The following is a 72,089-nucleotide window of genomic DNA, read 5'->3' on the forward strand; positions in this document are numbered from 1 at the left end:
AGAGCAGGTGCTCAAGAAACTAGACTATTATTTATATTAATGACTGATACTCCCTAACTCTGTAAACATCGAAATATATTAGAACCACAATTCGTTCAGGATCTTGTGCAGTTTATGCCCATCAGGCTGTATTTCCGATTTTAAGTAAGAAGTATAGTGTAGTAATTAAGAGCACAGATTCTGGACCCAGCTTGTCAAGTTCAAATCTAGCTTTGCCATTCACTACCAGTGTATCTGAGGACAAGATTTACTAGACAATTTACTTAGCCTTTCTCTACCTTGCTCTCCTTTTTTTTTGGTGAGGAAGATTGGCCCTGAGCTAACATTTGCTACCAATCTTCCTCTTTTTGCTTGAGGAAGATTGTTGCTGAGCTAACATCTATGCCAATTTTCCTCTGTTTTGTATGTGGGATGCTGCTACAGCATGACTTGATGCGTGGTATGTTGGTCCACACCCGGGATCCGAATCTGTGAACCCCTGAGGCAGCATGCGGACTTAACCACTATGCCCCTGGGCCAGCCCCAGCTCTCCTCATCTTTAAAATGGGGATAATAGTGATGCACCAACATCACTAAAGGACTAAATTAGTATTAGTAAAGCACTTACAAGAAAAAGCATCATACGTGTTAGGTATCGTTAATCATAATTTCTTTTTTAAAAAGTCCATCCTTTACCTATGCTTTTTACCATATCTACCAATTACTGATGTTGTTTATCAAAGAAAATAATGAGTTGAATTGTCTCTTTGCGCAGGTTTCTGCGTTTTGCTGGAGTGATGGTGCCATACTTCTCTGGATCGTTTGCAGACCTCACCCTGACTATAGGCTCCAGCTCTTCCGAGCACGTGAGCTGCTCCCTGGGTGCCAGTTACTTTTGGGGCCTGTGGTTAATTTCCCAGTCCATGGTGCTCAGATCCCAGAACAATTTTCTCTCAGTACACTGCTAGCACCGTGTGATCTGGACACGAGAAGGCGCCGTCCAGACTTGCCTGGCTGGCTCTCAAGGAGCGCCTGTCCTCTTGAGAACTCCGCTCAGAAGCGAAATAATGGGAGAAAGTGATCCAATTTCTTCTCTCTGACGGCACGCAGCAGTACAGTCTCCTGAGCGGTGGTCGGCCAACAGGTGAACAACAGTGAGAGTAAAAACAGGCCAACCTTTTCCTCTACACGTGAGAGGATATCATATTAACTTGCTTTTTTTCATGTTGTTTAATGAAGGTATTTCTTTCAAAGATTGCCTTCTTCTTAAAACAGAAATAGTTCTACCAGTATTGACGGAGGGAGAAGTTTCAGAGATCACGAAATTTGTTCCTGTGGTCATTAGGGGGAAAAAGGCTTCTCAGGTGGTCTCAGGAGCGTGCCTTTTCCTGAGTCCGCTATTGCTGACGGCAATTCACTCTCTGGGCTGGGTGGACGGTAAATCGATGCCACCTTGAGAGAATGCCCCGTAAAGCATTTCTACCCCTCTGTGTGTTTTTGAACGTTCACTTCTTAAAACTGGAAACTGCGTGTGGAACACATCAAGTCGATGTTAAATATCGAAGTTTTTCTGATGTCTGCCCCAGCCCCGGGGACAGAGACCCGCTTTGATCTCCTCTCGCAGCTGTGACGCGAGCACTTCAAACGGAGGGAGAAGGAAGTATCGTGTGGAGAGCCGTCCGGATTCCCAGGGCCAAGGCGGCTGTCTTCCCGGGGCTCTCACTAAGAATTCAGAGGCTTCTTCCCGTGAACACGAGCCCCCGAGGTGCAGAAGCCCCGCGACGCAAGGCCTGGAAGAGGTCTGAGCCCGAAGCGGGAGAGCTGTGAGGGCAGATCGGCCACCGAGAGGGACAACACGTGTGACTCGCCCCCTGGGGGCACCTGGCCACAGGACGGGAGGCACGAGTGCAGGGCGGGCCCCAGCGGGGCAACGGAAGCAAGGGCAGCAGGACAGAGACCACGTGTGTGGAAAGACGCTCAAGAGAGAGAAGCAGCCTCAGCGGACCGCGTCGCAGCGTCCAGAACGTGCAGCAGTCTCAGCAGAGGGAGAGGAGAGGACCAAAGTCCAGAGAAGGAGGCACGGCTTCTCTGGACTCGCCTCGCAAACTACAGGGCCCTGGGGACACGTCACTGGCTAGTGAGTGAGTGCGGAGGACTCCCAGCTCTCTGGGGACACACACACAGATTCAGCAGAAAAGGACAGCGGACAGTTGTCAAAGAGCAGAGCGACATGTTGACATACTTATCTACGGCTTGACAGTATTTACAAATCCTCCTTGTGAAGTAGGCTTAGGATTCAAATTAAACCTCTACTTGTCTGATATGCTTAATAATTATGTGTCAGCTTTGTTTTAACTGTTCAGTAATGTCAGCAAATGGTTTATCTTTAATATATAATTGTCACTTTTCAGCAAATCCCATTTGTTTTACAAGTTCAAATAAAGTATGACACAAAAAAAGGATGGCTAATAAGGCATGTTTCTTCCTTAGCATCCTTGACATTAACAAGCAGTTGTCAAGGGCTGATGCCAGGGGACTAGTGGTTAACTTCCCTGAGCTCTACTTTGGCAGCCTGGGTTCCGTTCCCAGGCGCGGACCCACACCACTCGTCAGCCAACGTGCTGTGGCAGCCCACATACCAAATAGAGGAAGATTGGCACAGGTGTTAGCTCAGGGTGAATCTTCCTCAGCAAAAAAAAAAAAAAAAAAAGTTGTCAAATTTGCCCACAGTGTGACTGAATGTTAAAGTGTAAAGGTGTGCACATATCCAGCAGTATGGAATACCTGCATTTCTGAAACTTCTCCAGGGATGCACTGTGAGGTACAGGCTCCTTAATATTACCAAAGTCTCTGCAGAAAATAATATACCATCTAATACATTCAACTCACAGTGTTAAATTGTCCAGGGAAGACCCTTATTTGGATTACTTGCAGGTTTCCTTTTAATGGGTCAGCATATCTTTAGCATATTATAAAAAATGTCTCTCTCTGTAAACTGTCTTATGTTTACTATAAAATCTGTTTTTGAGAGAACATTATTTGTAACATTACACAAGTTCCATTTATGGGAAATATTTTTCTGAGTACCTGGAAAAGTACTGAGCAACCAGTTCAATTTTATCTGGCAGACAATTAAATCACATAATTTATTATGTTTCCCACTTTGCTTGGCTTCTAGAGAGCTTTTAGAGGCGAAATCGTGGTCCATCCAGGTTAAATTCACCAGACCTTATTGCACGAATTTCATGTACGAACCTCACGTCTGGCTTCATTTTTTCTGCCCTCCTTTTTTCTCTCTTCTAGTTTCCTCTAAAACAGAGAAAGCGTTGGGTATTCTGATTCTTCTGTGGAAGCAGTTAGGCAATAGGCGGAATTGATAGATGTCTGGATCTATTTATTGAAGTCGAGTGGCTGCCTCCCACCTGCAGGCTCCCTGGCGTAGAGGAAGGTCAGGGCCAGAGCTCAAAAAGGGTCAGTTTCATGTGTGTTCTAGCTGTTTTCACTGATAACGATTTCTTTCTGTTGCTGCTGTTCCCCGCTCCCAATCTTATTGCTGTGGCTTTTGTTAACTTACTATCTCATTTGCATTTTTGGAGCACGTTTGTTGCTTTCTGGTTACTTGGAGGTGATTGTGCTTCTCTCTGAAGTGAAATATTTGTGTCTTTTGATTAGATGCCTCCTTGATTTCATAAGCATTTACTTTTTTTTCTGGTGAGGAAGATTGGCCCTGAGATAACATCTATGCCAATCTTCCTCTATTTTGTATGTGGGTTGCCGCCACAGTATGGATTGATGAGCAGCGCGTAGGTCTGCACCCAGGATCTGAACCTGAAAACCTGGGCCACCAAAGCAGTGTGTGAACTTAACCACTACACCACCAGGCCAGTCCCAAGTGTTTACTATTTTTTTTTGAGGAAGATTAGCCCTGAGCTAAAATCTGCAGCCAATCCTCCTCTTTTTTGCTGAGGAAGACTGGCCCTGAGCTAACATCCATGCCCATCTTCCTCTGCTTTACATGTGGGATGCCTGTCACAGCATGGCTTGACAAGTGAGTCTTTTGTTGTCTATATGGAGGACAGACAAGGTTGAATCGCACACATAACCACGTTTGGGATGATATTCCCCGTGGCTTCGTCCACAGCCTTCCTTGCGTCCATCTCAGCCAAGTGTCTCCCAGGTTTCTACTGTCATCTGGGTCAGAGGCGCTTTTCTGATCTGGCCTTGGAAAAGCAGGTGGTCAGGAGCTAGATGGGTGAGTTCTGGGAGGTCTAAGGAAGCGGCTGGACACTGGCCCTCTGATCAGTGCTGTCAGTTCCATTTTCAACCTAGAGTCATCATCACTGACAACCAGCAGTGGATACACAGCAGCCGCATTGAGCCTGCCTTGAGCGTATCTTCCCCTATAAAGACAGAGAGAGAGACTAGAGGGAGAATCTAAAACGAGGATAGATATTGGAACCCTCCCTGGTTTGACTGAAAATAGAGTAAGAAAAAATAAGAACAGAGAAATCACAAAGGGAGGATTATAAAGGAGGACGTTTGGTAGGGGGCCAGATTTATTTATTTGTTTTCCCTGAGGCCAATTCATCTTCACCAATTCAACAAACGTTTATTTCAAGAAGACTATATGTCGGGCATAATTGTAAGTACTGTCCTACAGCAGAGAAAAACAGACGAAGTGCCCCCTCTGATGCAGCTTGGATTCCAGTAGTGGAGGCAGACAATATACAAATAAAGGAATCAATAGTGACGTTGTGAAGAGAAATAAAACAGAGGGGGACAGAAAGTGAGGCAGTGGAAGCCGGTGTGGCAAGGAAGTCTCGGTAAAGTAACTTTTGAGCAGAACCTTGAATCAAAAGAGGGACCAACCTTGGGGACGTGTGGGGAGGGACGCCCAGGCAGAGAGTGCCCGTGGCTGCAGGCTCTCCCAGGCCTTTGGCAAAAGCTGAGCACAGAGCTGGTTTTCTGTTGTGAGATCCTGGATGGCCGTATAGGTGGTGACAAGAGATAAAACGGGGAGAAACTTTGCACTCACACAATTTGCATAGATTGCCAGTCTAAAAACTACAGCCAAATTTGTTTTAAAAATGAACTTTCTTGAAAGATAATTCATTACCCAAGATGCCATTATATCTCTCTAATTAGCCTTTTTAGGTCTTGCAGTTTTAAAAATGTAAAGGGATAACACAATTTACAAGGAAATGGAGCAACAGGGAAGAAGAAAAACTATAGCATTTTGTGATACTCGTGATTGAACGTTCTCAGTTTTAAATTTTGAATAAAATTCAAATTCTGAATAAAAACTGCACATATCTCAAAAGTAACTGTCAACTAACATTGTCATGAACATCAGCTCTTTCAGCTGATGCTGGAGAACAGAACCAGGGCCCTGTTATGTCTCAGTGACAGTGACCCTCAGAGCTAAGTCACAATGTATATGTTACATAGAATGATTTAAAAGGCAATTAAGTAAATCCAGAATTTATTACTACAACTCACTCATCTGGTTCTTCCATCCTTAGTCAAGCTTAACCAGTGTAAAGGGATTAGCTGCAGGGGGCAATGCATATCTTATGGTTTGTCCAGTGCAGGCCTGGGGGTAGGAAGAGGAAACCCAGCAACAGATGTCCCTGTGTCAAACTTACTGACTTTGTATTTCTGTTTCCAGGAAGACTGGTGGCCACATCTCTTTCACTTCTGAGTGACAGGGGTGCCCACATTTCTACAAATCAAATATCCATCTGTCAGACTGAGTTGAACCAGATTTCCATGATGTGGAAAAAAATGCTCGAGAGAATTGCAGATAAAGCCATCAAAATTATGTTCCACCTGTGGCCATGGCCAAGCAAAACCTGCCAGTTCTATCCCATGGCGGATCTGGTGACAGCTCTCATCACTTGGCTTTGCCTGCTTCGTTCTGCCTTCCTCAGTTTCACTCCAGGCTGGATTTTCTCCAAGACCCTGTAGGCTCACGCATCAGGTGAATTCAAGAGATGAGAAGTTCCCTAAAAGGATCTGAGCCTATTTCACAGGCATAATTCACATTTGTAATGGTTTCTCTCAGGTGGCTTATTGAATTCTTCTTTTAAATATATTTGGGTTTTTGCATGTGTATGCCTTGACAAAATGGATTTATATTATATTATATAAATACTCTAGATAAACTATGAAAATTATCTCAAATTCAAAAAATAGTTTCTAAAGATATATTTTTAAGCATTGGGGAGAATATAAAAATTAAAACATGGATTTCACTCTTTAATTTTTATCATTCTAGAGTAAATTTAGAGATTTCCTATTTTTTCCTCCTTTCCTTGATACTATATTAATAACAAGAGAAAGACTAAGAAAATCCAATGTAGTGGTTTTTGTAATATATTGGGAGTTATAAGGATTCCAAAACTCTAAGGTTGGAAGATAACATGAACTCAAATGCGGAGCTCTTTTTCTTAACACAAGCATGCTGTTTAACATACATTGATGCAGATCAAGGCTGCCCCAGGGAGAGAAGACCAAGGTGTCCTGCCCTACATACTGATCTGTATCATCCTCTGGGAAGCACAGGACATCCTGACCTGATTCCTATCCAAAGTTATGGGACCACTCAATAACCACATCCCACCTGCACTGATACCATTTTAAGGACTTTTTAAACATAATCTTTCCTTTGTCTTGTAAAGAGATAACTCACATACCTATGCCTTGTAAATTTAGCCCTACCCTCAACCCATGTTTGCAGCTCTTTACTGCCCGTGGGTCCTGTCCCTGTGCTATTCTCTGAATAAAAGAGCACTACTATCAGACCTTGAGAGTCCAAGAAATCTTTCTTTCAACTCCCCAGCTTGCTGAGGCCACATCATTCCTTCTGGAGGCCCATACGGGGATCTTGCTTCATCAGCTTGTGAACTGAAGTTCTGGTAAGTGCCCTTTTCTTCCTTGTGCCTTTCTCTTTTTCAAGGATACATCTAAATTCACTTATTCATTGGGAACCTTCTCGGACAGCTGTATGAATCCACCTTTTCTGCCCATGGCTACTCTATGGGGCAAACCATGGCGTTCAGCCTGAAGAGAATCAGTACCTTAAGCCTGAGGGTGATGAAGAATGAATTAACCCATTCCTTACTAATCCTATCTCTAATATATAAATTTCACATGGGCGCAGGTCTACCACTTAAGTCATTAGGACGGTCGCCAATCTCCAAGACTCCTGTGGCAGGTTTCTTTTCCTAAGGCTGGATTGGCGTCCCTCCCTATGGCGCCTGACCAAACTCCAAACTGCGGGAAAGTCCCAATCAGGACTCCGGTTCAAGGAAAGTACCAAACTCTAACCTTTGGTTGAGTATGGAAACCCCTTCTTGGGAGAACGGCTCCAGGACGCCATTGGGTAGAATGTCCCCCAGACCGGCGGAAAATTCTTCACTGTTTTTCTTTATTCTTTTATCTCTGGGACCATTCACCAGGCACGTATTACTGCCGAGCATAATTAGGGAAGATAGACAAGGGATGCAATGCAGGGGGACGCCCCCATCACCCCTTGCTACAGGAACCCCACAGGAAAAACAGCAGGTAGAATGCTGCCCTAGGTTCGGGGCATATTTTCAAGGTAATGGACCCTTTCCTTTCATCTGTCTTAAAGTTACAGTTGCCAATTTGGGCTCATTTTGAGCTTTGCAAACAAGAAACAAATAAACCTTTAAAGACTCAAAGCCTCCAGCCCTGAGAGCCCCCACTCTGGTTTCCGGGCCTGATCCACCTGGCAACCCCAGGTGGGGTGCCCTCTCTTGATGGTTGACTCCTTGAGTATTTTAGGCTCCTACTGAGTCAGTTATGAGGATAGGAGACCTGTGATTTATTCTGTGAACTGTCCTGCTGGGGTCATGTGCCCAGCACGGGAACTGTTGTATGATTCTTATCTTGATAACCCTCTGGAAGAGGCCATGAGGATGAGGCCTGATCTCTTCCTTTCTTTGTTTTGTTCGTCACCCCCTCTGTTGTCATCAAGTTGAGGTTAAGTTCAGGCTGGACCTGAGCAGAGCCTGGACCTTCTGTAAAATCAAAAACAAACCTTTTGCGGGGACCTAACTCTCAACCCTAGCACTGGGAGCCCCAGGCCCCAGCCAGCTCCAGGCTTGCCTCCCGCTTCCCTGGCTCACCTCGTGCTGGCTCAGGGACTAAGTGCCCGGGCTGAGCGGGACTCAGCTACATCTTGTAACCATGTTGATGCTCGCAGTCAGCTCTGCACCCTTCTCTAGCCCACTGTCTGTTGGACACCAGCTTTTCTGCCATGGGGAATGCCCCAAGCATCCCTGGAGACTCATTGCTTGGGTACATTTTAACTAATGGGAAACACTTTCAATTGGGTGGGTTATATGCCCCAGCAACTCCATTTGGGAGAAAACTTAAGGGGTTTCTCTTTGCCTTTACGATGTAGTTGGACAGGTAGATCAACCTATAATATCATTTGAATTACAAGCCAATTTCTGAGAAGTCAAGAGCAAGTGTCCTGGGAAAATCCTTGTAAAGCTAGAAAAGCAGCTCTAGAGGCAGTTCAGGTTCCACTCATTTCCCTCATCTCAAAGAGCTTACAAATCCTCTGGGGACTACCCAGCCCATAACTAATTCCTAAGACAGAGGAATAAAAAAAGGGATAAAGGAAGAAACACCCATAAGAGCACCCTTGGCAAAAATCTAGCATCTTGAGTGTCTTCTCCACAAATATTAGTAAATGGCTCAAAATAAAGTTTTGATTCATAATTGGTGAGCTTTATATTACTGTACCTCATTCATGGCAGTAATTTTAAAACAATAGCTGTGGAGATTCTGTGTATGTGTATTATACTTGTATGTATATGTGTATTATACTTGTGTGATATTTTGCCTCTGGATGGTATGGCCAAAATCAAGAGCTCTGTTTAATTGGCTTAAAGTAAGCACTTACATAAATTCTAAATGTAATAGAAATTAACCCAGTGTCTTTCAAGTTAACATGATGTGAATTAACCTTTGTTAAATGAAAGCTTGTTTAAGATTGTTGGTTTGATTGAAATGGGCATGTTCTCAGAGTTGTCTGTATTTGGATATGATGCAGGCATGCAGCCTGCGTTTACTAGTCAAATAAGCTCATGCTGTCTGTTAGAAACTTGTCAGCAAAATAATAGCTTTAAATGATGGCTAATTTTGTCTGATATCTCATGAAGTTTTCATGGGTAATATGAACATAATCGTTGGAAACAAATGATTTAGATAGATGAAAATGGGTAAGAGTTTGTGGGTACAATAATTATGTTTTATGGTCTGTATACTTGGGGAAGAAAACAGCTTTCAAATTCTTTTTGGTAACAATCTTGAGTTTTTCCAAGTTAAGTTAAATGATAAAAATCTGTTGAGTATCTGGGTCATTTTTGGATAGGATGGAACACTGAAACATTATTGCTAAGTGTATCTAAGTTTATCTACTTTTGGCTTCTTATTGCAGAGAGTCTAAAGGAGGTTTGGGTTGATTAGTAAATATACCTCTGTTTTACTACTGTGAAGTAGCATGTTTCCTAGAAATTATGAAAAGTGTTTAGAATGCTGATATAAAAGGTGGTTCATAATTGCTTAGTTTTTTTCAGTTTTTATAGGGTCTGTTAAGGGTTAAAAATTCTAATTAATATATGTAATTAAAGCTACTGGAAATTAAAAAGGAAAACAGCTCTGTATTCAAGGAAAGTAAAAATGAATGTTTTCAGTAAAGAGGGTATAAAGAATGGAAGCATTTTTGTTTGTTAAGAAAGATAAATTTGTCCTAAAGTACTAGAAGGGAAGAAAGAAAGCACGGGACAAATCCTGAATGTAAAAAGAAAGTTGTAGAATGTTTGTGAAAGAGAAATTCTGAAAGGAGTTTTATGCCTGGTCAAGTTGGCTAAGATTAAAGTAAATCCAATTAAGTAAATGAGTTTTAATGTTAAAAATAAGCTGGTACAGAAATTAAAATTTGGTTTTCTCTCAAAGGATAATTTTCTTGAACTTTTGGCCTGCTCTAAGTCTACCTACAAGACAGAAAATCTGTGTTTTGTTAAAATAATTTCCTATATTCAGAAAGAAAGAGGTCTCTCCTAGGATTTTTTGACTGTTTTAACTGGTCTTGACTGTTTCTGTTGTCATTTTGAGTATACACCTTAGCATTGTTTCACAGTGAGTGTTGTTTCCTATTTGAACAAATGTTTTAAACTCTATTGATTTTTCTGACAAGTTTCTCCTTCAAAAAAAAATTCAAGTCCTGAATAAAGGCCTCCTTTTGACTTGGCGAAAGGATGAGAATTTCTCTGAGGATTTTCAGAGGGCCCCTGAGACTTCTCAAAGAAATTTTCTCTCTCTTCCTATAAGGAGGAAAATACTAAACTAAGTAGGCTTATTTTGTCTATTAAATTACATGGGAAGCATTGTCAGATAAGCAGTGATAAACTTTCTTATGTGGCGTTATGTGGGTGAATGCTATTGATATAAATGCTTTAAAATCATATAACATTATAAAATTCTAATCTGTCCTGATTTTCAGCCATAATTCAGGTTGTTATCTAGAAGTGTTGTATGTCACAGAAGTAGCCAAGTTTCTTTGTGAATTGCACTTTTGAGTCTTTTGCCATTTGCAGATAGTTGCTGTTTTACTCTGATGCTTTTTGATTTTGCAAATATGTTTCATCTTTAGAGAAGTTCACGGAAAGGATTCTGACACGGGATTCTAGACTACAGGTTTCTGATAAACTTTCAGATGGTAAAACTGAACTGGGTAAGAAATTACAGAATTCTAACAGAAACTGATTACCTCATAAATCTGCTAACAGAAGATTAAGATCAAGAACTGATTATATAGAACTGTATGAACTGATGAAGATGATTATAATTTTTTATAACTTTTGTTTGACATATTGTTGGGTTTTTGATGTTCTATTTTGTTTTCTCGGATTTAAGGAAATATTTCTCTCTTTTTTCTTATGCTAACTATGACTTATAGCAACTTGAAATTATACCTTTGTGAGCAGAACTGAAACATTTATCTTTTTGTCCCTACCTGATCCCTCCAGAATTTGGAAACTGTTTGTGAGTGAACATGGTTATTTCATGGCAATATAGTTATTTGTGTAAGTTCAATAAGAATCTGTTCTCCTTATAACAGGACACATTGGTTGTCTTACCAAGGCTTTGACTGGAATGTTATATTTGAGAGAAACATACAGGCTCAGATATGACAATACCAACTTTGAGGAATAAGGTTGACTTTCTGGAATAAAGCCCCTTGATTATTGGCCTGGTACCTTGTTTATAGAGATTCCAGCAATCTTACCTGGTAAGTAAGGAAGCTCACTTCTCTGGTTGGTGTAAGGAACCTCAAAATATTTCGGCGGAACTCAAGAAGAGAGGAGTCCACCCAAATCTGTAGGTATTGCAGGCAAAATCTGACGGCAAGTCCTCGGCTTGGCTTTTCTGGCCTCAAGAGGCCTTTAAAGTTCAATCTGAGATTCCTCATAAAAAAATTCCAGCAAGGCAAATTTAAAACAGCATATATAATCAATTGCTATTCTTGCTGCACTTATGTAAATAATTGCACCAAGTTTTATTGGAACTGCACTTATTTTGCAAACCAGTTAATCTTAATTCGGCTATCTTTTATAAAAATGAGGGTGATTTTAGAGCTAAAAATTATGTTTCAGTAGAAGCTATAGTACGCATTCATGGATATTAGATTCTAGCTCTTCTCTTCTACAAGATTCATCTGTTACTAATCATACTGTCTTCTTGTGGCCATCCCTCTCTGATACCTGGGAGCTCCCTGGTCACAATCAGACCTTTTTCTTCAACTCCACTGCTCAAATGCTAACTAAATTTGCCTTGCCACTGGTGGATCATAACGAGTTCCTGAGGTAAAGTCCCCAGCCTGTCAATACACACAGGATAGACTATGTCACATTTGGGATGAATACATTTGGTTCACTCTCACTAGTGGTCAACTCAGTCAAAAGGCCACTCTATGTTCTGAACAACCCAATCTCACTTGTGATACGTGGCCTAATAGCACCCGACCTATGGGACAAATTCCCTATTATATGTGTTCTCGTATCATACCTTAAAAAATACTGATTGAGTAACTGAGATAGACAGCCCAGCACATGTTGGTTAGCCCCTAGCAGCACTCACTGGTTATGTGGCTCCAACTTGTGGCCTTGGCTGCCACCTGGATGGATTGGATGATGCACCATAGGCTTCATCTGGATGCAAGGTAGAACTACATTTGCTATATCTCCTCCTGCTAACCTACCCAACCTGCAACAATGCTGCACCCGTTCTGTCTTCCACTGGTATGACCACTTTGCCTCATTTTCCTTCTCCAATTAGGAATCAAAAGTGTCATTTGGCACATGGAAACCCTAAACAAATTTCCTATCTGATATGAGTCACCAAATTAAATCCTTGTCTGACCCTACCCTATCCCTAAATGATTGGTTGGACTCCTCGTCAGGTCCAGGTCTCTTGACTACTATCAAAGCTTTATTCATTGGGTTAATCATATTGCTTGTATTTCTTATTATAATTTGTTGTCTATTTCATTGTTAGCCCTCCACATGTCAACAAAGTTTTGCCTCCTGGACCAGTTCTCATCAAATGATTCTCTCATCTCCAGAGGATCTGTATACCTTGTCAGGCTTGGACTCCACGGGTGCAACCTTCTGGCCCACTGAACATCCTGCCTGTACCCCTATGGCCCCATTTAGGGACAGCTCTATGACCTTGTACAGCCAGAAGTAGTTACAGAAGATGGACCATCGTCCATATCCCCAAAAGATTTTGGGGCCAAATGGGTTAAGGGGGGTTTTATGATGAGAATCAAGGCTGTCCCAGGCAAAGAAGATCAAGGCATCCTGCCCTACATACTGATCTATATCATCCTCCCATAAGCATAGGACATCTTGACCTGATCTGATCTGATTCTTATCTAAAGTTATAGGACTACCCAATAACCAGACCCCACCCGCACTGATACCATTTTAATGACTCTTTTACATAATCTTTCCTTTGTCTTGTAAAGAGATAACTCATATACCTATGCCTTATAAATTTAGCCCTACCCTCAACCGATGTTTGCAGCTCTTCACTGCCCATGAGTCCTGTCCTCATGCTATTTCCTGAATAAAGGAGCGCTACTACCAGACCTTGAGAGTCCAAGAAATCTTTCAATTCCTCTGCTCGCCGAGCCTGCATCACACATTACATATATAAACACACACACATGCATATGTGCATACGTATGTGTGTGTGTGTGAGGCTGGTTTGGTTTGGCAAGTAAAAGAAGACAAACACCTTGTCAATATTTAAGTCGTCTCTGTCTTTAACACTCAGCTTGCTATTGACATGTCCTAACCACCCAAGCCTTACTTTCCTACTTTGTAGACTCGAACTAAAGGAACGGGGAGCTATTGTAGGGGACCAGTACTCTACATGGGCAGAGAGGCTGATAAACACAGATGCGATGTTTTACAGGCTATACCATCACGTATGAAGTGTCTGTGGATTATTCTACCACTATGAAGCTGAATCTTAAATTCCTGAAGTTGAAGGAAAGCCCGAATACCATCATTTGTTATCTTCGGGTAAGCTTCAGTTCCCTAATATTGACAGCTGTCACCTTACACTCTGCTGGAACAAGGAAGAAAATAAATAAACACAGTCACAGACACAGATCTTACTGAATTTAAAAGAATTTCAGGCAAGAGGCCAACTTGGGATTTGGACTGGAATTGACAATATGTCCCTCATAATGTGAATAGCTAACATTTATTGAGCTCTTACTGTGTGCCAGACGACTGTTCTGAATGCCGCCTCATGTTAACTCATTTAGTCCACATAAAAATGATGATCCCTGTTTTATAAATGAAGAAACTATGGCCTAGAATAGTTATGTAACCTGACAAATTTTGCCCCCGGCAAATAGCAGAGCCTGGACTTAGAACCAGGGAGTCTGACTGCTCAGTACTGCTCCTCCAGGCGAGGAACTGTCGTCATCTACGCCAGACTTTACCCTGCGAGTTTCTCTGCATTTCTGAGACCATGTACCTTTAGTCCAGTAATTTGGCACCTAACTCTACACTGGGTCTGAAGATTCCGTGCAGTGTCCTTGAGGGCAGAGATTTTGTCAGTTTTCGTTTAACTCTTAAATTGCCAGGGCCTAAATCAGTGACTGGTGCCTAATAGATGCACAATATAGTATTTGTTTAATAACAAGCTTCTCATCATAGTCATGTTTTTTAAGCATGAGCTTGAGTGTCTGGATTCAAATTCTGACCTTACAATTTACTGGACATACAGTCACTTCATCTCTCTGAGCCTCAGTTTTCTGGTCTGTAAAATGGAAGGAAGCTGTAATTCTGCTTTCCTAAGATTTAAATGAGATAACAAGGATTTAGGATTCTAAGGAATAAATGAGATAATACTTTTAACCACTTAGCACAAGGAAAATAGTTTGGTAATTTCCTAACATACACTTACCATAAGACTCAAATGATCCCATTACTATGCATGTCCCCAAAGAAATAAAAACATATGTTACCACAAAGACCTTACCTGAATAAGTCCTTTATTCATAATCACTAAAAACTGGAAAAAACCCAGAAGTGAATCAATGCGTAAATGGATGGAGAAATTGTGGTTTAATAGAATATTTCTCAGCAATAAAAGGAACTATTAACACACGCAATAATATGGAAGACTCTCAAAATCATTATGCCAAAGCAAAGAATTCAGACACAAAAGGCTACGTGTGTTGCAATTCCATTCATATAAAATTCTGGGAGTGTACAAACCTACATAGACAGAAATCAGATCAGCGGTTACCAGGGTCCAGGGCTAGGGTTTGGGGGAGGGAACTGATTACAAATGGGCAGGAAGGAATTTTTTGGTGTGATGGAAATATTCTATGCCTTACTTTTCGTGGTGACAGCATGACTATATACTTTTGTCAAAACTCAGAACTTTATGCCCAAACGGGTGACTAGAACTCCATATAAATTAGACCGCAATAAACCTGATGTTAAAAAAAATACTTAGCAAAATTCCTAGTATATAATAAATACACTAAATTTTATATGTTCTTATTTTTCTTTTACATTTGGCCTTTCTCTTTTTGAAAAAATAATATTCAAAGACTGGATCTAAACTAGAGGAAAACCTTTATTAAATGAGTGGCTATTAAATGGTAATGCTCTCTAAGGCACTGAGTACAGTACACTTTCAACAATCACAAATTTATTTTTGACTTGATTTCTTCTGTGTTTGGGGCCTCCTTTCAGAGATATTCACTGTACTGAAGAGTCTTAACTGCCTGATTTTTACCTTCAAATGATGAAGATTACTGTTTCCTTAGGCTGCATACTGCATTGATACTATTCAGAAAATCCTTCTTAATATTTGGTTCTCATATTTTCTACTTACTGCCAATGAGATTTTATTGATTAATTCTCCTCCATCTTCCAGACCTCTTGCATCAGTCATGGACTTGGGGAAACCACCCAGAGTGTGCATTACTCTGGGGCTACCACTGTAACAGACCTGTCGTCACTGCTAGGTCTGAAGGGCAAAAGGAGTAGGTGGTTCCTGGCACTGAGGCAAGATAGTATAAGGAGAGGGCAGCCTGAGTGGAGGAAGTCTCTGGAAGAATTTCATGGCCGGGCCACAATGACCCAGCAAGAATGGAACTAGGGTAATGAATCCCTGACCTCACATTCCTTCTTCCCTCCAAGGTCCTGCTGTGACTTCCATTGCTGGAGGAAAGAGGACCTGTTGGTACAATCCATATCGCCCAGCGTCCCAAGACCTGTCGTGATAAGAGTGGAGAATGGCTCTGGAGGGGCAACTAGGAGACAGCCAGCTCATCACCCTCCAAAGATTCAGAACCAGAAAATCCCTCTTTTTTCAAGGATTCTCTCTTTTGCAGATTTATTTCCCCCACTCTTCTCTTGTGTTTCATGTTTTGAGGATTTCTCACTCTCCTTGTTATTTATCTTTCTCTTGTCAGATCCTTTTGTCAGTCTAAAAATTAAACTCTCATCTAGTTGGCCTGGTACAGGGTCTTTCCACTTTGGCCAAATGGCCTAAACTAAAGCCAGATGGACCTAGAATGTTGTATGAGGTTGCCCCCGGATGAAACCGACCAAAGAGTTTGGTCTCTGGAAAAAGGCACAAGTCTTGGAAGGAGGTGAGTAGGACAAGAAAAGTGGAACTCAATGATACGGAGAGAATTGAGGCTTCTAGGGAAGTTGGGAGCAGTCTGCAATAGTGGAAAAGTTTGGGGACAGGGAGTAAACTATCTGGGCTTTGTTCTGGCATCAACGGAGATTGCTGTGTGGCTTTGTTCAAGTTATTTTAACTCTGTGGACTTCAGTTTCCTCATCTATAAGTGCAGAACTACCAGCCGCTCTGTAGGGAGCCAGCACGGTGTAGAACCTCAGCGTGCGGGTCCAAAGCCGTCTGCCTGGATGCAAATCCTAACTCTGTCACTTGGTAGATTTGTGACCTTGTGCAAGTTACTTAGCTTCTCCGACTCCAAGCTGGTATCATAATTCATCTATCTGGCATATAGAAACTACTTAATAAAGCTGAGCTATTAATATTCCAGGCCTAGAGATCAGTTACAGTGATTCTAATCTTTGAAATAATCACCAGCAACATAACCGAGAGCACAAATGCTGATTTACTGAGTATTTGGTAAGTTATTCTGAGGGTCTGGGCTATGAACTGTCACCTGCTGTATTGTTATAGAGTATTTCTTACAAAGAGGATAAAAATATTCAAATATTCATGTGCTTAGCAATGGGAATTTTTGATAAAATGATGGTCTTTAATATAAGGAAAATTATCTCCAACTGTCACTTTGTAGCCATTTTATAAGATCTCTATTAGCAGTGAAATATTTCATTTTTATAATGTCATATATTTCCAAATGACTTGCCATGTGTCTCACATGTATTTAGAGTAGAAAAAAATGCATTTATTACAGTACCTGTATTTCTAACTGGAACTCAAAAGAGCTCTATGGATAAAGTCAAGAACCCATGTTTGTAACCTCCATTTTAGGAATTCGTCTCTTTTCACTTGATCTGAAATATGGTTCATGAAGATAGAATTTTAAATGACTTAAAAAATTGCTGAGCTTCTTCCTCTGTCCTCTAGCCTGAGTTAGGAATTAAGCTATTGTATTTCATTGAGTTGGATAAATTTGGTTTGTTTAATTAATTAGCTAAGTCATGATGGAAACAATTACAACACATTTACCAGGAAACATGAATAAAATATTTCTAAGTTTCTCCTTTAATAAGGAAAAATGACTCTTTCTTGGATTACCTTCTCCTTACATTTCTCTCAAGATATTTAGGGAATCCAACAAACTTTTTTTCTTTTTTTTTCTTTTAAAGATTGGCACCTGAGCTAACAACTGTTGTCAATCTTTTTTTTTTTATGCTTTATCGCCCCCAAGTCCCCCCAGTATATATAGTTGTATATTCTAGTTGTGAGTGCCTCTAGTTGTAGCATGTGGGACGCCGCCTCAACGTGGCCTGATGAGCGGTGCCGTGTCCACACCCAGGATCCGAACCAGAGAAAGCCTGGGCTGCTGCAGCAGAGTGTGTGAACTTAACCACTCGGCCATAGGGCCGGTCCCTCCAACAAACTTTTATTTACACATAATCTCTAAGGGGGTTGTAAGTAAGAGAGGCAACAGTTAGTTTGGTTAGGATTACAAATTATAGAAGTAGTATTGATTGGGGCAACTTAAATTGTTGGCATTATTTATTGTTGTTTTCCCAGTTAAGTTTAACAATGGGAAGAATCAACAAAACAAAATAAATTCCATAATCGTCACCTGCTAATTTATGGAACAAAATATTCATTTGTAAGTTCTGATTTCTAAAGAAACATGAATTTTCCCTGAATAACAGCGTATAGCAACACTATTTAAAGAGCTCTATCTGGCTGTAAATATCTGTGGGTTTATAAGTTTGCTTTATTTGTTCTTCTCTTAGCACTCTAGACATTGGAATTCATTTTTTTGAAGTTATGATATTAATTTAAAAGACTTAATGTGGTATCTATAAATATCAATGTTTTATTTGCAATGGAAATTAAGCTAACTTTGCATGTGTTTTCTAAAATACATACTCAAAAATTCATTTGTAAGTTTCTTTAAATGACTACAGATGATCCACACCTGTTTTGTATTTTCTAAAACAAATTAAAAAAACAAAACAATAAAACAGTCTTTAAAAAACATCTTGTCTTCTGGGTACATACACAGAAAAAGATGCAACTTCACATTAAGGTTGAATAAGATCATATATAGGTTACAGAGTCACTATTTTGAAAGGAAACATTGTTTGTTGTAGCTTTCCCGGAACTAGGTTGCAATTTCACTAACCATAGTATAACAACTTTGTTAATTATGAGAAAAAAAATTCTTTTTAAGCCAATTTATTTATGAACTGGGAATAAAAATTAATATCCATTCATTCATTCATTTGAAAGGCACTTTTTGAGCACTCATTAGATGGCAGACATTGCATTAGTCCTGAAGTAAAGAGATATTCATCTCTTGAGGGTCCACAGTCTGGTGGAGGAGGCAAACAAAAATAATGACAGAACTGTGAGCAGGATTTTAGGGGCCACTAATCTTCCTTCTTTCCTTCCTTCTTTCTCTCTCCCTCCCTCCCTCCCTCCCTCCCTCTCTCCCTTTCTCTCTTTCTTTTCCTTCTAGTGCTCTTTAGCCTGAATGCTGAATTCTAGCAACTGCTGAATCTAATTTTCTGAACCCTGCCTTGGAGCTTAATGACATTTAAGTCAGTCAGTCAAGATGGCCAAGTGGGGAAAAACAAGTCTTTATTTGCTTGCAGTATTTTACTGACAATTAACACGGCCTAGACTTCCTGTGGATCTTACATTTCATGTTGATCTCTCAGTACATCTGGGTTCAAACTCTCTGTTTTTTTTCTATCAATATAAGTGTTACAGAAAATGAAGCTAAAAGCAATTAATGTAAAAGTAGCAGCTTAACACAAATATTAAAACATATGCCTAATTAATATAAAATCAGCCTGTCAAGACAGCAAACTTTTGCCCTTTAGTTCCATTAGAAAACCACAGATTCATTCTTTTGGAGAAATGTTGTCTTCCAGAATATAATTATAACATATTTAAAAATATAATGCATATTGCATATTAATAGCTAAAAATAAAATGATTTTTAACTAAAAATATTTTTATTAATAACAACTCAAAAATTACATGTGGCAAATATGCTGTCTTTGGTTAAATATTTGATTCAGCACCTTAAGTATTAAATGAAAACAATGATGTGCTAAAATAAATAAGACGTATTATATTCATTCAAAAAAGTCCCCTACTGGGGCCAGCCTGGTGGGATAGTGTTTAAGTTTGTGCACTCCACTTCTGTGGCGTGGGGTTTGCTAGTTTGGATCACGGGTGTGGACCTACACACTGCTCATCAAGCTATGCTGTGGCAGTTGTCCCACGTACAGAATGGAGGTAGATTGGCACAGATGTTAGCTCAGCAACAATCTTCCTCAAGTGAAAAGAGGAGGATTGGCAACAGATGTAGCTCAGGGCCAATCTTCCTCACCAAAAAAAAAAAAAAAAAAAATCACCCTAGTAAGAAATAATAAAAGCAATCCCTAACATTCAGAAACTGACACTCATAGCAAGACCTCAGTGTTCATAGAAGCAGGCCTGGCCCTCACAGCTAGACTGTGTTGTTCTCCTTTTGGACATAAACAGTCTCATAGAACACCAACATCAGCCAAGGTCCCCCTGAGACTGTGAGAAAGTGAGACAAAAACAGGACCATTTTATAATCTTGTTCTAAAACTGCTGCTTCTTCACTAATTACAGCTTTGTTCTCATTCTAGTCTGCCCTTTTTATAGCTAGGAGTCTCTGCGATACCCAGTCACGGATTTGCCTCTGCCTTCCGACAGCATCTAACCTAGAGAAAACTCCTGCTTCCTCAGGAACCTCTCGAAGTCACCCAAACAAAGCCCACATACTAGACAGACGATTTGTAAAACCCTCTTACAGAGAGCCCCATGTTTCCATGTCGTGTGTTCTTCCATGCTGTGAGGCATAACAGGGCCAGCTGGTTCAGCTACAGGTGTGGTCCTGGTGGTGGTTGGTGAAAGGGAATCGACGCTACTTATAACCTGCCCCGGATCCCACTGCAGCCAACACCACCACGCTACTAGTGACTGAGACACGGTGTCTAAGGGCAGCACCTTGCGGCGGCTCTCATGTTTAAGACTGTGCTCTGGATCCGTGTTCCCTGGGACCACGTGGCAGCTCTGCCGCTCACTAGCTGTGTGGCTCTGAGCAAATTCTTAATCTCCAAGCCTCTCTCTACTGAAGTATCTGTAAAGTGGGATAATGATAGTGCTGCTCATAGGTTTGTTATGGGATGGACAATTTCTGGAACATTCTTAATGCTTAATAAATGTTAACCATCATTATTTGAAATGATCAGTACTAAATAAAAAGGAAAAATTTTGCCAAAAATACAAATATTGTAATGGGAGTATGTGAAACCTGATTTACAAAACATATTTTTGTTAACATATGGTCATGAAGACGAAACTCAATGTAGTTCAATATTATGTAGCCTAATCTTGGAGACACTGAGTGAAATTAGATGTTCTCTATCTATAAATTCAAATCTGGAAATTCTTCAATTTGTAAATTCTGTAAATTCAAATATTTTTCACATGGCTTTCTATATAAAGTGTTAATTTGAGGTCTGATAATTTATCTTCAAAAATTACCCCTTCAATGAGACACGCTCCCTGGTACTCAGGCCCTGTGTGGTCGCTTCCTCTTGAACTTGAGTCGGCACTGTGACGTTTGAACAGAAGGTGACAGAAGGGATGCCCATGACTTCTGAATCTGGGTCCTAAGAAACTTTGCGTCTTATTGCCAGGATCTCGGGCGACACTCGCTCTTCAGAGACTCCATCCTGACACCAAGCTACCAGGCCCCCAGGCGCGTGGAGAGGTGGGTCTAAGCGTTAAAGTTTAGGGTCCTAGCTCAGCCACGGCCACAGCCTCCGTCAATTGCAGCCTCCGAAGGAGCCGCCCTGGTCTAGTCCATCGCGGCTTTATGGCTGCACGGCCAGCAGCTATCTCCCTACGAGGGTGTCAGAGACTCGAGCTGGGAGCGCCTGCTGAGCTCAGTCTAGCCACACATTCATCAGATTCACAATAAAATATAATTTCAAACCACCAAGTTTTGGATGGTTTTTTGGTAGCAATAAATAACTGGAAATGAGGTAAGGTTTTAACAGTTTGTGCCCATTTACATTTTTCAACAGAGTGACAGGAAGAAAATTTTTGCTAGCTGACACATTTTTGATGTCGCTAATTTAATAACAGTAACACAAAATGTCCGATGCCTGAGCATTCGCGTAAGGATTTCCTTCACGGTCAGCGCTCAATGAGTTTCGTTCTCATTTCTCTTTTACTCCGATATTTTAGGTTCTGGTATTTATGTTTTCCATATGGCAGAAAAGGAGCATATTAGCTATTGGGGAAAAGGGGAAAAACCCCATGACTCAAGCAATACAAGAAGCTGCTTATCGTTCTTGATAGCTCTACAAGAAACAGATGTCACCAAAGCAACTTCCTGCCAGGGGGACGACCCGCGAGAAGGGAGAGGAGCCCCGGGAAAGCAAATTAGATAATCGGCTTGCTGCGCTGCGTTAGTGTGCTAACGCATCAAGTGATCGACCACATGTCGGCTGCTAATAAATGGAGCAAATTCTTACTTCTGGTGGATGATAACTTCGATTGAAACACTTCACATCTGATGGCCTCAATCAACTTCATGTGTGCCTTCTAGATGCTGAGGGGAAAAACGTACTTTGCAGATGTTTTTAAACACAATTGGACTTTCTCTGAAAACCACCTCTTAAATCGTTGGTCTGATTCACTACCAAATTATGAGATTCAGACTGGCCTCAGAGACTTCCTAATGTTCCATAGATGGAGAGCTGGATAAGAGAATTGCAATACCAAAAAGCCTGTAAAACCTCAGAATTTAGACAAACATGAATTAGTAAAATAAGATGGAGATATTTAATAGTAGAAATATATTGGAGAGAGTTGTAAAAATATTTTCAGCAATCTCCACAGAAATAATGGACTCTAGAATCTCTCTCCAAGGAAGGTCGGGAAATGTGATGACAAGGAGATAGATTTTTTCCTTAAAATTGTAATTTCTAAATATAAATCTTTTCCCTTATTTTACTTCCTACATCTTTGTTATATTTATCAAAATTGACAATCTCTCACTCAGTCACAAAGCTTTCCCAAATAAGTAGCATTTTGCATATGATTCTACTGTTGCTACTATTTCTCCAAAATATTCCTCTCCCTTAGTAAATCAGGTTGATTTAATCCAGTTTGGTTTTGCTAGACTATATATTTATTTCATTTTTTTGGCTTACTTCTTGGATTCTCTACATCTGTGAAACACTTTCCTGTTTACAAGCCCTAAGTATAATTAAAGGAACTATGGGTACTTGCAAGGAATGCAGAAATTCTGGCTTCAGTTTCCAGTTATAGGTTCACTTCACAGTCACACTTGTTGTTTGCCATGTTTCTGGAATGTTATGTGAGAGGTGATATGTTCTTTTAAAGGGTCTTGGACTGAGAAATCTTATCCACGTGAAAATCGCTGAGTAAAGAACACGAGGCCGACTTGCTGCATCTCCTTGGAGCTGCCCTCCACTGCTCCTTCAAATGAAGGCAGTTAACTTCTATAAGATCTGACGGCGACCAACCCTCTCTTGTCTCCCTTCTCCATCTCTCTATTATCACACGGTTGAGCCTGCTCACCTAGTCCCCCTTCCCAGGCCGTGGGCCACAAAGACTGAGAGATGACACTGTGTGTTCTAGTCTGGCCTGAATTGCTGTTATTTCCTGCAGTGAGAAAAATCCAAACCCACACACCACCGGCAATTTGGCCAAATTTATTGAGGCCTGGTCTTTTTGAGCGTTTCAGGCCACACATGGCCTTAATAATGAAACAATTCCTGGCTTGATCCCTGACTTCAAAGATTAAAGATTCAGTCTCGCTAGAATACGTTGCATTCTCAACCATTCTCCTCCTGATTTCTGTCCTCAAATGCCCACTATATCTTTCCTAGCACGTGCCTACACTGCTTTGCATTTGGAAATTTTCAAATTCTACAGTTTTGCAGTCAGTCCGACACGCTGCTGCCTGAGTTAACTTTATAAAGCGCAGACTTTTTTTTCTGATTATGGCATTTCCCAACTCAAAGTCCGTCTCAGCAGCTCTCCCTCTAAACCCCTCACTCAGGATGTTGCAGCCTGATATATTATAGCTGTGGTAGATTTTCTCTTTATTGTTCTAACCGGGACACACTGAAGAGTAAAGCAGGCACTGTCATCAGTGATCACAATGGAACATTAGGCGTAAACCCAGAATTGTGGTCCTACCAACAATAGGCCACCCTGCTTCTCATAATCCAGCGCGCTGGATTCCTCACTATTCCACAACCAGGCATTTCAGCTTCCCTAGCAGTTTCTCTTTTCCTCAAAACAAGAATTATGATTGCTACTATTAATCTAGTAACTCATTTCATCTTCACAACAACTCTGTGAAACAAGTGCACTTATTATTCCAGTTGTAGCTGAGAGGAACCAAGTCACAGAGAAACGTGGCTGTTTAGTGATCAACAAGTATTCAAACAGTCACAAGACTGGCCCAGAGCCCTTGCCTGTAAACATTCCTTCATACTTTTTTCCTGCAGTGTATTTTCCCTCAGACTTCCTGAATTCCCATTCTTTAGGAAGAATAGCACAGTACTTGAGAGAACAAGCCTGCAAGTCAGACTCCCTGGGTTCTGGTTTGGGCTCCCCGACCTCCTGGGTCTTAGGTAAGTTACTTCAACGTTTTGTAACTCAGCTGCAAGAAAACGGCTCATCATGGCACCCATTTCAAGGGTCATCGTGATGATTAGATGAGTTAATTCATGTAAAGATTCAACCAGGTACTAAGTTCATGATGAGCAGGTTGCATTTGTATTAAATGCTGCCTCTCCTTCCAAGCTTTCCTTTCCCCATTGTCATAGCACTTTGTTTCACTGCTGTGAAGCCTGGAGAATCACTCACCTGAGGAACACTTAAAGAATTCCGATGCAGTCCAGATTTAATATCAGTATTTCTGGTGGCTGGCCATCAGTATTTTTAAAAAACTCTCCACGTGATTCAAAAGTGCAGCCAGTGTTGAGAAAACTGCATTAATCTTTTCTGATATGGGAGATCTTTGTATATGTGTTTATCTCTTTCCACAAATTTCAAGTTCCTTGATTGCAAATGCCATATTGAATTCATCTTTGTATTTCCAGTGGCAGCTAGCACGGTGCCTTATATATAAGCTGGCACAAATGATTATTAATTCCTTTGAATTAAGTACACATCTCCCAAATACATTCTTTGTTATAAAGGGGAAAATCTTTTTGTCACCAGTAATGAACCTAATATGTGTCTTCATCAGAGGTTGGCAGGATCCAGGTAAAAAGGATTGGCTGGGAGAATAGCAAGAAGGTAGTGATAAGACAAAATATCTAATTGTTCGTTTTAAGATAATGGTCTGCAAACTTGGCTGCACTTTATGATCACCTGGGAAGATTTTACAGAACAATCTGAACTCCTACAATCCCCAGGAGGTTCCAATGTTCAGTCAAGGCTGAGAACCACTTACTTGGATGGATCACAGCTCACCCAGGATCTGCCTCCTGCCACAAGATCTGAACATCAACTCCTACAGTTTGCAAGTAGATACCAAGAGAATGAAAAGAACAGAGAACATCCTCGTGTGTAAAAGTCTCTGGCTATCCGGAGGAAGCAGGATGTCAGCACGGGGAAATAAGTATATATGCACGTGCAGACACACACACTTCCACGTTTTAAGCTTCCTTGACAGTCGTGTGGTGGGAAAGGGGTACATCAGTCTATAGTGACAGGATGTCCCGAGACACTGTAATCTGGGAGGGAATTTTTTTTGGGTGAAGAAGTCAAGGAAATGGCTTTGCCAACAGAGTCACCAAATGTGCATTTTTAAAGAAGGACATTGAGTCTAAACCGCTACATAGGATCTGGACTGAATCCTGATAATTATAATTTGTCAGCTTACCTTAGAATTACCATATCTAGTGTTGCTGAGTACTAGGCACTGTTTTCACCATGTTTCACCACAATTAATTGTCAGGTGGAAGGATTTTATGTTATTATATTGGCCTTGTTCAATGCTCTTAGAAATATTTTAACAAATAATAAGGACTAAGGATGCAATATGAGCATAAAACGAGAATTTGAATATTTGTTCTATAGTGTACAAATTGTTAGCACATTATGTATTATTTCAAACTGAAGTAAAACCAGTGCTCATACTATATTATTTATGTTCTTTGTCTTAAATTGTTGTAAACTTTCACAACCTATCACATAATTTATCTAAATATCTTTCTATTTAAAGGATTTTTACAGGCATTTCTTTCTCCTTTCTCCATAAGAGAAAGAAAAACACAGGGGATAAACATAATGTTTCAATAATACATCATAATATTTTTAAATTATAATTTTTCATGCATTTCCAAAAATATACAACTAATACATTCCAAAAAATTGTTGGTCTTAAAATAACATCCTTTTGGTAGAAACCAACTCTACTCTGTATAAGAAGATGATGTTGTTGGTCCATCTGCAGGGTAATAATATAATAACAACCAGGATGTGTTGAGTGCCAACTATCTGCCAGATATTTTTTAGTGCTTTACTTGAATTAATCCATTGAATCCTCAAAACAATCCTATGCAAAAGATACAAATTAATCTGCCTTTTACAGATGAGGAAATTGAGGCACAGAGCATTTAATTCACTTACCCAGGGCTCAACTGAAAATTAAGGGATCCAAAACTTGAATCCAGGGAAAGAGGTCCCAAAGCTCTGAGCCTATGGTATTGGATTTGAGCTGATGTCTCCCCCCAGTACCTGACTGCAGAGGGAATTGGTTTGGCCTGCTTGATCCTCGTCATTTCACTCGACCCTTTTTCTGAGCAAAGACCCGGCTACGTTTAACACAGTCCAAAGCCGTGAGACCGTGATCTATTGATGCAGGTTGCAGGAAATGTCTAGTGCTCTGAAGATAGCATTCTGGCATTTTGGACTGATGGAGAAAGAGAGAAATCCCTAGCACCTTCACTTTTCTCTTTCCCTCCCCTTTCAGATGCTTATTCCAACTTTTCTTGCACCATTTTGATTCTTTTTAAAATCTCTCTCATAGAGAATATAATAGAGGAGATCTGCGTGAAGGGTAGGCTCCAAAATAGCATCAGTGATGGAGATAGAGTTTGAAAGAAATATTTGAAGTCAGATAATGCTGATCGGTAGTGGGATATTCTCATCACATTATCCATCCATTAAGAACACATAAAAACCAGTAAAACATGATTGATAATCAACTTCCCAAAGTCGACTGCAGTATTTTAGATAAACATCACTATTTCTGATTATTTCTTCTTCTCTTTGGCCCAAAGAACTTTATTTGCACTGTTTTAGTCCTTATTTAATGCTTCAAAATGTTATACAACGTTATTAAACTATAAACTCCTTAAGATGAGAGAACATATCTTAATCACTGCTGGATTTCTTGCAATTCCCAACAGGGTGATTCATACATACTACGTGTCCAGTAAATCTTTTATTGAATGAAAGTGTAAAGCAGTTTTAAAAGACTGCCACATTCTGGCCTTTTATTAAAGCAGTGTAACGAAAAGTGTGGCCCACGGATGGGCTGCCTCGTCATACCTCTCAGCTTGTTAGAAACCCAGGTTCTCAAGTCGTACTCAAGGCTGCTGAATCAGAGTCTCTGGGACGTGGCCCAGGAACCTGTGCTTAACTAGCTCTCCGGTGATCTGTGTGTCTCTAAAGTTAGAGAAGGACTGTTCCACAACGTATCTCACATCAATTATAACGGGTAATGCATATAAAATCTGTAAATGATCCCAAAGATGGGAATGATAATCAATAGACCCAGCATTATTTTGGAGGTAAAAACTAAAATTCTGCAAATAGAACAATTGATGTATTTAAAAGAACAATATTGAATGTGGATAAATATAAGGCCATTATACCTTAACCACGCATTTACTCAACAGCAACTATACATCAAATACTATGCCAGATAATGGGATGGATACATATACTTCCTGCTTGCAAGGAGGAATTTTTAGGCCACAGAGACAGTTATCCACAAAAATAATTTAAAACACAATAAAGAAAGTGTGCCAGTTATTAAGCTATTGTCTCTCAGTTTCAACACCCACCCTCCGTATGCTTCTTCGTAGCGCTGGGGCGGGGACTCTGCAAACCACGTTTCTGGGTTGGCAGCTGGCTCCCTGTTAGAGCCTGTGAGTGGGATGCTGAAGGGAAGCTGAAAGGCTGGAAAAAGGAAAAGGGACTTGCTGTTTCTCTTCGCTCCCATTGCCCTTCTGTTGCTGTCAGCGTCTGCCCAGCTTCACTGCTTCACCCTACTATGATGGTTTGCTCCAATAGCGGCAGCTGAATCCAGTTTGTAGTTTTTTGAGTACTTATAGGATCCGCCTCTTCTGAAGCTCTTCAGAAACACCAAAACCTGTGAACTAGCGGCCCCCTCCTCAGAGGTCTGACTTTTAGCCCCTCAAGTTCCCTGTCCTGAGCTAAGAACCAGTGCCAGCCCAGAGGCCCCTCATCACAGCTTCTCAGTTTCAGTAATGCCACCCCAGCCCTGCAGGTGCTGACTTCTCCCTGCAATTGCTACCTCCATGGAGACCTAGTGTTCCATGTTTCCCTTTATTCCTTTAGCAGCTTTGTGCCTGTTAACGATTCCTTATATTATGTTATCTCCATTAGAATAACTGGTGAGCCTTCTCTCTCCTCACTGGAACTGACCGATACAATAAATGATAGATAGTGACAGTGAAATGGTTCAACAGCACATCCCTAAACTGTTTAAATTAGGGAATATGTGCGACTGAATTTGATTCTAAGACTCACAACAGCCAAATTTTTGTCCAGTTGAGGAATCTTTGTCAGTTCTGACCTCAATTTGGAAATTGCTTTCTTTGCCATATGTAGAAAACAGCCATATAATAATCAATGTATCATAGGTTAAAAGTGAGGTGCTATTTGATGTTCTAATATGTAAAGGAGGAATAAGAGAAGAAACAGGCTTATTTATTTCATGTTTCCTCAGAGAGCAAAACTTGAACCAATGGGTTGAAGTTAGAAGAAAGACTTTTCTAAAAATCAACCCTGTCTAAAGATAAAATGGACTTCCGAGGAAGGAACAAATTCCTCATCATAAGAAGTGCTTTAGTTGTTTAGGAAACTGTTACTTGATCCCATTGTAGGGTGACTGTCTTCATTTGGAAAGGTCAGTGAATTAGATGACTTATTACACTGGGGTTCTATGATAATAGCATTCACGTTTCAGTTTTATTATGCCCTTTTCCAATGAGAGAAGGGTTTTCTGAAATGTATAGAACATGCAAAAGGAAGTAATGTAAGGGAGTGCCACGAACTGAATGTTTATGCCCCACAAAATTCATGTGTTGAAACCTAACCTCCAGTGTGATAGTTGGAGGTGGGGCTTTTGGGAGGAAATTAGGTCATGACGACAGAGCCCTCATGAATGGGATTAGTGCACTTATAAAAGAGACCTCAGAGAGCTCACTCACACCTTCCCCATGTGAGGACAGAGCAAGAAGATGGCCCTCTTTGAATCAGGAGGTGAGCCCTCACCAGACACCAAATCTGCTGGCACCTTGATCTTCGACTTCGCAGCCTCCAGAACTGTGAGAAATACATTTCTGTTGTTTATAAGCCACATAATCTATGGTAGTGTGTTACAGAAGACAGACCAGACTAAGACAAGGAGGAAGATAGAGTTAGAGGAGGGCACTGGAATCTGTGATTGACTGAAGCCTGCCAGGTGGTGAGGTACTGGAGCTGTGATTGTAAAGAACTTGGCAAATAGGCTGGAAGAAATCCGTCCTATCCTGCCCCTTCAATCCTGGTAACAAGCAAGGTCAACCCCTGCAGCTGAGGCTGGTCCTTGTCTTGGCTTCGATGGACCACATTTGAAACACGCTGTTCCGGAACATCATGTACACATGAAAAGTACTTATCTGTGAGAGGGTTACTTTTTCAGTCTTGTTTTTCCTTTTCGTTAAAGTTTGCTAAGATATTTGCAATAAATTTTAAACTTTGTTATATTGGAACATGGTACAAAATGCTATTGACTTTTCTACAAAAATATTCGAAAATTTTCTGCAATACCAACATCAGCCATGACAACAGCACAGCTTATTGGAATATATTCCTTTAAAAATGTACCCAAACCTAATAAATAGACAGCGGCAAGAATTCTTAGTGTATATGAGATATTAGAAACCTGTGGATGCCAATTTCTATAAATGATGTAAAAAGAACAATCTTACATAAGATTGGTGAGTGTGCTGGGATGAATTAGAAAAACCTGCTAAGTTTTAAACATAGTAATCTTATAGCTTTCACATGTAAATATATTAGAAAGGGTGGATTCATATTTATGGGAGTTGTCTTATTATTACTTTGCTTTTACCTAGACAATGCTAAAAGATGTATACTGAAATGGGAGGGGGACAACCATCTCAATTCTTTGTCTGGACTCTGCCAAATACCCCATTATTTAGAATATCTAGATGTTTAATGTCACTTAGACCCGCATGTTTAGTTAATGAACTAAGCTTTCAGTTCGTATCTCAGTGCTTTAGCTTCAAAGATGCATAATCATTGACACAAAGTTTTAGTTTCCCCAAAATTAGAGTGTATAGGTGGGATCAGATAACTTCTATGTGTAAGAAGTGATGAAATTCCTGTTGTGGCAAGACATTGGATGGAATTTTCCAGATACTGGATATTTATTTCTATAGATCTCATTTTTCCACCAATCAAATCCTCTGACTTGAATGAGCATAGGTACAGGATTATTTCCCTTGTAACTTGAAAATGCAATGCTCAGAGGGGAAATTTCAAGGGATGGGATTGATATTTTCCCAAACAGTTCTCGAAGACTGCTAAATCAGTATATAGGATTAAAGACCATCTTTTCCAGTATACTTGGAAAGGTAATGCACACATTTTAAAGGTTCACCGAAACGATATCACATAGACTATGACCAGGACACCATTTATTTAGTTTCCTTTAGTATTATTTTCATTGTAAAAGTCTTGAGAGCCTGAGCTTCCTTTGCCTAGAGGTGGAGATCTGGAGTGAACAGTTACATACTGAGATGCATATTTTGCCTGTGTTGGTCATTTTACCATATTTCATTCCCAATAAAATGATAGGATATGAATACTTTTCCAGATTTCTGTAGAGAGCTAAAGCACAATGCTAAGTGAGGAACTTTTTAATCTCTTGCGTCAGGGATAAAGTGAGGCATAACTGGACAAAGTCTGTGTTAGAATTGAAAGTATGCTCAAGTGAATCTGACTTAAAGTATCTATTCTCTTGACAATACAAGTACAATAAAAACGGATTGTTTTTCCATTTTGATGTGTTCTGATTACAAAGTACCAAATGTGTTTACTTCTCAATGGGAGATCTGGTTTCCATGGGGACCAAGCCAACCTCATCTGCTGTTTTGCAGACATGCTCTATGCACCACCTCCACTTTGGCAGAACTAGAGGGGGCTAAACACAGCCCCCCCGGCAGTGTGCGCAGCCATCCATACAGTTTCTCCTTGTTCTCCACCCCCTTCCAACAACAGAGCCCAGGAGGGGGCTTCAAGGATGTGCAGCTTTCCTCCCACTTTGAAGTCGCATCACATGGGATGCTCTTTGAAACTGGAACATTCTACGTGATGATAAACATCCGCCATGTGTCACAATGTTTCTTCAAGTTACGTGTCAAATTATCTGGCAGTATAAATAGGCGCCTATTTTTTATTGTTATAATGACTTTATTACAGATTCTGCACAGATCAATGGTATTTCTTACACAGATTGATCAAATGTCTGTCATATGCTGGCAATTTGCCCTATTCAATATATGCTTTCTAATGGCTCATGTGTTCACCATGCACTTTAAATAGCAGCTTGCTGTGTGCCGAGCATTGTGCTAAGCAGGAAGGATGTGGAGGCGATTAAGACTGAGGTCTTACTCTAATAGTTCAGAATCTAGAGGAGAAGAATCACCAGAAGTGGTATCTGTAAATCACTGTGGTGAGTTTAATGGTATGATATTCGTATCGGATGATGTGGGACTACAGCAGGGACCCCAATCTCATCCTGTGGCATCAAGGAAGGTGAAGGCTTCCTGAGGGCCTTGCTTAAAGAATGAGTATAAATTAGTCTGGAGAAGAAGCAGCAGCTTGAAGCAGTGAATGAAAGCAAGAACCAGCAGCTCCTGGCTTGGCAGCCAGAGGCCATTCTGCGCCTGACTGAGACCTGGGCTGTAGACACAAGCAACAGCAGAGAGCTGAGGTCAGGTCATCAGTCACCCTGTGAGATGCTAGAAACTTTGGATTTTATCCAAAGCCATTGAAGAATTATAAAGATAACACCTAAAGAAGACGATTGGTCAGTTGTGTGCTTTATGAGTAATTATTCTGGAATGTGTGGAATATGTGTTTGAAAAAATGAGGTGTTTGAATAAATAGTCATTTTTTTCCAGGCCAAAACATAGCCCAGATGGATGTTAGAGACAAAGCTTTTAACATCTAAAATTTAATATTTCACTGAATGCAATTCATGTGTTACCATTAAAATAAATGTGTTACATTTTTATGAATTCTACTGAGAGAATCCTAAAGAGAGAAGAGCAGTCTGAGAATGGCACCCTAGCAAGCCTACTGACAGGTACACAGCCCTGAGGCGGCAGCAGATCCGGCGTTTCTCGGGTCACTAGCAGAAACTGAACCAACAGACAAAAGATACAGGGAGCCAAGAACCTTCTCAAAGTTTGAGGTTTCCAGTGGACTATCAAAAATATAATGTTTCCTACCATTAGAAGTAGAAAGGCAGAAACCTAAAGATTTGAAGGAACTCAGAGATTATTAATTCAATTATTTTATTTTACAAAACTGCAAACCAAGGCCAAAAAGGTGAAACGATCTAATCTAAATCAAACAGGGGTCTCCACTGCTCTCTACTGAGAGGGTTTCCACTCAGCTGTGTAGAGTACAGGATAAGTAAAACACAGGTGAAGAGAGAATTTGGGGCATTCGGAGTGACTATGAATTGTATGCTTTATGTGCTGCTTTCCTAGTCTAAGAGTCCATGGGTTTTTTGAAGAGGATGTTCCATTATAACAGATTCAAGATAAAAATCTTAGGAAATGAGTTTGAAACATTGACTCCTCTCAAGTTAAAGTTAATATATTTGAAATAACTACATTTTTGCCGTTACCTTATTCCCATTACCTTTTTACATTCCACTGTTACTAGCTTATTGAAAGTTTGGAGTTCTGCTTAGTCCCACATGGATAAGATCATTTCTCTATTCTAGAGAAGGGTACAACTAGTAGTGTGATATATATCATTACACTAATATAAATTTTATTCCTTAGGAAATTGACTTTAGTTAACTCTACTACTCATTCACAGCAATGTTTTGTAATAATTCAAGTAACGATGTAAGCAGCAGAATTAACTTAAGACATCAAGACATCCATTAAGAGGAAAAAAACTATGATGGAGGAAAATATTTAAGTTTCTTGAAAACTAAAGAAACCTGGTAAAATGAAAAGCAAAGATTGTGAGTAGTTTGAGAGTCATAAGAAATTTTTTTGACAAACGTTAGAATATTAAATGAAAAGGTAAAGCATTTGTCTTTCATACGGAATAGTAATAACTATTATTCAATATTTCAAGTTACAAAATGTGTGGACATTTGTGTGTGTGTGGATGCCATTCAGTTCAGTCTTGGGCAATTGAAATGGGTAAATAACACCCATATGGTAAACAGCTTGGTATGCCCAGTATAAAGGAAAAGGTGTTGGCAGTGAATCTGAGAAGGAGGCATTATTATTTTCAGTCTTTAAGGTGATGTAAATGTCCAGCTTCCAGGGCTTTCTTTCTTTTCTTTAGTTTTTTCCTTCTTTTCTTTCTTTTTTGTTAATATGTTAGACTTTGGCTGGGTTTTCACAGATTGAAATATTTTTCAATACTAAATGCTCATGCCCGAAAAAAGTTAGTTGCCTTGGAGTGTGATGGAAGGCAACCTAAATATTTGCTTTTATATATCAAGAATCAATTGCATTATAGAAGAGATGAAAACACATAAAATATGATTTCTTTCTGACAAAATTTTCTATTCCTTATAAAGCAACTTAGTATGTGTGAAGCAAAGATAATTTAATAATAGTAGTTATATTAACAGTTAGCATATATTGAATATTTATTATCTGCCAGGCCCGTTTTTAGTAATTTCTATGTATTGTTGAATGGATTTTCTTCCATTCCTATAATAAGTCTCTGAAATTAGCATTGTGATGATGCTAATTTTGCAGATGTGGAAATTGAAGAACAGAGAGTTTAAGTGACTTCAAATCCAGGCAATCTTGTTCCACAGCCCAACTTGTAACTACAGTGATATGATGCCTTTAGGTTTTTCTGTTTTGTGCAACATTTCACCAGCTGCAGGAATAGGGAAGACATTGAAGACCATGATGTTTGTGATGGAATCGGAGAAGAGCTCAGAAGTGGGAGTCAGGAGGATGCAGCTTCAAATTTCCACTATGCCAGTGGTGTGAGGTACTTAGCTTTCGGAGGCCTCACTTTCATCATCTACAAAATGACATCATTCTTCTCATAGTGCTATTTTGAGGATTGAAAGAGATTATACACGTATTACATTTAGCTAATAGTAGACATATAATATGCTTTCAATAAATGTGAGCAGGCATATAGTATGCTTTTAATAAATGTGAACTGTTATTCATTTCATTTCATTTTGAGGGGAAGATTAGTGCTGAGCTAACATCCATGTCCATCTTCCCTATTTTATATGTGGGACGCCTGCCACAGCACGGCTTGATGAGTAGGTCCGCACCTGGGATCCAAACTGGTGAACCCTGGGCCACCGAAGTGGCGTGTGCAAACAACTGCTATGCCACTTGCCCAGCCCTGTGAACTGCTATTTTTTTTAAAGCAAAAATCTGGTGTCTAAAGAGAATACATTGTGAAAGACCAATTATGTTCATTTAAGCAGAATGAAGTTTCATGTATCAAATAATTTTTGAAGTTTTTCTTTCTGAAGTAGAAGATAAGCATTAAAAAAACACTTTCATTTTTTGTTTTCATTTCATTTCATATTTCAATAGTACATATACTTAATTCTGGTGCAATGTAATAATTCTAATTCTAAATCTCTGAGCTTAGAGACTTCAAACCAATGTTTATCAAAAAGTAAAAATTGAATTATTTGTCTGTGTTATGTAAAGCAATGTTTTTGAACACACAACCTCAGACTACTAACATCAGGGGTCATAAGTGTACACTTATACCACATCTGTAACTCTTTCTGAGTTTTTGCATGGACTTTTCAATAGAACTGATTTTTTTGAATTAAATGTCTATCTCTAGAAAAGTTTCGTAATAATTTCGATGTGGAAGACAATGTTTGTGTTTTGTTTTTATAGACCTGGAATCAAAGCTTTAAAATCTCACAGAAAGTTGAGGTAAACTGTCCATTTTTAACACGTTTTGAAATATGACATCTCAAAATAATACACCTTTGAAGATGAATAATATTCATTATCGTAAATTTTTTAAGCCACATGACACAATAACGTCTTTAAAACGTTTTCTTATTTTATTATGTTTTTAATGAATTTTTAGCCAGTTGAAGAAAGCACATTCAGGCTGGATTGGGTAACGATGTGTGCAATACAGGAATGACTTCTAAAAGTGTAACCGAAAGAGAGTAAGCATCATATTTAGTGGGAATAGTCTGTCATAGGCAATCTGAACATGAACCAACTTTAAAAAGGCATTACACAAATATGTTAAGAAAATAAAAATCTGAGAGTAGGGCTGATGTTTTACACAAACAGAAAAAATAAAACATTACATTTTTGCTTTTTTAGAGTATAGGCTTTCAACATATTTTACACTTACGCAAAATAAACTATTACTTAGATCTAAACATTTAAGGATTTTTACTTATAAAGAGTCAAAATCGTGGGGTTTTCAGAATCATCTGCCTTTTGAATCACTTTGGAAACTTCAAATAACTTCTAGTTTCAAGTCTGTGGAGACAAAGGGACCTTCCCGGCATGCAGGACTATCAACGTCATTTAACTAATCTTTGGACGCACATAGGAGCAACCTAAGGTGCAGTCTGAGATAGCGGGATCCCATGCGCCTTGTTTACAGGATTCATCACTGAGGGAGATGAGCCTCACCTTGAAACGCGGGCAGAATAGTCTCTTCCCGCAGTGTGCAGAAGGGCTGTGGCAGGGCTGAAATCAATAGTCACACGTGGCCTGTGAAATCAAATCGATTCGAAGTTTTCCTTCCATGATATTAGCAATGGTAAAGGATGATTTATCAAGCTCTGTAACCACTTGGAATTCATGAATTTCAAATTAAAATTTGAGTCTTGAGTAGTAAATAAATATATCTTGGGATTATGATGGAGTTCTCAACCTGGGGTGCATGGAAGGACTTCAGGGGGTCCAGGAGCACAGGGCCACGTGACATTGTGTTCTTTTTCATTTGTATCTGCCTTTTTCTGTGAAGAGACCCCTTAATTTTTATTACATTCTTAAAGGGATCCATGAACCAAAAAAATGTAAGAATCAGTACATTGAGAGAAAGGGAACTCCAAACATCCATCATGTGTTTTAAAGAGGCTTGGAAGAATTGGCCTAATTGTAAATTTTGCGTGTCAAAAAATAAGAATAGTAATAATCTGTAGAGGCTCTTGAAACAGTGTTCAGAAATGCCATGATGAGGTGATCTGGGAGCTATTCTTACTTCGATAGATGATCTAGTACGGAGAGAACTATGCCTGAGAATCTGAAATACATATTCACGGGGAGAGGTAAGAGTTAAAGAGTAAAAACGTCAGGGACGTTTATTTAGCAGGTATTATGCACCTGGCACTGACCCGGGTCTTTGCACACACGGGCGTCCAGAGGTGTGAGGCATCACTTGGCAGTTAGGTGCTGTTAGTCTCATTCACAGTTTAAAATAAAAAGCAGAAGGGTGCAGACCCTCAACCAAGCGAACACAGGTGGTGGAGGGCAAACTGGAGCTCCTGCCCAGGTCTGACTGGACTGCACCATCTCTGACACATCCATGTTTTAGTTTTTGTGTGTTTAAAACAAATATTATTATTTTGTAGGTAGAAAGTGTCAGGGATTTTTTATTCACTGGTATTCAGATGTAAGTTTGGTGCCTAGTACAAAATAGAAACTCAGTAAATGTTTGTAAAGTGAATGCATCTGGCTCTACCTACCATTTCATTAGTGAAGATATGAGAACAAGGAGGTGGAATAGTGTGTTGAAGGCCACTCACCTCGTTAGTGGCAAACGGCAGGAGAGCCCAGTGTCCTGCCTCCTAGATGAAGAATTTGTCTCCACATACGAGTGTCAAGCTGCTTCCAGAATACTCTCTCCACCCCTGGATCAGTACCGGCTCTCCGCAGTAGACGGATGATCTTTCTTTCCCTCTTCCTATAGCTTGGGGTGCAGAGAGATTGTTCTGAATCATCACAACTGAAGGTCGGTTAAGTTAGCACTCTACCCTCAACAAGTTTTCACTCTGTCCTTAAAGAGAATTTGACCTTGAATATGATATAGACTCCATCGGCTGATAGATTTCTCTAATGTTCTTTTGCTGTCTTTCTGATCTATAAAGGATCATATACTTCTTCCTCCCTGTTTTGTAAGTTCGCCTTCACTGTATCTCTAGCAACAAAAATGGAACAGGCTGCAAACTGCACTCTCTTCTTGGCTGCCTTCATTAGGAGTGCAATTTGTGTTGGCCACAGAGTCTAGCACTTGGGTTAATGTCTGCTGTTCCTGTCTTGAAATTCTTAACAAAGTGTAATTTTGAACTGAGCCTCGCAAATTATGTCGCCGGTTCTGCTTTTTGTTATCCTCCTGCCAACCAGTACAAATCTGTTCTTCTTTTTATCTTCTCTGTTTTTGAAGGACATCTCCAATAACTGCCTCATTATGTAATGTTAGAAACAAAGGTTCGTCTTCAGCTTCTCCTCTCCTTGACCACCTCCACATCCAATTGTTGGAAAAGTCCTATCAATTCTAACCTCACAAGGTGTCTTACAGTGAGTCCCTCTTTTCCATTTCCACCCCATTCAATAGAAAAAAAAACTCCAGCGCTGTAACACGACTCAAACTTGATTTGAAATCAGGTCTCTGCCATTTATTGGTTGTAAGACTTCTACCAAGTCAATTAACTTCTTGGATTTCTATTTTCTCATGTATGAATTAGTAAGAGTAAAACTTACCTTGAAGATTTAAGAACTAGAAGTATAATTTCACAAGTGCTTAGTACAATGCTTATTTTTAATTTAGAGAGCTTCTCATAAGACTCTTAATTTCAATTCTCTCCCAACTTCTAACAATCTTTTATCCTGATATCAGTTATCAGTGTATATTTCTGAGAAATATATTTTGTCCACAAATTATTTATTCATTCAACACTTATTGAGTATTTATTCTCGTGAAGATTTAAAACAGAGCTCCCCCCCCAAAACAAAACCAACAAAAGAGTGTCCTCAAATTCGTTGATAACCCTGCTGTTGAGAGATGGGGTGTGGTCTCCTCCTTTGGAATCTGGGCAGGTATGGAACTGCTTCAACCAAGAGACTGAAAATGACATCATATGACTTATGGGGCTGGGTCATAAAAGGGCATGTGGCTTCCAACGTGTTTGCTGAAACACTTACTTCTGGAGCCCTGAGCCACCATGTAAAAAGTCCACTGACCCACAGGCCACCATGCTGTGAGGAAGCCAAGCCACATGGAGATGCCATCATAGTCACTAGTCACGGCCCTGTTCTTCAAGTTGTCCCAGTCCAGGCACCAGCCATGCAGGTGAACAAGGCTTCGGATGGTTCCAGCCCCCAGGTGTGAAGTCATCCCAGCCTAAATTCCTCTCAAATGAGGCTCCAGATATCATGGAGCAGGAGCAAGCCACTCCCTCTCTGCTCTGTCTGCATTTCTGGGCTACAAAATCTGTAAGCGTAATGAAATAGTTCTTTTACGCCATAGCTAAACTTTGGATTTATTTGTTGTATAGCAATTGTAAGTGGAACAACTCCAAACTGAAAGAAAAGGACAAAAGTCCCATGTGTTCTATATGCATATATATATATGTCTTGGCTGCACCTCTCTTTCCCAGCCTTCTGTCTGATGGCCCCTGTCTCTGTGCCGTAGCCCCGCTCCTCGGCAACAGGCTTTGCTTTCCAACCTTCCCTCCTTTATTTACACTGCTGGTGCTTGTTGGAAACTCTTCCCTACTGTCTTCACTCTCTTAAGACTCAGTTCACGCACTGTTCACACACTGCTTTCTCATTTAATTCTTCAATCCCTCCACCTATAAGCATAGTTTGGTCTTCTGAATCCAGATAGGACTTTTTACCTCATTTTGACGCTTTAAACATTCACCAAGCGTTATGCTTATTCTTGGTTGTGTGCACATTTAATCTTTCCTAAGACAGAACTTAATGGGACTTATACTTTACCTACAATAAATCTCTCTTTTTAGATGGTCAATACTTCACTGATAACCCAGTGTTGCTCTGAATTAGAGCTGTGGAATGAGGTGCTTCTTACCTTGAAAAGGTATTTACCAGCTACAATATTTACGGATGCCAGACTTTCTTCCCTCAACTATTACCACACTACTAAATCTGTCCTTTTAGATTTTCTTGTATATTCTTGATTGTTTTCTGCACAAATATTTATTTTACAATCATCTATTAGTTTTTTAGCCACCATTGATCTCAACTCCCTCTTTTGTCCCTTAATTAACATTCTCCCAAAGATTCTCTAAACCTAGAATGAACATTGATTTTTTCTCCCTACACCACCTGACATCAACGTGATACACTTAATCATCAACTTTCACACAAGGGAAACGCTATAAAACAAGATCGAATAGGCCCCAAAGAACAATATCCTCTGAGGTACATATTATGATTTACACTTTGAATTTTACTTTAATTTAGATATCATTTATTCCCTGCCTTTCCAGAATATTGAAAGGAGCAGAGATTAGTTTAATTAAAAAAAATTACTTATATTGTAATTGCCACAGGTTTTTCTCTCCTCCCTAAGTGGCATTCCTTTGGCTTTAGGAAGAAGGAATGGAAGATAAGGAAATTTGCATTTACTATGTATGCCGGATGCTGCTGAGCAAAATCCTACTCCTCACTTCATTTGCTTACTGTATACTTTTAAAGCAAATTTCCTTCAGTCGAAGGGAAAGAGATTGTTAGACAAAGTCAGATGTTTCTGTGTCTAACCAAGGGGTATCAACTATTGTTCAAACAGCTGAATCAGACTATTTCTGTGTACTACACAAAGGACTGGCTAAATACGTGTAGCTGTAACCCAGTAATTACTGAGAGATAGACAACCCTAGGAAAGAAGTCATATAATGAATGTGGAGTTAGGCCCTTACTGAGAGTCCTTGATATCTGCAGATGTCCTGCAGCTCTCTGAACTCCAATCACGTTTTTAACCATAATTGCTTCCCTTGCATCTGTCTGGGTTGCTATCAACAGAGGCTTACCCCTTCCGGAGAAGAATAAATGGGAAGACAAGTGAATTCTGTGGAAGCTCCAATTCTGCTTTGGTGCAGATTTCTCCATAGTAAATAACAGAGTGAAGCGTTTAATAAGAGATTCAACTAAAGCAAGTGTCCTTAATTAGATTGTTCTCCACAAGGAATCAGTAGGTGCTAATGTTCCCTTGTTGGCCATAAAGTCACTGGGGGAGAAATGGCAATCACAGCATAGTCTAACCTGATGAACTTAGGTACAAAGGAAAAATGAAAACACTTTTAAGAGACCATCTTTAAGAAGGCAGCACAATTAAGATTGCCATTCACAAGAGGTTTGCAGCTCCTTCACTGTCTCTCCAGAAGGGGTTCCACAGCATCCATGGATGCCCTTCGAGGCATAACGAGATGCATTTCTGTGTGTAGATTTTAGGGATTGGAAATGTTATTAATCAAGAGAGTCACTGTGCTTTCGTTGCTTCCAGAATCTTGCAGGGCTTGTATACAGCTGCACTTAAAGACAATGAATTGTTATAAATTTGATCACATTCATCCCTGGGGCCATCTGATTGCAAAATTGCCCAACAAGCTGTTACAGTATTTTCAACTAATTAGCTAACCCGTACATTGGATTTCTTTCCTTTCTTATTTTCTTTTCTTGTCTTTATAGTATATATTTCCTTTTTCTCAAACAGTGTGAATATCTCGGTGTTTGTTGTGCTACCAAACACTCAAATCACATCTCAAATCTACCTTTTCTCATATCACTCCTCAGGTGAGAGAAATAAATGGTGCACATTTATTTTGAAATTTTATTGATTTTAAATCACAGACATTAAAGAGCAACACAGTTCAATTCAGGAACTCAGGGAACTACATTTGACCCCGGATCATGCGATTTCCTAAATCAGGGATGAGGATTCAGGAGTTCTTCAGGACATCATTATCCTAAGAAAAGAAACAGAGACACATCTTCAGTAAAAGAGATTGTTATATAGAGGAACAAATGAATTCTTCAGAAGGTGTATTTCTGCCTTGATGCAAATTTCTTCATAAAATCGTGAAGTAAAGCATTAAAAAAAAGGGAGTCTTTCAGTGTTACTCAGAGAGGAGTCCATACAGAGCTCCCAGTGTGACTGAAAGGGGATCTTTCACAATTCCCAGAGTCCTTATGTCCTGCAAATGACGGAGGAGGATGTCCTCGAATTCCTTGCAGCGGGACCCCCTTCAGTGGCACCGATTTTGACTTCCCAAGTGAACAGTACATCCACGCAAGGAAAAGTGATGGCATCCACATGATAAATCTGAAGAGAACACTGGGAGAAGCTTCTGCTGGCAGCTTGTGCCATCGTTGCCTTTGAAAACCCGGCTGATGTGTGTTACACCCTTCCGGAATACTGATCAGCAGGCTGTGTTGAAGTTTGCGGCTGCCGTGGGAGCCACTCTTATTGCTGGCCACTTCACTCTCAGAATCTTCACTAACCAGATCCAGGTAACCTTACAAGACCCATAACTTCTGATGGTTACTGACCCCAAGGCTGACCAGCAGCCTCTCCCAGAGGTGTCTTATATTAACCCACCCACCATGCTCTGTGTAACACAGACTCTCCTCTGCCTAATGTGGATTTTGCTATCCCATGCAACGGCAAGGGAGCTCACTCAGTGGGTCTGATGTGCTGGATGCTGGCCCCGAAAGGTCTGCACATACTTGGTACCATCTCCCGTGAACACCCATGGGAAGTCGTGCTTGATCTCTACTTCTACAGATATCCTGAAGAGATGGAAAAAGAAGAACAAGCCTATGCTGGAAAGGCTGTGACTGAGGAGAGTTTCAGAATGAATGGACTGATCCAGCTCCTGAGTTTGCTGCTACTCAACTCGAGGTCGCAGACTGGTCTGAAGGTGTGTATCTGTGCCTATTCAGCCACTCCCTTCTGAAGACTGGGGTGCTCAGCCCAACATGGAAGACTGGTCTGCAGCTCCCAGTGCTCAGGCCACTGAATGGGCAGGAACAACTGCTCAGTAGCCTTAAGCTGTCTTCCACAGATTCTTAAACAGAAGATGGAAATAAGGTTGATGGAAAATAAACAGTCTCTAAAAAAAAAGGAACGATTCAACAAAAGAAACCATTTTGGAGAGAATATGTACCCCTAAAATTCATATGTTGAAGCCCTAGCCCCTCGATGTAACTGTATTTGGAGACTGGGCCTTTGGGAGGTAATTAAGGCTAAGTGAGGTCATAAGGGTGGAGCCCTTTAGCCCCTGGGACTGTTGTCCTTATAGGAAAAGGAAGAGACACCAGAGCTCACCCTCTCTTCCCACAAGAACAAAGAGAAAAGGCCCTGTGAGGATCCTACCAGAGGAGCATCCTCAAGCCGGGAAGAGAGCTCTCACCAGAAACCAACCCTGAGAGCACCTGGAATGTGGATTTCTGGCCTCCAGAACTGTGAGGACATTAATTTCTGTTGTTTAAGCCATCCAGTCTGTGGCATTTTGTTGTGACAGCCCTTGCAGAGTAACATAGCAAGTATCTGTAAATAGAATATTTCAGAGGAAGGCAAGGATGGTTTTCCTAAAAAAAAGAAAAAGGAGGTGAGGGATAGAAAAAATCTATAGTTTCAAAATAAGTGAATAAAAGTGACATAAGAGCCAACATGGTTCGTAAAAGTCATATTCTTCCCAGGATAATCATATGAGCAGAGTGCTATGTATTACTGTCTGTTTCCCTCAAATCTACAGTAAAACCGAAGTGTGCTGTTCACACATCACAGAACTTTGGAGAACCCAGCATACTTTGTTGTCTTCTAACTGCCTACAAGTGACCCTATCCTTTTCCTTTGTGTACTTTAGTTGAGACGCTGCAAGGGACAGTGTAAGGATGGTGAGGGGGAGCAAAATATGCCACTTTGGCATGTTGATTGTTTTGAATTAAAATTACTTGAGAAATGTCTGATGCAAAAAGGACAGTCTGACCCTCCCTTGTCTCCCTGAAAGCAAGAACTGAATTCCCCATGCGAGGAGACCCCCCTGTACCTGGAAGGTGAAAGGCATCCTTATCACCAGAGAAAGGGAATCCAGGGCCAAGAAGGCTGTTAGAAACAATCTTGGTTACTTCTTCATTAATTTGCTACCCCACACTCAAACCCCTTTGTCAATTCTTCACAAACAATTGTTTCTTTGTTCAAAAGATATAAAATCTGCCTGCTTTGGTCTCTCCTTTTAGTCTCATAGTTTTATGAGCTCCTGTACATACCAAATTAAATCTGTTTTTCCCCTTTTAATCTGTCTCATGTCAATTTAATTATTTAGGCCAGCCAAAGAACCTAGAAGGGAAAAAGGGAAAAATCTTCCTCTCCTACAATGGCATAAAAGCTCACAGTGCATTATGGGGCTGTTGCTGGTTAGAGGCAGGCCCAGTACCTGGGAGGTCACGAGCCACTCAAGGATAATAGATACACAATCAGTTCATGCTGTTTCATGGAAGGTTGCTGTCTTCAATCTCTTAGATGCCCAAGTGGATTTTTATGGGGAGTTAAAAACAACATTACAATAAAATGGTGATCATGAGAGCTGCAAAATTATGGAAAAGTAAATAATATGATTGCTAGAATCAAATCTAATAATATGCAATTCCAGTAGGATACAACTGACATCATGGATAAATTTCTTTCATATAAAGAAGTTTAGACATCAAATAGCTTAAATTATGGAAATTATGCTTGCAAGGTTCCCAAATAATGATTATCATTGGCATAATTCAGAGGGTGCCTCAGCATTAAACCTCCTAGTTAGACATGTGTGATCCAAGGGTCCTCAAGCCTCCTGACCTTGTCTTTGACTAGATTTGAATCTTCTCATTTTGTGGGAGATGCGACACCCATCACAGTATTATAGCAGATTCCTTAAGAGGAGGAGTGTTCATTTTCCATGTCTTCTCTGATACTTTGGATTCTCAATTTTCTCTCATCCTCTCCCTTCCTTCAGCTGCTCTTCTTTTTCCTTGTGGCTCTAGCTGCTGCCATAAATGAGCAGAGGCCATTTCTCCTATATTCACCAAAGTAACTCTAACATGAAACTTATGTATAAATCAGAATTTTTATTGAAAATTTGGAAGTAACAGAGGAGAGAGATCATCAAAAACGAGGAAGAAATTTACAAACTGATATTTTTCTGTTACTCTTGCAGCATGGAATTTTCACTGGCCTGCCCTGTGTTGCTGTTTTGTTGTTTTTGCAAGATCTTTCTTCTTCCAACTCATTTTCAGATATCCCAGTGTTTTACTCATGTATCCAGCAGACAACTCCTAACTGCAATTATTTTGTTATGCAAAGCAATTTAGCTCTCACTTTGTTTTATATTTTTTCATCTAGACCTAAAACATATTTATAAATTGTTATTCAGTAAAATTACTTTTTTTGTGTACTGTTCTATGATGTTGAACATATATATATATGAGACCACCACTGTAATCAGGATACAGAACGGTTCTATCACCCCAAACAACTCTCTTGTGCTGTCCTTTTACAGCCATCCCCTCTCCCATCCCTAAGCCCTGACGACCACTGATCTGTTCCCAGCACTACAGCTTTTTGAGAACATCATATAAATGGAATCATAGACTACGTAACTTTTTGAGACTTTTCTTTCACTCAGTATAATGCCTTGAGAGTCATCCAAGGTGTATACATCAATAGTTCGAGCCTTTTTGTTGTTGAAACGTATTCCATTGTACTGACATTCTGTGGTTTACTTTTCAGTTCATGTGTTTAAGGACATTTGAGTTGTTTCCTATTTGGGTGATTATAAATAGAGCAGCTATAAAACTTTGTGGAGAGGTTTTTATATGAACATAAGTTTGTGTTTCTCTAAGGTAAATACCCAGTAGTGGGATTGGTGGGTCATATGGTAAGTGCATATTTAACTTAAAGAAGAAAAAACTGCCAAACTGTTTTCCAAAGTGACTGTACTAATTTTGTCTTCCTACCAGCTCTGTATGAATGTTCCAGTTCTCTGCATCCTTAACAGCATTTAGTATTGTCAGGATTTTTCAGTCATTCTAATAGGTGTATACTGCTGTCTCATCATGGTTTTAGTTTGTATTTCCCTTACAGCTAATGATATTGAATACTTTTTCATATGCTTGTTAGCCATCCTTATATACTCTTTGGTGAAGTATCTGTTGAAATCTTTTGTCCATTTTTAAATTGAGTTGTTTGCTTTTGTAATAAGTTTTGAGAGTTCTTTATATATTAAAATTTGTCTCATCTACAATATTTTCTGATGATTAATCTCCAAAGGAGTGATTCTGATATTGTCTCCCATTATTACTTTTTTTTTTAAAGATTTTATTTTTTTTTCCTTTTTCTCCCCAAAGCCCCCCAGTACATAGTTGTATATTCTTTGTTGTGGGTCCTTCTAGTTGTGGCATGTGGGACGCTGCCTCAGCGTGGTTTGATGAACAGTGTCATGTCCGCGCCCAGGATTCGAACCAACGAAACACTGGGCTGCCTGCTGCAGAGCGCGCGAACTTAACCGCTTGGCCACGGGGCCAGCCCCCCCTCCCATTATTACTTTTAAAAAAATTCCAGGCTCAATAGAAATGTCCTTCCTAGTTGCCAAGCCTGGAATTTGTGTGTACATTCTTCATCTTTACCCCTTTTCTTGCTCAGCCTCTATCATGCTTCTTCAATTATGTCTTTTCTTTTTGGTATTTTCAAAACCTCCTTTTGCACAGTCTTTCCTTTAATGTTAAAGTCTTTATATCTAATTTAAAAAGGAAACTAATTTATGACTCCTCCCTAAATTACTGCCTCCTTTTTGTCCCATCACTGCTGTGCCTCTCAAAAAGTATTCTACATTTATTGTCTCCTGCCAAATTTACTTCAGCCCAGACTCTACTTTCATTCCTGTTCTGGAACTTCTCTTAGAACAGTCCCCAGTAGTCCAGCCTGGAGGCATAGTGGTTACATTTGCATGTTCTGCTTTGGTGGCCTGGAGTTCACAGGTTTGGATCCTGAGTGCAGGCCTAGTCCCGCTCGTCATCCATGCTGTGGCAGCATCCCACATAAAATAGAGGAAGATGGGCACAGATGTTAGTTCAGCAACAGTCTTCCTCAATCAAAAAGAGGAAGACTGGCAACAGATGTTAGCTCAGGGCCAATCTTCCTCACCAAAATAAACCCAAGAACAGTCCCCAATGACCAGCAGCTGCCTCTACTGGGGGCTTCTTTGTGTGCATTTTATCTACCACTCTGCAACACATGACATTTTTACCCACTGCTTCTCTCTAGATAATGACAACATCACAAAGAAATCAATCATTGTTACAAGAAAAGGTAAAGTAAATAAATGTCTTTGGAAGTTAGAATCTTTTAATATGCTTTCCGGAAAAAAAGAATTTTTATACAAAAATTCATGAGGATAAAAGATGCAGAAATGCTTAGAACTTCCCATCCACAAATAATTTACCTGGGTATATTTATATGTGAAAAGCACTTGTATGCATGGTATCTTGTCTGATTTGAATTCTACCATACTGAAGCACATGAATTTGATTGACTAATATAATCTTTCAGTGCTCTATTTCCTGATTTGCAAAGTGGAGATAAAAGTAGTAGCTAACCCCAAGAATTTCTGTAAATATTATGTGAGATGATGAATGTAAACTATTTAGTGGAAGGCCTGAAATTTAGAAAGCCATTAATAATTAAAATAACTAATTGAAAAAACAAAATCTTTTTCCATATTTTTCTAATTCATTTAAAAATGAATTTTAAAGACATAAATCATTCAGCTTGAATTATCTTTTAGTATTCACACCGCAACCTATAAAACAAATTTGTGGAGGTTTGGGCAGTCTTTTTCTTTTGATTGTGAATATATAGACACAGAGCAGATCATCTATCTGCGCCTTTTACTTAATTTGGGTACATCATGTCTCTGTGCCTCTACAGAGAATCTTTAAGCAAGAATCTTTAAGCAAAAATCTTTATTTGTAGAGTTTAACCAAGTCACTGGGAACTCTACCTTGTGAATGTACTTGTACTGAGAGAGGAGAGAATCGTGAAGGAGTTCAACCATGACTTCAAATGTTAATTAATGAAAGGATGATACAGAACACCTCTGCTTCATTATCTTTTATTTCTTAAAAATCAGCTCTTGTAACAAATTATTACACAGGTTCGTGCATATAGTTCAGTTCCCAAGATTTTCTTGGGTCCCTTCATTTTACAAAACACTTTGCATTAACGTCTTAGGGAATTACTGATTTATTCTCTATAAGACAACACACACTAAGGGATGTTCATTTTGCTGTTTTCTTCTGCAGACTCTCTTGCCTAAATAATTCAGTTGAGAGTCTCTTGTGTAAGCCCCGTTGTCTTTGTTTATTTTTATTATTGAGTATCCATCTATGCTTTTATAATTCCAGTTTTGCAAAAAAGGGAAGGCTATTAATCAAATGCCACTAAAATGGCTCTTTTTTGGACCATCTCTTTCGGCAATAACAAAAAAGTAAATCATGTAAAAGGAATCCATTAGAATCATCATACTTAGGAAATATGTTTATGGCTAATTAGAATAATGTCTCTTGGTAATATCTTGGTTCTCTACTTGAACACACAGTAGAAAATTGCTCAATGTTCCTACTTTTCTTCATCCACTGAAGATGGAACAGTTATTTCAAACCAAATTTTGTGTGCCTGTGTAGTATGTGTGGGTGGGTGGGGGGAGGTGGCAAGGTAGCAATCTCCTTTCTTCCTAAAAATATTATATGACATATTTATTTTAAAACTGTTTTTAATAAGTTTGATTTATTCTTAAAAGTTGCATAAGAATCTTTATGATACAGGGCGTCACCTTTGAATAATGTTGAAATATTCAAATTTTAATTTAATAACTTTTAATGTTGGTTTCAAAATTTGAACAATGGAATATGGTTTGTTTTTCAGTGTCTTTGCTGTTTGGTCTATTTTATGCATGCACGTTGTAAAACATTCAAACAATACAGAGTAGATGAAGCCACTGGGTTTCATTATCACATCCATTGGAGGTAACAACATGGCTCTATCTATGTCCACACGCTGAAGTTGATGATCTGTGATATGAACTTACAATTTATCAGCTCCCTGAGATAAGGGAAACTCAAATGGGTGACATTAATTTGAAACTGGATGAGCAAAGTATTTTAACTCAGGGGTGGAGAATCTCAAATCAAACCTTCTCAAAATTTAATGTGTATGCTAATTAACTCATGTCTTAGTCCATTTGGGATGCTATGACAAAAATATCATAGACAGGATGTCTTAAACAACAAACACTTATTTCTCAGAGCTCTGGAGGATGGGAAGTCCAAGATCAAGGCACTCGTAGAAGAGGTGTCTTTTGAGAACCCAATTCTTGGTTCACTGACCTCCAGCTTCTTGTGTCTTCACGTGGCCAGGAGCTCTCTGGGGTCTCTTTTGTAATGACACTAGTCCCACTCATGAGGGATCCACTCTCATGAACTAAACACCTCCCAGGGGCCCCACCTCCTAACACCATCACAGTGTAGGTTAGGATTTTAACATACGAATTTTTGGAGGAAACAAACATTCATTCCATAACGCCTAGGGAATCTCATTAAATGACATTGTGATTCAATATCTTTGGTGTAGGGCTTGAAATCCTGCATTCCTGACAGGTTTTCAGTTAATGCTGATACTGCTCGCCCTGGAGGCACTGCGGAGCAAATGAGTGTACAGGCACACCTTGTTTTATTGCACTTTGCTTTATTATGCTTCACAAAATTGCATTTTTTACAAACTGAAGGTTTGTGACAACCCTATGTTGAGCAAGTCTATCGGTGCCGTTTTTCCAACAGCATTTCCTCACTTTGTGTCTCTGTGTGACATTTTGGTAATTCGTGCAATATTTCAATTTTATTTGTTATAGTGGTCTGTGATCAGTGATCTTTGATGTTACTATTGTAAATGTTTTGGGGAGCCAAAACCACGCCCATATAAGACTGAACTTAATCGATAAATGTTCTGTGTGTTCTGACGGCTCCAGGCGGTCCCTTCCCCCATCTCTCTCTCCTTGGGCTTCTCTATTCCCTGAGACACAACAGTATTGAAATTGGGCTGATTGATAACTCTACAATGGCCTCTAAGTGTCCAAGTGAAAGGAAGAGCCAAATGTCTCTAACTTTAAATCAAAAGCTAGAAACGGTTAAACTTAGTGAGGAAGGCATGTCAAAAGCCAAGAGAGGCCAAAAGCTAGGCCTCTTGTACCAGTTAGCCAAGTTGTGAACGCAAAGGAAAAGTTCTTAAAGAGAATTAAAAGGGCTACTCCACTGAACACATGAATGATAAGAAAGCAAAACAGCCCTATTACTGATAAGGAGAAAGTTTTAGGTGTCTGGATAGAAGATCAAACAGCCAAAACATTCCCTTAAGCCAAAGCCTAGTCCAGAGCAAGGCCCTAACTCTCTTCAATCCTGTGAAGGCTGAGAGAGGTGAGGAAGCTGTGGAAGAGAAGTTTGAAGCCAGTAGAGGCTGGTTCATGAGGTTTAAGGAAAGGAACTGTCTCCATAACATAAAAGTGCAAGGTGAGGGCCAACCTCATGGCCGAGTGGTTAAGTTCTGGCACTCCACTTCAGTGGCCCAGGACTCATCAGTTCAGATCCTGGGCGCAGTCGTACATACCACTCATCAAGCCATGCTGTGGCAGCATCCCACATAGAAGAACTAGAATGACCTACAACTAGGATATACAACTATGTACCAGGGCCTTGGGGAGAAAAAAAAAACAAAACAAAACAGGGAGATTGGCATAGCTGTTAGCTCAGGGCCAATCTTCCTCACCAAAAAGCATATCTTAAAAAAAAAAAAAGTGCAAGGTGAAGCAGCAAGCACTGATGTAGAAGCTGCAGTGAGTTATCCAGAAGATCCAGCTAAGATAGTTAATGAAGGTGGCTACACTAAACAATAGGTTTTCGATGTAGACAGTCAGTCTTATATTGGAAGAAGATGCCATCTAGGACTTTCATAACTAGAGAGGAGAAGTCAGTGCCTGGATTCAAAGCTTCAAAGAACAGGATGGCTCTCTTGTTAGGGGCTAATACAGCTGGTGACTTGGAACTGAAGTCAATGCTCATTTACCATCCTGAAAACCCTGGGACCCTTAAGAACTGTGGTAAATCTATTCTGCCTGTGCTCTATAAATAGAACAACTAAGCCTGGGTGACAGCACATCTTCTGACAACATGGTTTACTGAATATTTTAAGCCCACTGTTGAGAATTCCTGCTCAGAAGAAAGATTCCTTACAAAGTATTACTGCTCATTGACAATGCACCTGGTCACCCAAGTGCTCTGATGGAAATGTACAATGAGATGAATATTGTTTTCATACCTGCTAACACAACATATATCTGCAGCCCATGGATCAAGGAGAAATTTTGACTTTGAAGTTGTATTATGTGAGAAATACATTTCATAAGATTATAGCTGCCATAGACAGTGATTCCTCTGATGAGTCAGGGCAGAGTAAATTGAAAACCTTCTGGAAAGGATTCACTATTCTAGACGCCATTAAAAACATTTGTGATTCATGGGAAGAGGTCAAAATATCAACATTAACAGGAGTTTTGAAGAAGTTGATTCCAACGCTCATGGATGACTGTGAGAGGTTCAAGACTTCAGTAGAGGAAGTAACTGCAAGTGTGGTTGAAATAGTGAAAAAACTAGAATTAGAAGTGGAGCCTGAAGATGTGACTGAATTACTACAATCTCATGGTAAAACTTTAATGGGTGGGAGTTGCTTCCTATGGCTGTACAAAGAAAGCGGTTTCTTGAGATGGAAGCTACTCCTGGTGAAGATTCTGTGAAGATTGTTGACATTGCAACAAAGGATTAGAATACTATATAAACTTAGTTGACAAAACAACAGCAGCGCTTGAGAGGATTAACTCCAATTTTGAAAGAAGTTCTGCTGTGGGTAAAATGCTATCAAACAGCACGGCATGCCACAGAGAAATCGTTCATGGAAAGAGTCAGTCAATGCAGCAAACTTCATTGTTGTCTTAATTTAAGAAATTGCTAAAGCCACCCCAAACTTCAGCAACCACCGCCCTGATCAGCCAGCAGCCATGAAGACTGAGGCAAGACCCTCCACCAACAAAAAGATTATGATGCACTGAAGCTCCAGGTGATGGTTAGCATTTTTTAGCAATAAAGTAGTTTTTAATTAAGGTATGGACATTGTTTTCTTAGGCATAATACTATTGCACACTTAATAAACTATAGTGTAGTGTAAACATAACTTTTATATGCACTGGGAAAGCAAAAATTTCATGTGACTTGCTTTATTGTAGTATTTGCTTTATTGCCATGGTCCGGAACCAAACCTGCAATATCTCTGAGGTACGCCTGTATACTTTTCTTCCCGAGTCAAGATCGGGTACTATTGACTATTCTTCAATATCCTGCAGTTTCTTATGTGGACGTAAGTCTATCAGGTAATAAGCAGCATAATCTATTACTGATAATGTTTGTTAGTTTTTCTTTTTAATACGTAGAATTTGTGAACTATTCATGGCAGACACTGGGGAGGGAGGAGGTGTGCAGACCTAAGCTTACAATTGTACCAGGATTTCAGCATTGCCCAGCTTTATTTGGATAGAACTTTCCTATTTGATTATGGGTGGGTGTTGCCTATCACAAGATGTCAAACTGATGTGGCTCAAGGCTGCCCCAGAGAAGGAAGCCCAAGGTATCCTGGCTTACATACCAATCTATATCCTCCTCCTCCAGGAAGCACAGGACCTCCTGACCTGATTCGACCCAATTCATATCCAAAGTTATATGACCACCCGATAACCAGACCCCACCTGCACTGATACCATTTTAATGAATTTTTTTTACATGATCTTTCCTTTGTCTTGTAAAGAAATAACTCACATACCTATGGCTTATAAATTTAGCCCTACCTTCAACCCATGTTCGCAGATCTTAATGCCCTTGTGTCCTGCCCCCGTGCTATTCTCTGAATAAAAGAGTACTACTATCAGACCTTGGAAGTCCAAGAAATCTTTCTTTCAACTCCCCAGCTTGCTGAGCCTGCATCATTTCTTCTGCTAGTCCATACAGGGATCTTTTTCATCAGCTTGTGAGGTGAAGTTCTGGTAAGTGCCCTTTTCTTCCTTGTGCCTTTCTCTTTTTCAAGGATGCATCTAAATTCACTTATGCATTGGGAACCTTCTCAGACAGCTGTATGGATCCACGTTTTCTGCCCATGGCTACTCTATGGGGCAAACCATGGCGTTCAGCCTGAAGAGAATCAGTACCTTAAGCCTGAGGGTGAAGAAGAATGAATTAATCCATTCCTTCCTAATCCTATCTCTAATATATAAATTTTACATGCGTGCGGGATCGACCATGTAAGTTATCAGGATGGTGGCCAATCTCCAAGATTCCCGTGGCAGGTTTCTTTTCCTAAGGCTGGATTGGCATCCCTCCCTATGGCTTCTGACCCAACTCTGAACCCTGGGAAAGTCCAAGTTGGGGCTCTGGTTCAAGGAAAGTTTCAAACTCTCACCCTTGGTTGAGTATGGGAACCCCTTCTTGGGAGAACGGCTCCAGGACGCAATTGGGCAGAGTGTCCCCAAGACCAGCAGAAAATTCTTCACTGTTTTTCTCTATTCTTTTGTCTCTAGAGCCATTCACCAGACACTTACTACTGCCAGGCATAACAGGGAAGATAGACAAGGGATGCCATGCAGGGGGATGCCACCATCACTCCTTGCTATAGGAACCCCACAGTAGAAACAGCAGGTAAGACAGTGCCTTAAGTTCAGGGGGGATTTCAAGGTAATGGACCCTTTTCTTTCACCTCTCTCAAAGTTCTAGTGGCTGTTTTGGGCTCCTATTGAGCTTTGCAACCTAGAAACAAAGAAATCTTTAAAGAGCACAGGCTCCACACCTGGGAGACCTCCCGCTCTGGTTTCCAGGTCTGATCACCCTGAGCACCCCAAGTGGGGTGCCCTCTCTTGGCACTTGAGTCTTTGAGTATTTTAGGCACCTACTGAGTTGGTTATGAGGATAGGAGACCTGTGGTTTATTCTGTGAACTGTCATGCCAGTGTTGTGTGCTCCGGCACAGGAACTGTTATATGACCCTTATCTTGATAACCCTTGGGAAGAGGCCATGAGGGTGAGGCCTGATCTCTTCTTTTCCTTTCTTTGTCTGTCTCATTCATCACCTCCTCTGTTGTCACCAAGTCAAGGTTAAGTTCAGGCTGGACCTGAGCAGAGCCTGGACACTCTGTAAAATAGAAAACTTTGAAACTCTTTTGCCAGGGGCTTAACTCTCAATCCCGGCACAGGGAGCCCCAGCCCCCAGCCAGCTCCGGGCCTTTGCCTCCTGCTTCCCTGCCTTGCCTTGTGCTGGCTCAGGGACTAAGTGCCTGGGCTGAGTGGGACTTGACTAAATCTTCTACCTATGTTAACACCCACAGTCGGGCTCTGCACCCTTTTCCAATCCACTGTCAGTTGGACACCAGCTTTACCACCATGGGGAACGCCCCAAGCATCCCCAGAGACTCACTGATTGGGTACATTTTAACTAGTGGGAAACACTCACTATCAATGAGAAGGTTTATGCACCAGAAACTCCCTTTGGGAGAAAACTTGAGGGTTTTCTCTGTGTCTTTACGATGTAGTTGGGCAGGTAGAGTGATTTATAACGTCATTTGAGTTACAACCGAATTTCTGAGAAATCAAGAACAACTGTCCTTGTAAGACTGGAAAAGCAGCTCTGGAGGCCGTTCAGGTTCCACCCATTTCCCTTATCTCAAAGAGCTTACGAATCCTCTGGGGACTGTGTCGGCCATCACTAATTCCTAAGACTGAAGAAAAAAAAGGAAAAAAGGGAAAAAACTGCCATAAGAGCACCCTCACCAAAAGTCCAGCATCTTAAAAATCTTCTCCACAAATATTAGTAAAAAGCCTCAAAATAAAATTTGGATTCATAACTAGAGAGCTTTATATTACTGTGCCTGGTTCAGGGCAATAATTTTTAAAACAATAGCCGTGGAAATTCTGTGTATGTATTTTTATATGTATGTTATATATGTGTGATATTTTACTCCAGATGGTATGGCCAAAATCAAGAGCTCTGTTTAATTGGCTTAAAGTAAGCACTTACATAAATTCTAAATGTAGTAGAAATTAACCCAGTGTCTTTCAAGTTAACATGATGGGAATTAATCTTTGGTAAATGAAAGCTTGTTTAAGATTGTCGGTTTGAGTGAAATAGGCATGTTGTCAGAGTTGTCGGTATTTGGATATGATGCAGGCGTGCAGCCTGCGTTTACTAGTCAAATAAGCTCATGTTGTCTGTTAGAAACTCGTCAGCAAAATAATAGCTATAAATGATGGCTAATTTTGTCTAACATCTCATGAGGTTTTTGTGGGTAATCTGAAAATAATTGTTGGAAACAAATGATTTGGATGGGTAAGAGTTTGTGGGTACAATAATTGTTTCATGGTCTGTACAGGTGAAAAAAAAGCAGCTTCCGAATTTTTTTGGTAACTTAAAACTTTAGAGTTTTGCCATGTTAAGTTAAACGATAAAAGTATGTTGAGTATCTGGGTCATTGTTCGATCAGATGGAACACTGAAACATTTTTGCTAAATGTATCTAAGTTTATCTACTTTCGGCTTCTTATTGCAGAGAGGCTAAAGGAGGTTTGGGTCTATTAGCAAACATGCCTGTGTCTTATTACTGTGATGTGGCATGCTTCCTAGAAATTATGGAAAGTGTTTAGGATGCTGATATAAACGACAGTTCATAGTTGCTTGGTTTTTTAGTTTTTACTAGGGTCTGTTAAGGATTAAAAATTCTAATTAATATATGTGATTAAAGCTACTGGAAATTAATAAGGAAAACAGCTCTGTATTTAAGGAAATTAAAATGAATGTTTTCAGTAAAGAGGGTATAAAGAATGGAAGTATGTTTATTTGTTGGGTTAAGAAAGATAAATTGGTCCTAAAGGATTAGAAGTGTAGAAAGGAAGCATGGGACAAATTCTGAATATAAAAAGAAAGTTGTAGAAGAAAGAAGGAGAAATTCTGAAAGGAGTTTTATGCCTGGTCAAGTTGGCTAAGATTAAAGTAAATCCGATTAAGTAATTGAGTCTTAATGTCAAAAATAACCTGGTGCAAAAATTAAAATTTTATTTTCTGTCTCAAAAGGATAATTCTCTTGAACTTTTGGTCTGCTTTTGATAAAGACGTTATGAAAGGTGTTTTTTTGAGGAAGTTTACCTAAAATACAGAAAATATATGTTTTGTTAAAATAATTTACTATGTTCAGAAGGACTGAGGTCTCTCTAAGATTTCTTGACTGTTTCTGTTGTCATTTTGAATATATACCTGAGCATTTTTTCTTATTTGAACAAGTATTTTAAAACCTTTTGACATTTTTGACAAGCTTCTCCCTCAAAAGAATATTCAAATCCTGAATGAAGTCTTTCTTTTGACCTGGTAGAAGGAAGAGAATTTCTCTGAGGATTTTCAGAGGGCCCCTGAGACTTCTCAAAGAAATTTCTCTCTCTTCCTATAAGAAGGAAAATACTGAGCTAATTAGGCTTACTTGTTCTGTTAAATTACATGGGAAGCATTGTCAAATAAGCAATGATAAACTTTCTTAAGTGGTATTATGTGGGTGAATGCTCTTGAAGTAAATGTTTTAAAATTATATAACATTCCTAAAATTCTGATCTGTCCTGATTTTCAGCCATAATTCCAGTTATTATCTAGAAGTGTTGTATGTCACAGAAGTAGCCAAGTTTATTTGTCAATTGTCCCTTTCAATCTTTTGCCATTTGCAGATAGTTGCTGTTTTACTCTGATGCTTTTTGCGTTTGCAAATATGTTTCATCTTCAGAGAAGTTCATAGAAAGGATTCTGACACAAGATTCTAGAATACAGGTTTCTGATGAACTTTCAGATGGTAAAACTGAACTGGGTAAAAAGTTACAGAATTCTAATGGAGAAACTGATGACCTCATAAATCTGCTACTAAAAGATTAAGATCAAGAATCAATTATACAGGACTGTATGAACTGATGAGGATGATTAGGATTTTTTATGACTTTTGTTTGAAATATTGTTGATTTTTTGAGGTTTTGTTTTCTCAGATTTAAGGAAATCATTTTCTCTTTTCTCTTGTGCTAACTATTACTTATAGCAATTTGGTGAAGTTATACATTTGTAAGCAGAACTGAAACATTTATGTTGTTCTCCCTACCTCATCCCTCCAGATTTTGGAAACTCAGTGAATGAGTGAGTATGGTTATTTCATGGCATATAGTTATTTGCATAAATTCAATAAGAATCTGTTTTCCTTATAACAGGACACATTTGGAAACATTGGTTATATTACCAAGGCTTTGACTGGAATGTCATATTTGAGAGAAACATACAGACTCAGATATGACAATACCAACTTTGAGGAATAAGGTTGAGTTTCTGGAATAAAGCCACTTGGAAATATTGGCCTGGTACCTTGTTTACAGAGATTCCAGCAATCTTACCTGGTAAGTAAGGAAGCTTACTTATCTGGCAGGTGCAAGGAACCTCAAAATATTTTGGAGGACCTCGAGAAGAGAGGAATCCATGCAAATCTATAGGTATTGCAGGCAAAATATGATGGCAAGTCCTTGGCTAAGGTATTCTAGCCTTGAGAGACCTTTAAAGTTTAATCTGAGATTCCTCATAAAAAATTTCAGCAAAGCAAATTTAAAAGAGCCTATATAATCAATTGCTATTTTTGTTTCACTTATTTAAATAATTGGACCAAGTTTTATTGAAACTACACCTATTTTGCAAACCAGTTAACCTTTTTGACTATCTTTTGTAAAAATGAGGGTAATTTTAGAGGGAAAAAATACGTTTCAGTAGAAGCTATAGTACGCATTCATGGATATTAGATTCTAGCTCTTCTCTTCTACAAGATTCATCTATTACTAATCAAAATGTCTCTTTGTGGCCATCCGTCTCTGATACCTGGGAGCTCCCTGGTCACAATCAAACCTTTTCCTTCAACTCTATTTCCCAAATACTAACTAGATTTGCCTTGTCACAGGTGGATCATAAACAATGAGTTCCAAAGGTTAAATCCCCAACTTATCAATACACACAGGATACTATATCAAATTTGGGACAAATATATTTGGCTCACTCCTACTAGTGGTCAACTCAGTCAAAATCCCACCATGTGTTAGGAACAAACCAATCAAATTTGTGATATGTGGCCTAATATCACCCGACCTATGGGACAAATTCCATTATATGTGTTCTCATATCATAGCCTTAAAAAAATACTGATTGGTTTGGGACTGACTGGGATAGACAGCTCAGCATATGTTCATTAGCCCCTAACAGCATTCCATGGTTATGTGGCTCCAACATAGGGAGGGCCTTGGCTGCCATCTGGATGGATTGGGCGATGCACCCTAGGATTCGTCTGGATGCAAGGCAGAGCAACATTTACTATATCTCCTCCTGCTAACCTACCCTACCTACAACAACACTGGACCTGTTCCGTCTTCCACTGGTATGATCACCTTGCCTCAATTTTCCTTCCCCAATTAGGAATCAAAAGTGTCATCTGGCACATAGAAGGTCTAAACAAGTTTACCATGAAGGCATTAATGATACACAACATAGCCTTTTGCTCCTCGATTTAGAAGTATCCCAAATACGTAAGACAGTCCTCCAAAATCGAATGGCACTGGATGTCTTGACAGCAGCACAGGGGACACTCATGCCATTATTAAAATTGAATGTTGTGTCTATATTCCTGAATACCATCAAATTATCTCTGGCTTCCTATCTGATATGAGCCACCAAATTAAATCCTTGTCTGACCCTACCCTATCGCTAAATGATTGGTTGGACTCCTGATCAAGTTCAGGTCTCCGGACTACTATCAAAGCTTTACTCATTGGGTTAATCATATTGCTTGTATTTCTTATTATAATTTGTTGTCTATTTTGTTGTTTGTCCTCCATATGTCAACAAAGTTTCACCTCCTGGACCACTTCTCGTCAAATGATTCCTCATCTCCAGAGGATCTGTATACCTTGTCAGCCTTGAAGTCCACAGGCACAACCTTCTGATCTGCTGAACTTCCTGCCTGTACCCCTATGGCCCCATTTAGGGACAGCTCTACGACCTTGTACAGCCAGAAGTAGTTACAGAAGATGGACCATCGTCCACGTCCCCAAAAGATTTTGGGGCCAAATGGGTTCAGGGGTATTTTATGATGTGAATCAAGGCTGCCCCAGGGAAAGAAGATCAAGGCATCCTGGCCTACATACTGATCTATATCATTCTCCAGGAAGTATAGGATGTCCTGAACTGATTCTACTTGTGATTCATATCTAAATGTATATGACCGCCCGATAATCAGACCCCACCTGCAATGATACCATTTTAATGATTTTATTACATGATCTTTCCTTTGTCTTGCAAATAAGTAACTCACATACCTATGCCTTATAAATTTAGCTCTAACCCTCAACACATTGCAGCTCTTACTGCCCATGGGTCCTGTCCCTATGCTGTACCTCTTCACTGCCCATAGGTCCTGTCCCCATGCTGCAGCTCTTCACCGCCCATGGGTGATGTCCCCACGCTATTCTCTGAATAAAAGAGCACTACTACCAGAACTTGAGAGTCTAAGAAACCTTTCTTTTGACTCCTTGGCTGACTGAGCCTGCATCAAAATGACCTGAGTGGGGCTTAAAGTATGCAGTGCTGTTCCAATATTGCCATTGGGCAGATTCTGGCATCCTTGAAACTCCAGAGGGTCAAGATTACCAAAGGAGGGAGAGAATATGGTCCTTCTAAGAAAGCATAAAAGGTATTCTAGTATATGTGGTTTTGATTGCTTAAAGGAATACAGTAATTCTTAATTTTTTTCTCTATAGCAAAATATTTTATTAGTTTTTAACGATTTATTGATTCAACAAACATCCTAATATCATTTCTAGTCCTGTATGGATCCCTAGGTGTGTGGATAGTACCTAACTAAGGCAAGGACAGGATGTTTAATTCTTTCAATAACAGCTGGACCTGCATTGCCTTGTCACTCCTTTTAAGTGGAGAGAAAAAACATACAGAGGGAAAATGGAAATGTAATTTACAAATGAGGAGGGAAGAGGACTTCCTTGACCTCTAATGAAAAATAAAAAGCAAGAAATTTTCAAAGCCCCTAATACTATTGCTATGTTTAAAGCATTTCTTATATTTCTGTTGCTTTTCCGTTTTGTTTGGTTTCCCCAGAATAGCTTGTTATTTGTGGGCAATTGTCTGGAAACGACAGAAAATTATTTTTAAATTGTAGACATCAATATGCTACAAAGCTTTTGCATTAGGCACTAGTTTATATAAATTTGTATAAGAATTCAATGAAAGGGAGCCAAATTCAAAAAGAGTTTGAATCATTCAAACATTTTAGATAGTCAGGAGCTCAGAGGTTCTTGTACTGCTGAACACAAGACTAGTTTAACAGCAGGTTTTGTTTTGCATGAGATTCCTGCATAAATTTCTCCCTAGCAGAACTCAGAGAAAGTTACTGCCTCACCCTTCCCTGGAGGAATATTTTGAAGGAAAATTAATTAATGATACCTTTCAAATACCACAAAACTACAGAACATCAGAATGTCAACATCTATGGCAACCATATCCCAATGCGCTTTGGATGCTAAACTCATCTTTGATGATTAGGAGAGAATGCAAGGTGCATCCTGCTTGGGACTCTTTGTTAAATGTCTTGTGAGAAACACTGTATTTGTTCCATATGGCCATGGTTCTTGGGCCTTTGTATTTCAAAGATGAGTAAATAGCAAAGCGAAAGGAAAAGGAAAAGAAAAAAAGGGAAATGGATACATATTGTGTGTGTATATATATATATATTATTTTAACCAAAATAAGTGCATTAATTTAACCAAATAAGTGCATTAAATGAATCAATTACTATCACTGTCATTTCTAAAAAGATTTCTGTCATTCCTAAAAATAAATGATACGTTAACACAAAAATGTAGGTAGGGAAAATCTCTGATAAGATACAGTACTAACGGTCAACTAGCACAGCATTTCTCACCTATCTGTAAATTGCTCTCATTCTCAGACCATGTAAAGGGTGTATGTTTCTCTTTGTTTGTTCTTATTTGTTTGTTTATTTGTTTTTGCTTTCCAAATGGAATAGAAATGATGCGGGGTCGGTGAGCCAGGAGTCAAAAGAAAGATTTCTTGGACTCTCAAGATCTGGTAGTAGTGCTCTTTTATTTAGAGAATAGTGTAGCATGGGGACAGGACCCATGGGCAGTCAGAGCTTCTGCTGCCCCAAGTTGAGGGTTGGAGCTAAATTTAAGGCATAGGTATATGATTCATCTCTTTACAAGACAAAGGAAAGAACATGAAAAAAGTTAAAATGGTATCAGTGCAGGTGGGGTCTGGTCATTGGGTGATCCCATGAGTTTTAGACAAGAATCAAATCGGATTAAGTAAAGGTTAGAAAGGTTAGATGCCACCACCCTAAACCAGTTACATGAGATTGCCAGACAGCAACCAACTTAAGTTCTTGCCTTCCCCATTAAGAGCTTCTAGGGACAAGGTCATCTCTCCTCTTCTTCCTGGTACAGAGAGGGAGGCACCTTTTACAGATAGAGATTTACCTTACAAATGTAAATGTGTCCCAACAAGGGCAAGTTCCATTCCCCAGAGCCTCCTTCCCTGTCCCAGTTTATCGAAAGCAATCAGCCCAAAACAATCCTGATGCCAAAGAGACACATCCTGGGGTGGCCAATTTCAGGTCCCTACAAGGTCATCTCCCCTTCCTTCACAAACGCAAATGTCTCAAAAGGGCAAGCAAAATTCCAGTCCTCGGAGCCTGCTTCTCATCTGCAGTTTCAAAAGTAACCAGCCTAAAATCCTCATCATAAACCGTTTTAAAATTAAGCAGCCTAAAAGTCCTCATCAATAACTACTAGCTGGTGAAAACTTCATTTCAAATGATAGTTCAGAGATAACACATCAGGAATTTTTCCCTTGTTAAAAGTGGCCAAATAGCTAAGATTTCTGACTTGTCTTAGCATTAAACCTATGGATATCTAGTATACTAGAATTTAGCAGAATTTGTTGCCTCGTTTGTGGCTTCAGTGAGGAAAAGAGTCACAGATTTTTTTATTTGAGTTTTGTAAAATATGAGTTTCTTCATGACACTATTCTAAATAAATTTTTACCATAAATGTTACGTTCATACAAGGATAGACCAACATCTTCCAAGGAGGCTTGTTCATCACCTTGTTAGTGAAACCAAGCGTCACACTTACTTGGAGGATGGGAAAGAGTCAGTGTTCCTCGAGTTAACCATGTGCCTCTATTGTGCTATGAAATATTAATGCTAATTCTTGCTCTCCATTGCTGTGGTACTTGTTCTTTCTTAAAACTTCTTCTTCTGCAGAGGATACAGTCACTTTCAAGAAGGAATAGAAATTGAGCTATTGAAATTTTTTCACTGATAAATGTATTATATGTATATTTAATTAGTCATCATCATTTGAGATATCTGAAGCAATAATTATGCAGTAATGTTTGGTTCATATAACAATGGATCCCTTGAGAACCTATAAAATATGATGCAATTTAAAGTATATTAAATATATTCATCTTCTTGGAATAAGAAAACATACTGCTAAATCTAAGCTGAAGCATAGCCCAGTTCAACAAATTAGTCTTTAGAAGAAAATTCCACTTTATGTGCTCATTTTGAAAGATGACTAAAAGTAAAACTCAGGGAAGAAAGATAAACAATGCTATTCTCTTATAGCGTGACTATTCCATATTGGGGGAAATAAATAACATAAAATTAAAATATTTAAAATATTATGATATTTGAAGCACTCCATTTTATGAATCTTAAAAAAATCAGTACATTATCAAACAACATGGAAGTAGTGCAACAACTATGCTTGAGCTGAGCTAAGCATCTAGTGCAGTGGTGGGCGCTGGGTGGACATTTAGTAAGTACATGCTGAATGAGTGATGTGTGAAAAGGCAACTGAGTTCTTGAGTTTCTCACTTGTCTGATAGTGTTTCTGTGTGTGTATAATGTTATGTAAATGTGCTGAGATTTAAAGTTGGTTTTCAAAGTTTAAAGACTTAAGATGAGCATACAGATACACCTACACATACAAAAAATAACTATACAATCTTAAGTGTGGAAACGACAAAGTAAGGAAGTAATTTATTTCTTTTATCAAAGACTTACAGTTAGGAAACTTTCAGTCCATGTTGTCCTTCATGAGTAGAAGATTTTATGTCTATGTTTGGTAAACAATGTAAGAAAATACACACATTGCAAAACTGAAAATTCAGAATTTGTTTTAGAAAACTTGGTCACATGATAATCTCCACATCAAATGAAGACAAAGGAAGCAAATTGGTGCAGAAAAAAAAAATCCTGTCCTCTTGAGTAGAACAAGAAGAAAATTATTGCCAAAGGAAATATTGATTGTAACATGTATGTATACGCCAATCCTCAGGGTATAAATATTGGCTTGCTAAAAAAAGCAGTCATATAAATCTTTTTATTAAGCCCTTTACTATCAATAACTTTTGAATGCAAAGCAGGATTCTTTTCCATAAGAAAACATTGGTAATTTTATCCTGGGCAGGGGTTAGCTTTCCAAAGCAGCTTTGTTATAAGACTATCTGGAAGACAGCTTCGCAGGGAACATGAAGGCAACCTGTCTCAATGCACGGGTTTGGACTGACGCTGCCTTTTGGTGCACAGCCTGCTGAAGCATAATGATAGGTATGAAACACTACCTGGAACATAGGGAGCTAGAAGGACACAGACCGCTTTTACAGAGAATTTTGACATAGCATGGAGGCACACTGTAATATATGTCATTAATAATAATAGATTTCTTATCAATTAATATTTTATTTCAAACAACATTGTTTACTTTCATTACTTTAATTGGCCATATATCTAATGCCAAATACTCAAATATCAACTGAGGAATCCATACCATGTATTACTACCCTAAAGGACTTTTTATAAAATTTATAAAGCATTTTACTCATGATTACCTGCAGCAATCAAGTAAGCAGAGTGTCTCCACAGAGAATTCTAAAAAGTCAATAAATGCTTACTAATTTTATTTTTAATCAGATCAGGGGTCAGCAAACTTTTTCTGTAAAGGACCAGCTAATAAATATTTTAAGTTTTGCTGGTCAACAGGCAAAATTCAGGATATTATGAAACTGCTTATATAAGAAGAGAAAAAACACATTTTTTTGCTATTTTTAGATTAAAATTAAATATAATAATAATTAACATAATTATAGAATTATTTTAATAAAATTTCATTTAATTGAGGCTCCAAGTTATTCTTCTCCATCATAAAAATTGATTGCAAATGTTCATCGATTATTACTCATCTGAAATGAAATTTTACAGGTTTCATCTTTGAAAATGGCTTTTCACATATGGAGGTACTGCCAAATACTGCTATGAGTCCACCAGCATATGATTTTAAGTGCACGTATTCATCCCTCGAAGGCATTTACAGAATTCTGTTAAATTCTTCTCTTGATATTCGTCTTTTATTTTGCCATTGCATTTGTAGGGGAGGAAAAATTTTCCTCTACCCTTCTAGGTTCTTTTGGCTTGTTTCATAATTAAACCAACATAAGTTGATGAACAGGAGAAAAACAAATTTAATTACATATATACAGGAGCCCCATAAAAATATGAGACCGAAGGGCAAGTTGGGCAGTTGTGGCTTATATGCCATCCTGAGCCAACGAATGGGATGGAGGCCTGGGGCTTCAAAGGGAGGAGAGCCATGCACAGGACAGGAAGGAAGGCAAATGTTTAGAATTAGGTGTTTGCCCTGCCAGACAGGTCGTTCAGATAAAGTTATCACTGGGAATAACTCTCTCTGTAAGCCAGGCACCTACCTAAATTCTTTTAGGTAGTTAAAGGAGAGGTAGAAATTTTTCTTGAGGCTGCAGAGTTTTGACTGCTTTCAGCTCAAAACAATCCACATGCCAAAGTGGGATATTTCAGGGTCATGTATTCTGCTCTCCTTCACATTGCAAAGAAATCATTCCCAATTGAAAGGTTAGGTGAAAGCTTCTCAAATGGAAAGTTAAATGGATTTTGAAACAAAGGAATTTCCTTTGTACTTTCATTAAGATGTGAACAATGTTGGTGCTGCAGCTCGCCCTTTGAAAATACATCTGCTCCACGTGTTTATGGGAATGGGGATCTTCTTGTTTTAGCTTTGACAACACAAGAAATTAATAGAACAACTTGACATTACTAATGATTCATATAACATTGATTGACCAAATGACTTATTATAGAATGAAGTCCACATGTAAATGCTGTTTTGCTTTGTCATTGATGGTTGAATTCATTAAGAAATATTTTCAAGTCTGCAGCAAAAGCTAATTTCCAAAGCTATTTGGTGGTCATTAATATAGACCAAGGGCAAGTCTTCTCATTCAGAAAAATATTCCAATTTAATCTGTAAGATGAAAAATTGCAATAAAAATCACCAGTGCTAGCATATCAAACTGCTGTGTGGTAGGACAAGTCAAGATATTCAGCTTCTATTTCTGACAGAAATCACAGAACTACCCACCAGAGTGAATGCAGCTCACCAATGACACTACAGGTTTAAGAACACAAGATAGATTCAAATTTTTTGTGGAAAGTTCTTGCTGATGAATAATAAAATGAATAAATATAGACTTAACTTATATTTTCACATCCTTTGTGAATTTATCCAAATTTGCCTTTTTCTGCTCCACACTATTTTCCCAAAAGCAGCTGAAAGACATCTTAGCAGATTCTACTTCAGGTTGTACTGAATAGTGTTTTCTCAAATTCTTTGAAAATGTTCTCACTTATAGTTGTTCGAAGCAAACTATTCAGAGAGAATGATTCTTCAGTCGCTTCAAACTCTCCACTGACTCCTCACGTAAGTAACTGAGCATTATTAGTGATGTCTGTTAATTCATACAAAAACACTGGAAACCATTTATCTTGTTCTTCAGTTGATTATTGATGCTGCTCTCAACTCTTCAAGCAATCATTCTTGTGGAAGGGATAATCCTGTCTATAACGTGAATGTGGAATAGTCATACATTGCTCTCTGGCAGTACAGAAAGAGGTGACAAGCTAGTTTGCCTGTTGACTGTAGTTTGCTGACACTTGTACAAGATGGTAAAGATTCTGAGAGATGTACAGTTCTTGGCACAGAGTGGACCCTTGATAAATGAATATTAATTAAAAGTATATATATACACACATAAATACATACATACTGTATATATATGTGTATAAAAGTACATATATTTTTATATATGTTAGTACATGTTAATTTTGTTTGTTTTTATTTTGTGTTTGAGTTCCAGTAAACGTAGATGCAAACGCAGATATAAACTATAAAACCCTCTCCTTGGGACAGGATTATGTGCTGGAGATAGCTCACACTAGCTAACTAGAGTCAATTGTTAAAATTACTGAAATTTTTGAGCCCCAAATTAAATTACGTACAGTTACAGTTAAATGAATTTTACTTAGAAAAGTAGTAGGTCCTCAAATTTCATCTCTACATAATCATCCTACAACGTTTTGCTATTATCTATGTTCTTGAGATTATTTATATCTATTGTATCCTTATGGTGAAAATCATAGGCAAATATGTGAATTTCTCCCTAAAACTGCATTCAATGACCAACGTATTGTACACATTAAAATTGGCTCTGATGTGTATTTACACACAGTGATAGGCAAATGCTACAGATCAGGACTTTATTTATAGTTTTGTTGATTGTCTAGACCTAAATGAACGGAGTTAAGTTCTAATAGTGCAGATTAAATGTAGATGTGTGTTGGGTCTGTAGCCATCACATTGTGGATAACGGACACATATACAAATAATATTTGAAAACTGTTATCCGAATCAGCACAGAAGTCCTTCAAGTCATAGAGTGAAGTTCTGATGTACATCTCGGTTGTTTCATTTCCTCTTATTAAGTGATGTGCTTGAAAATATCGGAGGGCTGGCTGGTAACCACCGGTCCCCAACCCACCGTTGGTCTCTGAGGCTGCCTGCTTGGACCCTGCCTGGCTGCTCCGAGCTTGGTCACCAGGTCTTTGGGGTGTCCATTAAAGGGGCGACTCCGCAGGAAGAAGGGGGAAACCATAAAGGAAGAGGTGGCTCCTCGCCTTTGTCACCGTCTTGATAGCGCAGCCCCAGCGTGCAGTGTGCCCTCGGTAAATATCAGCTTAACAGAAAGTGACAACTAAGAATTCAAGCCCTCACAGGGAGAGGGTCGGGCCGCAGTGTCGCTAGGGGCCATGGGGCTTCTGAAACGCAGGCCCGAGATCCTTGAGGGAAAATTTCTCCCTCTTTTCTGGGAAAGGCTGTCATCTCTGTCACCCTGCTCTGAGACACACTGAATGTGTCTCACATTTAGGTCTGAATCCCGCTTTTGACCCTGGGGACGTCCCCGGCAGGCCTGATGGAGCTTGGAGGAGCTGGGCGAGGGTGGAGAGCAGGGGGATGAGAGCGAAGGTCGCAGCCCCATGCGGGCCCCCAGCTCACCCACCCGCACGCACCCTCCCTTCACCCAGCCGGCTGGCTGCTCTACGCCCCTGGGGGCACGCGAGGCAGGGCAAACCCCTCGCTGACACCGGGCCCCTCCCTCAACTTGCGCCCTGGGCGCCGGGTTTTCCAGGGCCCAGCCCGCCGGCCGCGGACAGCGCGGCCCTTTCTTGGCGCCCGGACCCGGAGCTGGCGCCTGCTCCCGCGCAGCGCCCCGCAGCGCCGCCGGCAGGGACCGGGGACCGGGGACAGCGCAGCGCCGCCGCAGCCCCGCCGGCAGGGACCGGGGACCGGGGACAGCGCAGCGCCGCCGCCACCACAGCCCGGGACCGGGGACCGGGGACCGCGCGGCGCCGTCGCCGCACCGGGACGCAGGGCAGGCATCCTGCTCCTGCGGGCTGCGGCGGAGCAGGCCTGTAGATGCTCCCCAGTCTGCGTGGGCTTGGCAGTTGTCAAAAACTCCCCTTTGTCCATCCATGGGGAAAACAACCAGAAACCCCACGTCTCCGTCCTCCGCGAGGGGCAGAGGGCCGGGAACTCCCCGGGACCCGCGGGGGATCTCAGCCCTACAACCACGCACAGCGACCCTTGCCGTCGCCTTCCTCCTTAGTGGAACCGCTGCCCAGGACTCTGAGGACTGCGAGGCCGCGGGGAGACCTCTAGGGTGTGCCAAGGGATGTGGGGTGGGAGGCTTGCAGCAGCGGCCCTGTGGCCTCCGCTCCCCAGCCTGGGGTGCCCTTTGCTTTTCCCCCTCTTCACGCTGCCTCCCAAACCCTTTCCTTCAGTTGCTCAGCAGAGCAGGCCTCCTTTCCCATCTAGTCTTTCTGTTTCCAACGTCCTTTAAACGTTTCTCCTTTAAAGGAATCTCCTCAAATTTCAGAGTCTGTTACTTATCCTTTGGTGCCATTAAAATGAAGTGACATGGTCGCCATTAAATTAGTCCAAAATATCTTTAATGTTAACACTCAGGTTGAAGGAGGTTGATGGGGCCTCCAGGATCTAGTGGATACCGGAGTGAAAAGCTGAACCACCTCTCTGGATAGTAATTATTAAAATTTGTAAAGAACTTTAAAAAATACTCTTGGACTTGATCCATCCTTTTCTAGGAGCTTTAAAAAAAAGTTGTAAGAAATCCTGACGATTTATGTAGGAGTGGAAAAATTTTCCCTTCTTCTCTTCTAGGTTCTTTGACTAATCTAATAATTAAATTGATATAAGACTAATTAACAGGAGAAAAACAAATTTCATTTAGAAGATATGGGAACCTCAAAGATATGAGGCTCCAAAGGCAGGTAATTGAGGCTTACCTACCATCCTGAGCTAAGGAAAGGCCTGGGGTCTGGGGCTACAAAGGCGAGGAAGGCAGAAATGTTTGGGAAACAAAGGCTGCCCTGCTGTGCACATGGGTTTCCTAGGTACAGAGGCTCTGATGATGGCTCCTTCATGGTCAGGCCACCTCCAGTGTCGTTCAGGGGGCAGGATGGGAGGGAGCAGCTTCTCCTGAGGGGCTGGAGTTTGATTGCCTTGAGCTCCAAATAAGCCTCGTGCCAAAGTGGCGTGTTTGGGGGTGACAGATTCTGCTCCCTTCACTTACAAAGATCTTCATCACAATGTTAGCCTACAACAAGGAACTGGTTAAATAAATTGCATGTCCATTTTATGGGACATAAGTTGTCATGCCATCAAAGAAAAGGGCAAGAGATAAACTACAGAAAAACACTCTGCATGTCAAAATGATCATCAAGTAAATTAAAAAACAAGCTTGTAAAAGTTAATTTGTATGTGGCAAGAGTATCACAGATTAAAAAAATGACACAAAAGAAAAACTGTCAAAAATGGTAAATAGAGAATTCTCAAAAATAATTTCAATATGAGTAAGAAAAAAAATACTCACTTCCTCAAAAAAAGAGTTAAATTTGGTGCTTATTTGTGCCCACCAGATTGTTCATATTAAAATGTCCTTATGTTAATGCTAATAGCACTCACAAACATTGTGTACATTGTTAAAACAGTTTTGGATGGAGGACAGTCTGTTAAAGTAAATTTATTGATGAAACACCATGTGGTCTTTGTTGTCTGTCAGGCACTAAGGAAGTCTCTTTGTGAGGCAGGACAAGGAGAAAAGGCCTTGCTGTCAGCTCCCTAAGGAAATGTTACCTGCACTGGAGTTCTCACAAGGGGGCAGAGTGGGCATCCTTGCCCTGCTGACTTGGGCCGAATGACTTGCTTTGACTAGCGGAATGTGGGTGGCCACAAGAGTAGGTCATGAGAGTAGGGCTCATGACCATGAGAGTAGGTCAGTTCATATCGAGGCTTTAAGAAGTGTGCTGTGTTTTGCTTGACCTGCTAGGCTTAGGACATCCTGGGTGAGAAGAAGATGCCTACGTAGTTCTTTTATCCTGGGCCCTTGAATGAGAAACAGACCTGACCCAACGGAGCAGACTGGAAACCCAAGCCCAGCCAAGCCCAAGGGAACAGTCTGTAGGGGAGGAAGACAATTCCTCTACCCATTCTAGGTCCTTCTGGCTGAGCTACGAATTACACTCACATGAGACAGAATAACAGAAGAAACATCAGATAAGTTTAAAAGCATGTGTACATGGGAGAAACCCAGGAAAGCTGAGCAACTCAACAAAATGGCCAAGCTACCAGCTTAAGTATTATCTTCAGCTAAAGGCAAAGGAGGATGTTAGGGGGGTGGTTTGGGATTTCAGGCGGGAGGAGGACAAATTACGTGGAGAAGGAAATGCAAATGTTTGTTAAACAAGATTCACTGGGCCAAAAATGGGCTTGTTGGTGCCTTTCTATCACACCTATGTTCCACGATACTATAGCTATCTTATGGTATAAGCTCCTTCCTGGATCAGGCTTTCTATCTTAAATTCTTTTATGCAGTTTGGAGGGAGGTCAAATGTTCTTCCTGAGTCTTCTGAGCCTTGATTGTCTTCAGCTCGAAATAATTCACATACCAGAGTGGCGCATCTTGAGGAGGCCTGGTCTGAACCCCATCAAGTGCTGATGGAAAGAACTTGAAATTGAAAAGTAAATCCTTGTTGTCAAAGCCCCTGAGATTTAAAGGTTATTTGTTATGCGTTTTTGTTACTGCAGCAAAACCAGCCTAATACACATACACAAGAAAGACTCATCCCATCCAGCTGCCCTAAACACTCTCCACTTCCTGCCCTAGAAACATCGGAAATAGTAAAAGGAGAAAAATAGATCTAGTCCCTGACTACACAAAGATGTGGGGCAGAGATGCACATTCAACAAATAATCACATACATGATTATATAATTGCACATTGTAGTAAGTGTTAGCCAAGAAAACTGGCAAAGCGTAGGATGTGAAGATAAAGAGGAATCAGAGGAATTCATTTCAATTGGGAAATCAGTGAAAGCTTCTCCAAATACATCCCATTTAAAACATGAAGGAGTAAGAGATAGACAAGGAATAAGAAGAAAAGCATTTCAGAATGAAAGAACAGCCTGAGCGAAAGGGAAGAGGAGCTCAGGGCCCTTGAGGCACTGGCAGGAGCCCCGGGAGCCCCGGGCACAGTCAGCATGAGGTGAGGTCTGGACTGGCAGAGTCCAGCCCACACAGGGCCTTGCAGTTCACGGGGAGGAGTTTGGTGGTTTTCATGCTGAGCACAACGCAACCCACGAACAAGTATTTTTTTTAAACTAAAATTTGTTATGTAAACATATTAGTCATATAACCAGAATCAATTCAACCCTTGGTATACATAAATGAACTTGGAATTTTGAATGTCTCCCAATGTGAGAATGTCCCTGTAAACTCTTAGCACAGTTCGTGTTACAGGGGACTTTTTAAACACCATCAGTCAAAATACTATCCGTGTACTATGCAGAAATAGAAGAAAAAGAAACAATTTACTCACGAAATTTACTTTTAAGTAAATGACAATTATGAAATACTATGCTAAGAATTATAATTTTTGTCACACTTTTGAGGAATTGTATAATCACTGAATTCTAACAGTGAAACTAAAAAGGGGAGAATATTCTTCCTTTAGAAGAGAGACAAAAAATCTCTGTTTCTGGGTCAACAGAAGAGTCTTGCTAAATATCAACAACAAAAATACTGATAATTACACTATCTAGAAATCAAGTACAGTCATGCTTCTCTTAATGACGGGGATCTGTTCTGAGGAAGGTGTCATTAGGTGATTTCATCGTGGTGTAGCCATCATAGAGTGCACTGAAGGGGAACAAAATTTGCCACCCCAAAATGTGTCTCTTTAACATAATGATATTTCAGGCTGATTATTTTATTTATTTATTTTTTAAAGATTTTATTTTTTCCTTTTTCTCCCCAACGCCCCCCGGTACATAGTTGTGTATTCTTCGTTGTGGGTTCTTCTAGTTGTGGCATGTGGGACGCTGCCTCAGCGTGGTCTGATGAGCAGTGCCATGTCCGCGCCCAGGATTTGAACCAACGAAACACTGGGCCGCCTGCAGCGGAGCGCGCGAACTTAACCACTAGGCCACGGGGCCAGCCCCTGGGCTGATTATTTTTAAGAAACAAAAGACTCAGAAAGTTTTTCTTGTTACCTCCTCCTTAACTGGTCTCCGTCGGTGTGCTTCTGTATCTATGTGGCCAAACAAACATTTATTACTTTTTGCGTGTGTGAGGAAGATTGTCCCTGAGCTAACATCTGTTGCTAATCTTCCTCTTTTTGCTTGAGGAAGATTGTCACTGAACTAATGTATGTGCTAATCTTCCTCTATTTTATGTAGGATGCTGCCACAGTGTAGCTTGATAAGTGCTGCTAGGTCCACACCCAGGATCTGAACCTGTGAACCCCGGGCCACTGAAGCAGAGTGCTCCAACTTAACCACTATACCACCAGGCTGGTCCCATAAACAAACACTTGTTTTCCAAACATTTGCTGCTTTTCACCTACCTGTGAATTGCCTTCTTCCCCTTTGAAGTCCATGACTCTCCCCACCCTCAACATCTTCTTTTGTCTTAGCTGAGGATAGTATTTATGGGGAGGGCTTTGGCCATTTTGGTGAGTTATTCTGTTTTCCTGGGTTTCTCCTATGTACACATGTTATTAAAGTTTGATTTGTTTGTCTCCTGTTAATCTGTCTCATGTGGGTTTAATTCTTAGATCAGCCAGATGAACCTAGAACGGAAGAGGAAAACTTCTCCTTTCCCTACAGTACTTACATAAACCTAGATGGTATAGCCTACTACACACCTAGGCTATATGGTACTCATCTTATTGGACTACTATCGTATATGCGGTCCATTGTTGACTGAAATGCCATTATCTGGCATATGACTGGAAACTGGAAACATTTATTCATAAGATTGTAAGTTAAATAATGTAGATTTATAAAACACAATCAATAGAATTATAATCTATGAAATTTCCATTTTAACTATTATATAATCACTTAAAAAATGGTAATAATGCCAAAATAGAAAAAGTTCAAAATTATTTTAGAAGACCAAACAAATTACTTGCTGTATTTCTGGATTATTTTAATAGACTTGTTGACAACAACAAAGAT

The 72,089-nt window shown here is 39.9% G+C and overlaps 2 pseudogenes; both read left to right on the forward strand.

The window, feature by feature from the left end:
• The first annotated feature begins 37,890 nt into the window (after positions 1–37,890).
• Positions 37,891–41,894, forward strand: LOC124231519 (40S ribosomal protein SA-like; annotated as a pseudogene).
• A 7,111-nt stretch (positions 41,895–49,005) lies between these two features.
• On the forward strand, positions 49,006–51,038 carry LOC124231300 (tigger transposable element-derived protein 1-like; annotated as a pseudogene).
• Positions 51,039–72,089: the final 21,051 nt, after the last annotated feature.

This window comes from Equus quagga, chromosome 21, assembly GCF_021613505.1.
Source record: "Equus quagga isolate Etosha38 chromosome 21, UCLA_HA_Equagga_1.0, whole genome shotgun sequence".
Taxonomy (NCBI): domain Eukaryota; kingdom Metazoa; phylum Chordata; class Mammalia; order Perissodactyla; family Equidae; genus Equus; species Equus quagga.